The sequence below is a fragment of the Harpia harpyja genome, chromosome 16, assembly GCF_026419915.1.
Source record: "Harpia harpyja isolate bHarHar1 chromosome 16, bHarHar1 primary haplotype, whole genome shotgun sequence".
NCBI classification, from domain to species: Eukaryota; Metazoa; Chordata; class Aves; order Accipitriformes; family Accipitridae; genus Harpia; species Harpia harpyja.
Genome location: NC_068955.1, coordinates 26,787,661 through 26,859,749, shown reverse-complemented (window position 1 = coordinate 26,859,749; position 72,089 = coordinate 26,787,661). Strand labels below are relative to the sequence as shown.

At 47.3% G+C, this 72,089-nt stretch overlaps 1 protein-coding gene across 6 annotated transcripts; it reads right to left on the bottom strand.

Annotated features, from left to right (window-relative positions):
- Positions 1 to 15,743: 15,743 nt before the first annotated feature.
- BDNF (brain derived neurotrophic factor) lies at positions 15,744 to 55,830 on the bottom strand. 6 transcript variants are annotated; one of them, XM_052811638.1, is made up of 2 exons: positions 55,566 to 55,830; positions 15,744 to 16,729 (listed from the first exon to the last, which is right to left on the bottom strand). In XM_052811638.1, the coding sequence occupies exons 1-2, from the start codon at positions 55,566 to 55,568 to the stop codon at positions 15,968 to 15,970; spliced, it is 765 nt and encodes a 254-aa protein (XP_052667598.1). In that variant the 5' UTR covers positions 55,569 to 55,830; the 3' UTR covers positions 15,744 to 15,967. The 6 variants fall into 6 exon arrangements, with proteins under 6 accessions (XP_052667598.1, XP_052667600.1, XP_052667599.1 ...); XM_052811640.1 differs by lacking the exon at positions 55,566 to 55,830 and adding an exon at positions 54,583 to 54,682; XM_052811639.1 differs by lacking the exon at positions 55,566 to 55,830 and adding an exon at positions 35,151 to 35,400.
- Positions 55,831 to 72,089: the final 16,259 nt, after the last annotated feature.

The following is a 72,089-nucleotide window of genomic DNA, read 5'->3' as shown; positions in this document are numbered from 1 at the left end:
GCATTACAGATGATGTAGCTGTGTGGGAAAACATACTGCTATATGCAGAGTGGGGGGAAAAAGGTTCAGTCGTCCCCTCTTTACCTGAGCAGCCACCCTTCGGGATCCCTGCCCAAACCTGGGGATGCCCGTCTCCAGGTACCATTACATAGCCAGGCTTTAACGCCATTCAACAGTGCTGGTGAAACCCGCAGAAGAGATTCAACTCTGTTGAGCTAGGATTAATTTAACTGCAACAGTCTTATTTGTGCATCTGATAGCCTTTTAATCCCAACATTTCAGGCAAGGCTGTAACCTTGCTAGAAGATGCTGCCTTCCCTCCTCACCCACATCACCACCGTTTATCACTGTCTCGCTGAGCCCTGGTCCTCCCCCACCCCATTCCCAAGACAGTTTGTTTCTCATTTGAACTTTAGCTGCTGGAAAGATAATGTCAACAGCAATCACGGCGGAGGCAAGCTTTGCAAACAGGATACTGCTGCTTTGCATAAAAGATAATCTTTGTTGAACATTTTGCGTGGGAACCTTAATTCGGCATCAGGAGAAAGATGACTACAAAAACATCCCAGGCAGCAGAGCGTACGCACGTCGGGTGCCACGTGTCACACTCGCAGTATGAGTTACACACACACCGTTCTGCGTGGCGCAGAAGTTACGCTGCGGAGTAGAGCCGCCCCAGCATCGGCTCTGCCGTTACCTGCTGGTCCCAGGGCTGCCCGCTCCCCCGCCGATGGCCACGGGCACTTCAAACGGGGCAAACACAAGGCGAGTGGATACTGCCAGCACGCCGTGAGCGTCAGAAAATTGAGGTTACCGTGCTCCGGCTGAGCTGTAGGGGTGCAGATCCAAGGGTGCAACACAAGGGCCGGCTTCCGTGTGCCCTCGCAGTGCCGGACTAGAAGAAAAGAGGGTGGGTGGCCGCTGGCAGCCCCCGGGCTACCGGCAGGTCCCCGGGCAGTGCCACCCTTGCCCTGTCCCCGCGGCGGTGGCCCCGGAGGGCTCAGCCTCAGCCGACCCCGGCCAGGCTGCCCGCGCTGCCTTCACCTCTTCCCAACCGCACCGCCCAGCAGCTCTGCGCCCGAAACCAGCCCCTTCCCTTGAAAACGCTGTGTTTCCTCATTGCAACGCGGGGAAGGGAGGCACGAGGGTTTTCTCATTTTCTTTCAAATGAAAGATGATGGGCCAATTTGGAAAAGAAAGGGGACGTGGTGATTCTGCCATTACTTTGCTGCGAAATCTTGAGCGATTTCTTAAACACTCTGTGCTGAGTTTACTCGACCATAAAACGCCCGCAGACCTCGCAGCAGCATTCTGAGAATAACTGCAATTTAAGATTCTCCAGGATAAACTGCTCAAACAGGGAAGAGCGCTATGATTTATTGATGATTTCTTTGGCATTTAGTGTTTTCCACAGGCCATGGCTCAGTCAGGAAAAACGGAGGATGCCATAGTTGTGATCTTTTTCCCTTCCATGCAAATGGTAACCTAGGCAATATGCAAACACATCTGCTTAAATCAAAGCAGAGTTTTACTCCTCACCTGTTCCTGCTCAGGCACAAATAAAGGCAGCAATTAGGGAGGTTCAGAAATAGCATTTGAACACAGAGAGCAAAAGATGAGAAGCACACAACTGCATATTTAAATTAGACAAGGTTAGTAAAGAAATCTCTTTTAGAAGGCCAGCTAATCCATTAGGAAAAACAAACAAGCACTTACTGTTATTATTTGTTCCATTTTCATGAAACTGTTTTTAGCATTGAAGAGATACTTATTCCTCCACCTTCTGCAGTGTCTGTGCGAGATGTTAATTTGCAGGTGATAAACGAGGAACCAAACGAGACTTTTCCAGAAAAATGGAAGAGATCAGGCTTATGCCTCAGGTAGGCTATAATTAAGCCATCAATTACAGTATGCACTATCTAAAACCTACGGGGTTGGGGTTTTTTGCTTTACAGCTGGATGCAGCATAAACAACGTCCTTTGTACAATGTCTCTGCCAGTGGTTTTAATTGATTGCTGCATTGATTAGGTGCATGCAGATGGCTGGGCGTTTCCTCTGAAAAGTTTTTGATATCTCATCATAGCATTCACAAAAGCAGCAAGTGCTCGTGGCTTGCGCGAGTAACGTTTCAGTTGTTACTCTACGCTACCCCGATGGTTTTTTACACCCTTAGCATCTCCATAGCTGAGCTGGCTGCTGTGTGATGCTGAACGGCTGGCCGGTTTGGAGGAGACGGATGGGACCGCAGCTCTGGTACCCTGTGTGTCCTGTTCTCAATTTGGGTTCGGGCTGAGACGACCTTACTACGCAGCCCCAGAGCCGGGTACGAAGAAACTGCAAAGCCGGCAGCGCAGGTGGCTGGCACATTGGGAACCCCAAATCGGGTTTCTGGGTAAGGCAGCTTGCTGAACGTCTGAAGATCAGAAATGTCAAGTCGTTTACGGCAGTAGCAGGATTATTTTTATATTTAAAGCTCCCACTTCTGTACATACCTCGGACTGTCAGGAGCGAATGCTGTTGCACAACTGTGTCTTACAGCTTGCATTCAAAGCTGGAGCGTGGGTGGGGAGGGACTGGTTACACATCTCTAGCAGGAACCCTAAAGGATGTTGTAACAGCCACACGGAGAAAACATCTGCTCGTTAGCGAAGCCGCTCTCTTTCAGACACTGAGAGCACGCAAGCACGAACAAGCCCTGAGTGGAGGCTGCTCACGTCTAAATCCCCACGTCGAGCTCGTGGCCTCTGTGTTCAGCCGCCCCGGCCCCTTCAGCCTCCTCCTACCCCCTGTGCTCAGCAGCATCCCCTGGCCTGCAGCTCGATGAGGTAGTTCAAGGGGTTTTTTTCCCCCCCTGGCCAGCTGCATCGCTCCCGTTTCTTCTTCTCCTTCCTGCAAACACGGTCACCCACCCACCAGCATTTTCCCCCGGGTTTAGTTTCTCTGACTTTTCTTTCCAGTTGCTCCGGCTAGTTGCCTCCGCACGCCGCATCTTGGCCTCTTCTCCCCGAGGCTGTGAGAAGGCAGGGAGGAGATTTCCCATCCGCTTCCCAGGCTGCTCCTTCCTGGGGCAAATCCAGTCCCCTCTGCCAGAAATGGCTTTGTCCCTTTTTTTTCCTTCCTGGGAAGCTGTTAGCAGGTCTTACCCTTTTGGCGAAGCACAGACCTACACAGCCACCACCCCAGAAAATGTCCTGCGAGCTGTCCCACGGCTGCTTGATCCGCAGGGACGGGCTCTCCAAGGGTCTCTCGTGGCGGGAGAGCGGCTTTGCCCTGAGACGGCTCATCCCTGGGGCCAGGTTTGCGCGGTGGCCCTGGCCGTGGAGCTCTCCTCCAAGTGAGGACTTAGAGAAACAACAGGAGGGAAGCGGGACCGAGGGGATGAGACCAACAGCGGTGTGATCACAAAGTAGCGCTAGTTAATTATCCGCAGGGATTTTTGGATGGGTACTACCAGGTCCTGGTATTTTTCCCAGTCCCCAATTACCTAGGCTCACGAGAGTCAGGCGCTCGGACCCTCACGTGCACCCATCTCAAAGGGCTGGTGTCGATACGCCCAGCTTCGCATTAGAGTTGAGTATCTGTGGGAAACGAGCATGGAAAATGCTGGATCCCGGCTGAGCTGGACCCGTCCAAACACCAAGTGCAAAAGCTGTTTCGCTGTGTATGTGCAGCTCTGTGCAGGGGAGGGCTGGATCCGGGGACCTCACCGGGAGATGTCACATTTGTTTGCCAGGCCAAAAAAAAAAAAAAAAAAAAAAGTCTGGAGCCCTTATTTTCCGTCATGTCAAGCCTGAAGTGTACTTGAGGAGTCTGAAGTCTTTGACAGAGTTTTATACTTGCAGAGGGGGATTTTATTTTGAATATCCTTTAAATACTCTGTGGGTAGGAGTATTTCCAGTTTTGGAGCGGTGCATGTATTCTGATAAATAAAATCAGCCTACAAAGTGGACCTTTGCATCAGCAATCAATACAGCATATATCTGCACTAGTGACTCACACAGCCTGTCATGGGTTTTGTTTAGTTATTTAATGTAGAGTTATATTTATATTACTAAATATTTATATTGTAGATATTTTAACATCAATGAACAGATATTTTGCAATACGTATTTATAGGAAGGATAGAGTTTTGTGTCCAGTGACGTGCTGAAGCCTTCGTAAGTATGTTTTTCAAAACTAAAAAAGTTTTTGGCGTCACATGTTGCTCATCTCAAAAGAAAGAAAACTGTAGGCCAGGACTATGGTGGTAGGAGTTGAAAGAAACACTTTTCCTAATCACATTAGTCAAATCCTGTTCTACTTCCCAACCCAAATGGTGTCACTGGCCCAAATTCCTCTCTCAGGTACAGTCGTCATGTCTGGAATACACCTGTTAAGGAATAACACTGGGTTTGCTGCCCTGTAGACCAAGCTGGCCCACAAAGACGGACCAGCGTGCCTGCTGCGCAAGGAGCAGAGGCAGAGTTTTCTCTCTACAGCTCAAACTTTGTATTTTGAATACAAGTTCCTGCAACTCCCTAGTTACTACCCGCAGCAATCACAGCTTTGGTGGAAAGTCTTTTCTGGTTTGTTTTTTTTTTTTTTTTAATATACATGTTCAACAGAGTCCATTTCCATCTACATGGGCAGACACCACAGCACCAGTTATCTGAACTCATAGATGTCTCTCCCTATAGGGAAGCCAAGCCACAAAGGGTTTCAAGACATTTGGTAGCCACTAGAAAGGAAAAAGTTCTCCAAAACATCATTCTGATTTTTTTCCTGAGACTTCAGAAGGATGGAGAATTAAAACTTCCCCGACGCCAGAGATTTGCCAGCTTACGCAGCACTTCATGGGAAACACAACTTCCCGCTAGCTGCTCTCAGTGCCTCCGAGAGACGCTATTTTTCAGTCCTGAGCCTTTGAACTGCAATTAGTGCCTAGCGTTTCGGATCGGATGCCAAACCTCTCCCACAGCCATTTGGTTCACAGGTGCCAAAGCACCTTCTTCCACGCAACCTCCCTGCCCGGTGTGTGCCTGGCTGCCTCCCCGCGAGCCCCAGCACCACGCGGGGCTGCTCGCCGGGCGGTCGGTCCCAGCAGCTGAGGGTTTGCTGTGCTGCTGCGGACGCAGAGCTTTGGGGGAGTCGCCTCTCGGTGCGCAAAGGTCGGGTTGGAGACAGAAAGTTCAAAATCCGTGGTGGGATGGGCATCCACGGGGGTCGTGGCTTTTGGGGTAGGCTGGGACGAGGCTCGGCGAGGTCCACAGGACACCCGTGCCAGCCTGACGCAGGCGGGTGCCACCCCATCACCCAGCTGTGGGATGCTGGTGGAGCTCTGCATCCATACGGCTCGCGGAGGCTTCCCGCGCATGCTTTCTGGGCTCAGGATAGCTTGTCTGGGTTTGACGATATAGGATTAAAAAAAGTCAGTATTAAAAAATCTCTCTTCCTGAAGGCAGATTTGCAATAGCCATTGAGCAGTGTGGACTCCGGGGGGGGGAAAAGGGCCCCTGTGGGGTTTGGCACGGCGCAGCGCCCGACCGGCACAGCAGCTCTTCCCTGCTGGAGCGGGTCTGGGTGGCCCGTCCTTCTCGTCCCACAAGGGCCAAGCTTTAGCTCTCCTCCAGCCCAAACCCATGCTCGTTTTCGGTAAGTTTTGGGGCTCCCCAGGCTGTGGGTTGGGAGGGGACAGTAGGTTGCTGCCTGTGTGACGGTGGCATGCCCACAGCGTGGGTGCATGCCATGCACTGCCTTTCCATCAGGGTGCTGCTGGGCAAAGGCAGCACCCAACGGGGTTTTAATTGCACTCACACCCCAGATGCTGAAAAAAACACCAACTTTCCCTACTGCAGAGCAAACAGCGCACCAGCTCGGAAGTAATTACGCTGCTCTAACACCGACACGTCGCAAAACACCACAGGACCCCAACGGTAAGCACTTAAGTGCCTCCGTACGGGGACCCAACGATGCTCAGGGCCAGACACAGCAAAACCCTCTCCCGGGTAACGACTGAAACCTCTGGGTATGATCTATAGTACATGAAGAGGCAGAAATAGATGGTGGCCACAGCCCTGAACCAGAGCAGAGGGTCTGCACTCTGTCTGGTGGGGGATTAAAACCACTGGATGGAACAAGCTCATTTGCTTCAAAGCAAAGTGGGAATTCCTGGCCAGCCGCACAGCTGCAGGACATCTGCCCATAGCCAGGCACAGGGCTCTGCGGCTAGCAACCTGCTAAAAAAAAAAAAAAAAAAAAAAAAATCAACAACATTCAGAGCAACATCAACAACAACAAAAAAGATGAAACGTAATGGGAAAGCAGAGCTGGGGATCTCGAGTGTGCCTGAGGCCATGTGTCAAGTCTGTGGCACTGCCGAGACATGACGGGTTTCTCATCCCTGCTTGATTCCCTAGGCTAGCTGTATCTCAAATACACATATGTAAATCTGAAACAGACCGCTGGCCTGACTTTAATTTACCAGAAAGCCGAACTCACACAATTTAGGAGCGTAAAGACCAAAGTAGCAGGAAGAAGTTACACATGTGGTTCTTTTCAGGCCCCCAGGAAAGGCTCTGCCCACCGTGCCCTCGGAGCGGCCTCCCAGACCAGGCGACGTCCCCCGCTCTCCTCCTCCTCCGGGACCAGTGGTCACCAGGGCTGGAAGCCACGCAGGCACGCGGCGCGGTGGGGTCCGGGTCCTCCTGCGAGCACGGTAATGCATTTCTGAGAAAGCCCACACCAAATGAGACCACCGGTCTGGCCACCCTCACACTTGACCTCCAGCATCGGCCAACGGCCGATGCCCAGATGGAGGCAGAAAGCGGGTAATTTCATAGCAGTTTTCTCCCAGAATACTCCCCCGCCAGTCTTCAGCCCAGGGACCTCCTGAGCTAAAAACTGATATTGTACAGAATGACTTTTGCTAGGTTTATTCTCTATTGATTTATTGAGTTGCTCTTCAATCCTCCTACTAAATTCAGTAGACACTGTCCTTTTCAAAGGCAGAATTAGGCTCTGTGATTAAGGAGAAATTGTCCTATTTAAAGGAGAGAAAATTGAAAGCTCCAAGAAAGAAGATTTGCAGAGGCTTCCAGGCTTGCAGCTTTGTTCTGAAATGCTCCAACACATCACTGCGTAGGTGGTCATTTCGGTAGTCTGGCACCAAACCGTAAATTATACTGTAGTTATAGCTCTGCATAACACCTGACACATACTTTATTAGAGATGTTGCACCAGTTCTTAGAAACTGTAGATATCTATTGTGTTACGAAACACGTAACAGAGTATTGTGGTTCTGAAGGGGGATTTATGACGTGACCATTGAGTAGGTAATGGATTGCAGACTCCTAAAATCATCTTGGGCTACGGGAACACTTTATTTCAGGATCTCCGCATATTAACTTTCTGCCTTGAAAGTTCAAGCAAGGCTCTAGATCGTCAGCCCATTCACTGTATTATTTTCAGTGACAGGCAGGGCTAATTAGCTTGTATAGCTATTGTTTGCACTACTTTATCCTCATTATTTCTCTGACTTGCCACGCAGGCAACAATTATAAAGCCGTAAGGACATGCAGAGTTATGCCTGGAATCTCTGGTTTAATTTAGAGGAGGCACAGACAAGAAGAGCACTGCCACTGCTAACCACGGATGCCTACCCAACAGATTTATGAAGAGATTTCACGTGCTCATCTGCCTTTCCTCTGTGTCCCATGCTGCGCAAACTGAATTTAACAGCTGGCAAACAGGGTCCTGTGGTCCCTGCGCTCGCTAGGCTTACCGGAATAAAATACCTGGCTATCAAGGCCTCAATTCATACAGTCACATAAAGATTTTTAGCTCTTTGGGAAGCTAAAGGTAATGCATATTCTAAGGGAGCATGCAAAGCGATGCTTTCCCTCCAATAGCTTCTTCTAGGCGTTTGCCCTAGTTTCCCCTTGGAAAAAAAAAGCTGCTGTTTAGCACTTCAGGTGATGAATTTCCATTTCACTAGACGGCTCGTTCACAACAAGACTTCTGAAAACAGGAACGTGGCTTACTCCTCCTGAAGCGCTAAGCGGAGACTAGCCGTTGTCAGAATTTAAGCCCGGGGTCACCTACACCGCGTCGTACCTCGCAGTGAGCTAACAAGAACTCCTGGTTTATACCTACTACACCTCTACTCAAACATTGCGTAGCAAGGCAAGGAGAGCCGGCTGCAGACTGCCATGCCCTGCCTTCCCAAGCGGAGGGTCCCTTCGGTTTCCGAAGCCACATCCCCGTGGCCCCTCTCCTGCCGTAACAGCTCTTTGTCGGAGACCTGCGTGGCTCAGAGGTATGTACCAGCAGCTACTAGCGAGAGTGGATGAGCATGTCTAAACTTATATCCCCTGAAATGGGGAGGTGAGTACTCCATACCAGCACAGCTGGCAGCGAGGAGGGGAAATTTTGAAGGAAGGAAAGTGTAAGATAATATGGCTGTAGTGAATAGGTAAGCTGATGCTGAGTGAGACTTTCTTCTGTACGCTTCAGAATTCAACAGCCAGACTACGGCATCTCTAAGACTAATATGTCAATCAAATCCAAGGGAATAGTGGCCAAAAGAAGATGTAACCAGCTGGGAGGTGATTTGACGTTAGATAAGCGAGCACAAGTCACCTTGTTGCCTCATTCCAGCACTGGCAGGCGCCTTCTGTTAGCAGAGAGATCTGCACCTACACCAGCACCATATCCATTTGACTGTACCCTCTGGAGCAGTAGCTCCAGCAGGGCAGAAAGAATATTAATTTACGAGGTGACGTAGTGATTTGATTGATTTATTTTTAAAATAAATGTACTCCTGTTGTTGCAGAGACAGGTGGTGTTGCTCTCCAGGTGGGCTGTGCCACACAGGGACGTCAAGGATGGTGATTTTGCTTGTCCCAAGAATAAAGCAGGCCAGAGGGACACACACACAAAAAAAAAAAAAAAAAAAAAAAGCTGCACAGCTTGGGCAAGAAAAGTGTTGTTTGGGTGCTGTTTGTTTGTTCAAATAAAGGTACTTCTTGTAACTAAGCAGGACTTTAGGTATTCATTTGTTGTTGTTTATTCCTGCTCCAAAAGAGTTGGCTGGCAAAGGTGGGGATGTCCATCCTGCTACGAAAAGGGACAGCAGGAGCAGCACGTAAGATACAACTGTCCTGCATCCCATCATCTGTACTTGGCTTTCAACAAAGCTCACTAGATTTGCTCTTTTTATATTTCTCAAAGCTCTTTTGCGTACATGCTTCCATTCAATTTTACAGCTGTACCAATCTGTGCGTGTATTATGTGTGTTTGAGTAAGAGCAGAGCGTAGAGCCGGGAGTGAAATGGCCTCATTGGGCTGTTTCATGGATGTAAATGACGAACTTGGCAGTGCTAACTATTTTTGCAACACAAACATGGCCGCACATACTTTATGTTGTCTTTAAATAACAGATTCCCAAGACTGGAGTCCAAATATAGTGAAACTTCTATGAAGTACCACGCTGGGGTTAGAGCAAAAATGAGTCTCCGAGCAGAGTGGTCTTTAGTTAAAGGTCAGAAAAAATTATAATTGGAAACCTTATTAGGATAATTTAAAATCCTCAGTGTAGATGCCAGTTGAAGGAATATTTAGTGCAGTAAGTACCTACGCTCTTATTTAGAGTGTGAGTAGTTTTAAAGGCTATTATAACCAACATAACACAGTAGGAGAAGATGGCTTGGTTTCCGTACATGAACTGCAGCTTTAACTTGGAAATTCCAGTACTTTATGGACTTAAGCTAGACCAGATTGTTTGCTCGGGGTCTTTTTTTAATAAAGGGGAGGAGGGGATGGTATAAAGAAAGGATTATTGTAGCAAGGGGAAACATTTTCAGAGTGCAGACGCATGAGACGCTGTTTCTGAAAGTGCAAAACTCTGCACTCCCAGCAGGACGTATTCCTTCCTTGTAACCCATCCCTTTGCGTACCACCTGAGAGATTACTCCTGTTAGATAAATCAAATGCTTTTGGAGTTCCTGCTCCGGCCTTCTTTCCTGTGATATGAAGGGAGTTTATTGACGCTCAGAGGAAGATAAGGAAGAGCGTTATTTCACCTTGTGCCAATGGATAAGAGCAACGCCTGTACCGGGGACTCAGGGTCCTGCTCGCTGGTGTCGGTACACACAAACAACGTTCTTCCCCAAACATTTTAGCTCGGTTTTCCCGAGCCCATGTCATTCTAGCCGTCTGCCTGGCCCTACTGGAAGGGCCTCCGAGCCCAGTCACAGCCTTCTCCAGTTGCGAGGTGCTACCGGTCCCAGGGCGGCAGGCAGGAGAGCCCACCGCAGCGTCCCTGCGCCACGGTGGGGGTTAAAGGCAGCTCCCTGCCTCTTCCCACTGCCACACGGGTGCTTTGCCCAGCTGGTAGAGGCAGAAAGGAGGGATTTAGACGAGAAGCCTTGCAGCTCTGTGCCAAATCCTCCTCCTCATCTCCTAAAATCCCCGCGTGAGCAAACTGGCACCGGTTGCGCTGATGAGATCAGCGGTGTCTGCTACAAGCCGACGCGGCGGAGGGCTCCCAGCAGCAGGGAAGCCCTCGCTGCCTGCGTGGCCCTGCCGGGCACTGGGGAATTACTGGGAATTGCCACCCCTCGGTTCCCTCTGCAGGTTATTCCTACGGAGCAGGGACCTGCAGCAACAGGTGGAGTGGCTGCAATCCTATAGAGTCAACAACGCGGCACCAGCCTGATCAACGGAGACAAACCAGCACTACCAGTAGCTATTTTACATCTAGGTAAATACATATACGTACTTGTGACTTCAGTATAGACCCCCGAGAGGACTGAGCAGGTTGCAGGCAGGTTTTAGAGATTCACTCTTGCGCAGCAAAGCAAAAAACCAGCAGCTACGTGTTCTTCCCCTCAACAGAGTTTTGGCATAGCAAAGAGCAGCTTACCTCCGAGTGCTTTCTACCACCGTCTAACAGGATGAGATTTAAAAGACTTGATTTCCAGAAGCATCTTGAATTCCACAGGTGAATCCAAATCTTGCCTGGAAAAGTTAGACCCATTCATGCTATCTCCAGGCCTTCTTCTCTCCCAGGCATCAAAAAAAGCTATCAGTTTAACTCCATTGATTTATACCAATGCCACAGTCTTTGACTACCCAAAACAGTAGCAAGTGGTTAAAAAAAAAAAAGATTCAGAAAAACCTTCTCCTGTTCCAAAACACCCCCCTACAGAACCTTCCTAACTTTAAAATTGCTTCATAAAGTGAGGCTTGTTTATATTTACTCCAAACAAGTGCATCCATTCCTTTTTCATTTTAATTGCCCTGCCAGAAGGTGTCTTCTCAATGAGATCTTAATTAGGAGAAGGAGCCTGTGGAAGCAGTGTATTGGATCCACCTGGGACAAACTGAAATAAGTGTCCTCCCCCTCTCATTGCACTTCACTGTAGCCTTGATATTCTCTTCAAAAAAATCTTCCTTTACTGCTTGCTATTGTTTTCTGGCTGAGTAATTTAAAAGTCTAGCTATATGCCTTTATTTCTGCTCCAAGTGATAAAAGCTATGGAAACATCTTTCTTTCCCCCTACGGAGCTAGGATTCAGTAGAGCGTATGGACGCAGGGTTAGCTCCCGTATCTTCCTCTGTAGCTCAAGTATGTATTTCGAGCGTGACCATTTCATTCCCTAGGCACCTATGCCATATATTTACTACATAGTTAACAAGCTAAAGCAACCTCACCCATCTCTGTCCTACCTCGGGGAGGAGGCAGGGTCCGAGCGGAGCCGGCTCCCGCAGCCGGGAGCAGGCGCATGGCGCGGCAATAACGCGGCCCCGTTCTTCCATACGCCAAAGGTTTTAGTATGTGCTCCTGCTCCCGTTAGCTTATTTTAAGGCAACAATAAAGCAAGCAATGCACATGCACGTGTGTTTAATATAAACGAGATTCTGCTGAAGCACCATTTCCTCGGTTCTTGCGGAGACGTTGCTGGCGCTGGGCTCCTGGGAAATTCGCAGCAATAGAATTTTTTAAGAGTTTGGTTTTGTGCTTTTTTTCCCCCCCTTAAGTTATATGAAAGTTTTCTATTCATCATGAGGATTTATCGATTGTTCTAGGGCTATGGGATAATTAAATATACAAAGGCTTGGCAGTTGTAGTAGAAAATATTCTTTTAGAAATGCTAACAATATGTTAAATCCAAGGAATTCCACTCCTAGTACTCTGTGGGGTCATAAATAAGTTCAGTGCAGGGGATATAAATATACCTGACACCATTTAAAACTCAGGTACATGACTGGACTATAGCTATTGAGTTTGTCTCACTTATCCCTTAGTTACTAAGGTTAGTAAGCCCCCCCCCTCACTTCCATCACACTCCTTATTTTATGGCTGAATAAAATCATAGATATGTGTCATTCATGGGTTTTTAGTCTCATGGGGACTTATGTGCTAGAATTAAATGGAAAGACATCATTCTGCAAGTGTCCCCAACTTCTACGGAAAGTAAATTCTTGCCACCCCTCCCCTCCCACTGCTAACTGTCCGGCTATGAAACAGGGGGCTGTCTGCCCTCCGAGTGAGATTTTATTGCTAAAATAAAGTAAAAATTGTTTTAAAACAAAGAACACACATCTTTATAGTAAAACTCAAGTTTGTTTTACAATTAGAGAAAAGAGTCACATGGTCCCCCAAAAAACCCCAAGTTTTATATATATATTTTGAAAATATATTTAAAAACATAAAAAACTCTATAGTTAAACATATATTATGTTAATCAGTACACTTAAATATAGCTTAATTATATTTACAATATGACGCAGTTGCTTTTAAATTTTAATGCCAATTTCAGTTTTTCCCAAAAAACATAAAATTATATAAATATACAATAAATATTTATGTTACACAAGGTGAATAATAGAGAACAAGGCCACAGACATTAACTTACAGTTGCAAGTCTTTACTTTAACACAGCACTAGGCCTGCTGACATGCATGATATACCTTTGTCACAAACAGACCACAGCAAGAGTTTAATTAAGTGACACGAAAGAAAACCAACACCCTTCCCTCCCCATCTCCGTTTTAACTAAAACTGCCAAGCCTGTGCTCATGGATGTATTAGGCCACGCGGGTGAGAGCCATGGGACCGCAGTTTAATTGCCAGTTTCATGTTATATCAATAGGCGTATTACGGGGAATATCACTCTAGACGTAGTTACAGGACACAGTTCTTCTGTAGGTTCTCAGCTCCATCCCGTAGTCCCCCCGGCCGCACGGGCTGCCCGTTACCCCTCCGAACCTACCAGCCCACTGTTTTAATTCTGCCACACCAGTGCCACCCTTACCTACGACAGGTGAGGATTTCCGAGTTAAGGATATAGCCGTAATTAACTTTGGGAAACGAGGAACTTCATTTCTAGCATGATTTATACATTAACGCTTCTCGTTGGGAAATGCAATTTATTTGAACTGGGAATTATTTTATTCCTGTATCTGAATTAGATTACTGTCGTGTCCTAGCTATTCTTTCTTTTTCCAGTCTAGATGAGGGATCTGTTTGTTATTCACTCATCAGCATCACCCTTTCCCCTTCCTACGCAACCGACCCTGATTTTCAGGGGAGCCACCGTTACACCATGCCTCTGCTGTAGTTTAGGAATATTGCTGAGAACACCTCCTGAGCCACGTTTGGGTTATTAAATGCAAAGAATTATAATACACATACAGGTACTGGCCACAGTGGAATGAAATTCTCCATTATACCAACATTTAATTTGCATGAAGAACACTTCAGTTGGCATTTTGAGACGTTTCAGTAAGTTTTTTTTCATTTCTGATTTCTATGTGGGAGCCTGAATATCTGCAATTGATTGGGAAGGCTGAAGTGTGAAGTTCGGGTGGGTCACACAACCCTCTCTTCTCACTCACGGTCCAGCGTGCACGTGGCCAATGCAAAAGATTTTCAGTGTGCAGTTGGGATGGTTTTCCTTCGACAGTCAGTTATCCTAGGGAAGGGGAAGCCCTTCTGCCCTAAGTAGAAGAAATCACTGATTTTGAATGCGTCTCTGTTAGCTTCCAGCATGGGCTTCTACCAGTAATGACAAACTCAGCGTTAAATATGCCCTTCAAAAGAGAATTATTGTGGGGGATCACACTTCAAATAAGCTTTGCCCAGTTCAGGTTTTTAATTAACTTCAACAGCAAGGCAGACGAACGCAGATTCCGCAGCATTCACAAGTAATTCTATTTTGCAGTATTTTCCTCTTTGTTCAGCTACTTTTCTTCATCTACAGGAATTACAAATATAGCATCTGCCTTCAGTGAGCTCACCAGTGAGCTATTTCTGCCTCTCTGCCCACTGTAGTCAGTGCAAAGTGCTATGCACAGCTCTCAGACTTACAACCTGCCTCTTTAGAAATACTTGCCAAGACAGTTAGAGGGGTAACGCAGGGTTAAACCCATCTGTCAGAACCTAAGCAACATTAAGCCAACTCCTCCAGCACTTGCCCTTCACTTACTTCAAGACTATTATTTTATGCCAATATTTGTTTCATAAAATAAGGCTGACAGCGGAGGCAGAGCCACACGAACGTAAATGCTAATTGCTTTCAACTAGAGGCAGGGCTTCCTTCCACCTCCTTCCCCAGCTATTTCCCAGGGCTCCGGCGGGCAGGGATGCCGCCGCAGTCAGCACACCGTGCGTTGCAGGCCTGGGGCTGAGGGTAAGGGCAGCGTTGTACAAGGCAAAGCTCGATGCACAGGACCGCGTTCAGTGCTGACTATAATTTGGATAGCCTCAAGTCAACCCAAACCACTGTCATTTGTCCCTGAACTGGCTGAGCTGTTCAGTCCCACGACCAACCTGATTTCAGATCCGCTATCGTCCTTCCCGACCCTTTTTCTAGTGACATTCTTCTTGTGCTTCACCAAGACATTTGATCCAAGCACAGAGTCTTTTATTACATAAAATCATTGCTCTCAACACTCTAGAGAATATTTTCTATACGACAAGCTCCAGTTGTATGGTAAGTGAAATACTTTAAAGATCACAACCAACATCCTTCCAGAGAGAGGAAAGGGAAAAAAAAAAAAACAAAAACCAAAAACCCCAAACACAAACAAACATGGTATAAACAAATGCAGGTCCCAAAAGACAGCAAATAAAATAAAATTAAAAAAAAAAAAAAAGAAAATAACCCAAAAAAGCATGTTGCCATACAGTTAAATAAGTACTGTCTTTAAGCCTGAAGTTCAAGAATGTGAAGTGGAACATCACCATTCTTTTTCAGTTGCCTCTTTTTTTTTTTATTTTTTTTTTTTTGTCAGTAGTTGGATCGCTATTGCAAACACCTTCACAACATACAAAAAAACCAAATTCGTTTTTAATCCAGAATAAGGTAATGATTTTTTTTTTTTCCTTTTTCAATCTGACGGGAGTTCAAAAGTAAAAGAGAAACAGTAAAACTATGACAACAGCACCTTGACATTGTTTTAATTCCAACGCTATCAGAAGTTAAAAGCAGTAAACAGATATAATACTAACAGGAATAAAGATACTTACTGTCTAAAATGTAAACGGAATGTTTTGGTTCAATTTATTTTTCTGAAAGAGGACAGTTTATCATCAATTCACAATTGAAGCAGCATGCAATTTTATTTTTTTTTTTTTAACTTTTTATATTTTCAATTCTTGGCAACGGCGACAAACCACAACGTTATCGAGGAATGTAATGCAGACTTTTTGTTCGCTTGTTTTTCTTTTTTTTTTTTTTGGTGTTTTTTTTTTGGTTTTTTTGGTGGTTTTTTTTTTTTTTTTTTCCAACTTGTGCGCAAATGACTTTTGTTCCCCTTCAGGTCATGGATATGTTCAATAAATAGATTGTGGAACCACTGTACTGTATAAACTTCAGTTATACATGCAGTCCATAAAATTATTTTTACCGAATAATTTACCCTGTTATGTATATATACAAATAGATAATTTTGTCTCAATATAATCTATACAACACAAATCCACTATCTTCCCCTTTTAATGGTTAATGTACATACACAGGAAGTGTCTATCCTTATAAAGCGCCAGCCAACTCTCTTTTTATTATCCATGGTGAGAGCTCTCACGTAAGACTGGGTAGTTCGGCACTGGGAGTTCCAGTGCCTCTTGTCTATGCCCCTGCAGCCCTCCTTTGTGTACCCCTTGGGGTTGCATTTGGTCTCATAGAAGTATTGCTTCAGTTGGCCTTTGGGTACTGGGACTTTTTCCAGGACTGTGACGGTCGCCCCGGACATGTCCACTGCAGTCTTTTTCTCCGCCGCCGTCACCCACTCGCTCGTGCTGTCACATACGCTCAGTTCCCCGCGGCGAGCTGGGTCAGAGTGGCGCCGGACCCTCATGGACATGTTTGCAGCATCCAAGTAGTTTTTGTACTCCTCGAGCAGAAAGAGCAGCGGGGGTTCCAAAGGCACTTGACTGCTTAGCATGACTCGGGATGTGTACAAGTCTGCATCCTTGTTTTCCTCGCTGGGCTGGATGTCCTGGTCCTCATCCAGAAGCTCCTCTATGACATGTTCAAAAGTGTCCGCCAGCGATGTCAGTCCTCTTGAACCAGCATTGGGCCCGTTTAGGCTCTCAAGAGTCCCGTGGGTCCGAAGACCTGGGTAAGCCAAGCTGCCTTGTCCTCTTACACTAGCTTCTTTCATCGGGGCAGCTTTCATGCAACTGAAGTATGAGATAACCATAGTAAGGAAAAGGATGGTCATCACTCTTCTCACTTGGTGGAACTGTCAAGGACAAGAACAAGGAAAAAAAAAAAAAAATTTAACAACTTACAAGGGATGGAGTAATACAAATTCACCCCAGTTGTCCTGAGACATTATGCGTTTTCTGCAGAGATCTGCTGCATGCAGCCGCAACTCATTACCGGTGATAAAGCATACTCTTGTACAAGGGTGTTCTTTGATTTAGAGCTTCAGATAAAGCATATGCCAAAGCTTAGGCATCATTGATACCAGCAAGTCAGATTTCTTGCATGCCAAAGTCTTTCTGTAGTAAGTATGAGATTAGATGCTATACAGACCCCTTATTTATTGACTGATTACATCTATTTCAAGTAACAGCAAAGGCAGAACTGCTGTTTAGCAGTGCAACATTCAGCAGTGAGAGGCAGCTTTGCAAGCATGAAAGGCAAGACTTCAAGTGCAAATGCAAGTATTTAATTTTTAAGATGTCTCCTTGCCAACCCCCACCCCCCCCCAAAACGAATAGCACCAGGATAAATTGCATTTGTATTTTGAAAACAACCTTCAAAGCACAGGAAGAGGCCATACAAACTCTGAGGTCTCAGCAGGTCAATTCCTCCTCTAAAAGTAGAAGGTATGTATGTGTAAATATAGACAAGAAAATGGTCCAGGACAGCATACTAAATTTGAGCTGGACAGACTGCTTGCATCATGTGAATGCCATGGAAGGGACCTGCTGGATGACAGAGCTGGTAAGAGCTATACTGAAATGACAGTACCAGAACCGCTGCACCGTACTTTCCCAGAGCCCCATACTGCCTGTTCTCAAGCGGGCAAAGCATCTATTTAAACCCAGTTCCAGCCCAGAGACCAACATGAAAACCAGAAACACAGCCAGCCCTACTGCCACACTGAAACGCAGCAGTTTGCCTGTTTCTCTCTCATTCTGCCCCAAGTTCTGGCAGAAGTTATGGGCCATGCTTTGAGGCTTATGTGTTATGCTTGGCTCTGTCCTCGCTGAGCATGGAGGGGTAGTACCAGGAAAGAGTGCCGGTAAGAAAACTCCTCACCAGGCTTGGAATCAGCACGACTCACTCCCATCAGCACTCCCAACAGCTTGGGCTTGTACGACTGCTCCTTCCCAAGCGCTCCGCTAAGTCTCCGTAGATCGTACATTCCTCAGGGTAGGAATTGTTTCCTCCTCAAGCGGAGAGTACACACTTTAGGTACTATTACAACAGGAACCCCCCAAATCCAGCGGTGACAGAGAGCTATACTTTCTGTCTGATCCCAAGTGCTACTACAACATCCATCACATCAGTTGTTATTTCTCCTCCTTCCGATCCCCGCTCTCACCAGTTCTGCTTGCTAGAAAGCAATGGCATTGTTCACATTTTTGAAGCAGCAGCTAATGCTTGTTTCAGAGCTTTTGAAGTTCATTCGGAAGTACCTCATACTTGGCAGCGCTCACTGGAGTAAACGCTATTTCTGTTTGCCAACAGGGTGCTATGTAAAAAGCCTTACTTCATCTCCTGCAAATATGCTGTGGGAAACTAGTACTCTTAAGACTCAAACATGGAAAGACAATCTATCATAAAACATACAAAGAAAATGAAATACGTACTAGAAAGGCAGTGCCCAAAATGTAGGTCTCAAAGTTTACTTAATGGAGTGGGGGGTGGGTGGGAAGTGTTTGGGTTTGTGTCCATGCCCTCCTCACCCCCAGCCCCCCACTAAACAAAATTTTGGCTAAGAATCCTCTCAACCCCAGCACAACTCTTCCTTCATCCCTCCATCTCTCTTCCTGTTTAAAAGTGTTACTGTGGCATAGATTTATTAAGATTAAACAAACCTGACATCTGTGACTCACAGGAACATAGTGTTTGCTCTAGCAATGCAGAACATTAATATTTTGCAGATTTTTTTCATCCTAGGATTTTTAAAACATTCTACAGGGAGTAGTATCAGATTTCTTCCTCAAAGGGGAGGATGACAGACACTACAGAGATGATTTAAAACACAAGGAAGAAAGCTATCAGTCTTCCTTTATCAAACAAGGAGAAACAAGACAAGAGGAAGAAGGGGCAGTTCAGCTAGCATACAAATGCAGAGCCAGTGGAACAGGCAACAGAAATAATAATATTCATACACTCCCTCTTCTGAGACTTGTTTTATATAAAACTTAGAAGGAAAAACAAAAAACCCAAACACCCACATCACACTGTGACCACCAGAGCAGTGAACAGAACACAGATCTTCTGGCTCCTTATCAAGTTCCTGTTATTTTTATTAGAGTAGTGCCCAGAGGTCCCAGCCAGTATCTTGACTCCAGAGGACAGACTCTGTCTGAGCACACCGTACCCCAAAGGGCCTTCGGGCCTTCCAGTGCCAAAGAGGACACAACATGAGAGGCACCAAGACAAGCACAAAACAGAGAGAAGCTTGCATCTGTCACCTAAGTGCACCAGCTGGAGACTGAACATCTGCTTTTCAAGTTAGGTAGGTAGACAAAGGATAGAAGGATTCCTGGATCAGGCCACATCCTTCACTATCGTCATTGGGCTGTGTACCTCTCATGGTAGCAATGAACTTGGAGGGATGTGAAATTAATAGAATAGTGGCTGTGCAACTTTGTTCGCATGGACTTTTTTCTTACAAAAAGACAGAGGACAGAGAGCTGCAGAGAAACCTCAACAATTGACTTCAATAAGCCCTCAGCATCCTCTGCCAATGGCTGGTTCGTCACCAGATCAAACAATACTTTATACCTCACGTTAAATTAATCCTTCCTTAATCAATTTTGTCTTCCATTTAGGAAGGAAACTGCTGTCAAGCTTGATCGATTTACATCCCATCCGATGACATACAACCGCCGCTATTATCTGGGGTAGCAAGAAACAACGTACAACCAGGCTCTGAAAACCAACAACTTTAAGACACCCATTATCCACATAACATACTGATAAGACACAAGAAAATGTGTCCCTCTGAAAGCCACCCCTCTTCCTCCCATTTATAACAGTAGAAGAGTATGTCAACGTAAGCTTTAGCAGCACAGACACACAGAATACTCCTAGCAAACAGACACAGATCAACCATCTACTTCTTTGTAAAGGAGTCCCAGACTAAGCCAAACTGTGCAAGCAGGATGTGGAAAGATTCTTCTCTCTATTTGACAGTGACTTGAGCAATATACACAGTCCTCGTCTTTGGCAGCAAAATGGCATCAAGTGATTTAATACGACGAAGTAATATTTTAACACCTAGGAAATTTCTTCATTTTAGAGGCCATAGCAATTTCTAGTAGCAGCTGCTCAAAATCTACTAGTTTAACATGCTATAGCAGAATAAGATTTTCATCTCACTCCACGGGTAGAAACACAACCTTTCAGCTACCGTTGAACTGACTCACGAACGCACGGTTCATCTCTTACTTAGTGAGGCAGGACTAATATCCCAATGTAGGACGAAAAAGGTCATCGGAAACACTTTGGATGGCAGCTTCCAGTCCTCTTCCTCTGCTCCCCAACTATCAGACCTTCACTATATTGCAAAGATTAGAGATACTGCCTGTCCTGTTACAATAAGTGCCTTGTAAACCCCAAACACTAACAGATTACATACACCCTTCCAATTACGAGGCAGTCACCATGTTACCGCACGTGGAAGTGGGGTGGGAAGATGGGAGAAAGCTGGATTTTCCTGTTTTCCCAGCATGCTACTAAGCAAGGTGCTGCCCCTTTCCATGCTGGGCACATCCACCACTACGAGGCCTTACATGGAGATGCCCCAGCATTTCTGTGTACACCCATGCTTGATGCTACCCTGGTAGACTGAGCAACTATTTCCCATGGAGGCTTATCGGTGCTGAGTATTTCTTAATGGGAGCAACCTGGCTGATACCGCGTGTTCTGAGTGCTTCAATACAACTGAAAGCCAAACAAAACAGACTAGCCGTGGCCACTTTTTAGTCAGACAGGCAGCTAGAAAAATACAAAATAAAACCACTGATGATACAACCTCAGTCTGTAGTCCTTTCATGCACTCATCCCCTCCCTTCTTAGCTGTAGGATATTCAGGTCTCCACTCCTCACCTTCTAGGAACAACAGCTAAAGGCTGCAGCTTTTTCGCACTTTTCCTGTTCATCTACATCGCTGGGCATAAAAGATCAAACACTTCTCTAGGAGAGAGAATCTTGGTTCGATTGCTGTCCCATAACCTGTTGTATACACCCACTAACTTGGATAAGATAGATATATGCTAGCCTCCTTGAGACCTAGCCCTAAACTACTCCCCCAGGTCACGCAAGACGTCTCTATCAGAAATCACACTTGAGACCAGTTTCCTGAACGCCATCCATTCTCATGGCTGCAAGAACATCCTTCCTTCTCTCACACAGCATAGCAAAGCTGAAGCAATGAAAAGAGGTCACCCACCACAGACCAGGTCTCAGGAAGACGTGACCTAGTTTGTACTTCAATAAAGTCCATACAATTACAGCTAGAATAAGGGCCCATAATTGTGGCTGTCATCTCCACTAACGGGAAGGAGGCTCATTAAATGAAGGTCATGTCAATTATCTACAGCTAGTTTACATATGCAGTCAATTACCTAGCTGTACTATTTATTTCAGTATTTGTATTTAATGAGGATTCACCAGTTAATTGTTTTATTTCATTATTTTTAGTTATTTTAAGCAGAAATCTAGCAGCTTAACAGGTTGTATTTCCAGCAGAGAGACCTGAGGAACAGCTGTGAACATGTACCTGCTTTTCTGCATCCTGATATGCACCATGAAAGTCGAAGTAACTTTCAGTAGTGAATAGATCCATAATGCTTTAATCTCCAGAAAGGAGTGTGCAGTGGAAGATAAAATTAGCAGCAAGACGACATTCACTTTCTGCCTTGCCATTTTCTAAGACCTTTATACAAAAGTTCAATTTACTAAATACTACTGAATGGCACAGGCATGAGTTCCTGCTCTACGCATCATTACCGGAATGCGTGAACAGATACCAAAATGGGATGCATGTCAGCACATGATTTGCAAAGACTAAATGTACTGAGAACAAATAGTATTAACCTTTAACACATACATAACTGGATGTCTGACACACTCTGGTTATCCTTGCAGCTATTTATGCAGCAAACTCTATAATTACTTTTTATTACTGAAAATAAAGTGCCCTCCCCCCCAATACATACACATGCACACCCACAGCCAATTTGTACTCTTCTAAGTTGGTGCTTCATGTCAGGAAGAAGAACCCTATTTTATTTTTATTCTCATGTTGGTTCTCCCTGAGGCAATAAAAGCTACTTAGCCACAATGCCAGAGATGGCAAAGACTAAGAATCATTTTGAAGACTAAGATAAATAGCAAGCAAATTTACAAGAAGTTTGTAAACTACAACTTTAAACATGAGAAATTTGCTTTCATCTTATGTTGCTAAATATTGCCTATGGTACAGCTTCTAAGAGCAAAGAAACTCGAGCAAAGAAACTCCAGCAATACCTCGGCTCTGGAGAAGTATGCACTACAAGGGGGTTTTGTGGGGTTCCGAGGTTTTATCGGAGTCGTTCCCCAACGCATACAAAAACCCCCCACAACTTCTCCTGTCAACCAGAGGTGGGAAAGAACCAAAGAAAATAATGGCAAAATAATAATGCCGTGACATTACACCCCTGATCTTTCACAGTTATGTATCAGAGTTTCCTACAAATTTTCATCATACCTTTCTGGCCACTCAAACAACCATGCAAAGGGCACAATTGCTTCAGAGCTCCGCGAGAGAGAATTCAGCTGCTCTAATGGGCGCAGACCAGACAGTCTCCTCATTACAAGCATGCTTATACTTAAATTGGCCAAGTGCGGGACTACAAGGAGTTCCCAGTAGGATTTCTGTCGGATGGATCTCAGACCCATTCTGCCCATAGCAGGAAACAGGCGGGATGAGTCTTGGCAGTAGGCGCAAGTGAAGGAATAGCAGGCCAGACTCACAGATGGTATCTGAGCTTTCAGAGATACAACACCCATGGAAGAGAACAGATGTGCACTATTTTTATACTTTGACAATGGGAACTGATTCTTGAGCCAGTGACACACATACTGCCTTTCCAGCTGTTTATACAGCATCCTGCACACAGGGCACCCAAACTGCACGGGGGGTTGCGATCCGTACTGTGAACAACGAAACTCGGCTCCAAAAGGGTACTTGTGTGCATGCCACTATACATATCAAACACAATATGCTTTACCACAACACTTTTTGCCAAAATTTCACATTGAAATACAAAGGTACGCAGTGAAAATCCTGCTGAAATAAAAGTGCTACCAGCAGGTTTATTTTTGCTCAGCAGGAGTATCACAGGTTGGGTAACATGCCACACTCCTAGTGCCGTGCCAGAAATACTGTACAGTAGGGACATGACTTCCAAGTCTAAAACCTAAGCATTAGCAAATTCCAATTTCAAAATTGACTTCAGGCTTAGAAAACTGCATTAATCTGTTCTAGACTATACATCAAGGCACATTCATGCCATTACTGTGGTCATTCAGAAGTAACATTATGCAACCTCTGTGAAAAGCAAGTTCACCTATAGAACAGGCTACCTACCCCCCCCGCCCCCCCCAAACAAGAAAAACAACCAAAACCCACAAGACCATTCCACGAAATAATTACTCCATGCCAAGATACTATCTGGTTTCTCCATGGGAGCAGATAATTACAGTTCTCCGAAATCATTTGCTTCGATAGCCACTAGAGCTTTATATAATGCTAATTCAACCTGTGCACAGAAGAACGTTAGGGCAGAACCTCAGACCTTTGAGCAGCATCTGTGGTTTGTCTTCCATTTCACTACGGCTCTTGGGTGCGGAATACTGTGCTGAATCGTCACAGGACTAAGCTATTCTGCCAAGTACACACATGAAGCTCCCACTGAAGTCATGGATAATTGGCACCCGAGAGCACGAACAGAATGGAGCACGTTGCATGCAAACTAGCGCGAGTTGGATCCCTTGTACTGCGACATGTGTCCAGCAGCCCTGGAACAACCCAGAAGCTGCTGTACCAGTTGAGCTTGGATCTTACAAGTGCCTATAAACTATCGAACAGCATGCAAAACATCCCACGCACCCATCGGTTCTACTGCAAGTGGCAAGCTTCCTGGGACCTATAGAACATTATGCACTCCACAGGAACACAAGCGAAGCTCAGCCAAGGAAAATTAATGGTTAAAAAGCACAAGCGTCAGATGGAGCAGTTACCCATGGCTTGGGCAGGCAGTGCTTTCTCTAGGGTAAGGGAGGAGAGCAAGGGCTATCCCCCTCTGTTGCAGGACTCTTACCTTTGCTGAGACCCTGACTGTGTGTGGCACTGCTGTAAGAGAATACCTTGCTTTTTAGCCATAGCCAGTCCTTGAAATGAAGCAGATCAGTACGTTGTGATGTGCATGAACCAGAAACTGGAAATGCCTGTTGTCAGAGCCCTGACAGGTATTAACAGTAAGCTTGCGTTTGCCAGTGGTGTTATCAGTCATCTTTGGCTGCCTGCCCTCATGTGCAGATTGCTCTCAACACATGCTCAGTCCAGCTGTTAGCACAGCATCTCCATGGATATATACTTTCCACAGATGGGGCAAGGGATGAAAGTTTCCACTGAGGTACCAGAGCAGCTTCTGGGAGTATTCAAGTCCAAAGTTACATGGGAACAACCAGACCAGGAGCAGAAATTTGTGTTTGCAAAGACACCTCAACCTACATAAATGGAATAGTGAGGAATTTGTATTGAACAAGGATTTACTCATTAGGAATCTAACCCACCTCACTGGGCAGCCAGCCCTGCGTGTGTCCTGCTGTGACAATGGCTTTATCATTGGAGATAATACTGCTGGAAAATTATGTTAATGTTAACATAACTGTATTGAAAACACTTTGGCAAGAAGTGCTCTTTCACCACTGAAGTTTTACTATGACAATGCAGCACACCACCGATTTCAAAGCATTATAGTTTTGAGCTTTTTTTTTCCCCACCTTCAAAGCGGTTTCATGTTGAAACAAGACTTCTGCAATTGCTATGCCTGGTTCTCTATCCCTAATCTATTTTAAAAATTTGGGGGCCAACTTCAACTGGATTCAATTGAGGGATATAAGTTTCACAGACAACGCTATTTCTGTGGTCACGTTTTTTAACTGACATGCAAGTAGCTGAGACCTACCCAAATAAACTCCCCCCCCTTCTCCATCCTTAGTCAGGCAGCCACCAGCATACAGGCTTACCCAGTTACGGAGTTACTACACTGTGTATTGTTGCTTTCAATTCACAAGCTCCACAGAGGAAAAGGGTTTGGAATTACTAGAAGGGGTGAAGAGGTACATCTGGCAAAGATGCAAGTGTCTGAAAACAAGCTTCATTAGTTGTAGTGCTCAAGGTACAAACATTTAGCGGAACAAAAGAAAACCTGCAGCCTTGCAGGAAAAATTAATTTATCAAGCTCCTGCCTTCTCCCAGTTGTATAGTGGTGTAGTTTCTTTCACAGAGGACCATTACGCTGACACCTGTGAATTAAACAGACATTGGGTTCTTTCCCTCCCCAATTAAAAAATGAAGTTTACCTGGTTCATGACTTTTCATACTTGCCACCAGATATAACTATAGATTGTGGCATCATAGGAAATTATTTCCACAAAAACCGTCGTGGTTCATTGAAGCACTATGTTCCAGTGGACCTAATTCTGGTGGACACAGTCACTGCCTGGTGTAAATCCACAGCGCTCTGTTCATAGATTTATACCAGCTGTAAAGGTGGCCCAGTACTCACGTGGTCATAAAATCAGATGGGGCCGACACCTAAACTATAGCCAATACCTGCATCAGAACAAAGTGTGACAGGTTTCAGCAAAACAGCTTCCTCACACTCAGGACTCCCGAGGGATACAGGCATATTTGGTAATAATTACACTGAAAAGAGGAAGAAAAAAAAAAGCTTTCTAGGTGTGCAGCCTAGCTCCTCCCTTCCCCCACCGATATAAGCACATAAATAGCCCAGACATGCCTATAAACAGAAGTATGCAAAATCCAGCCCAACACCAGCTAACTTTCCTCCGCTCTGCTCTGCACTTGGGTGTCTTGTTTCACGCACACCCTCCCCGCTGCAGAAAGTGGCTTTGCTGCCAGCATACTGTTCTCACTGTAAGAGCCCTTAAGCTCCAAAGGGTAGGTTTGTATATGGGATTTCAGTCATTAAATAAACACTTCTCTAGAAAAACTTCAATACCTGTCCCTTCACATAAGCAGATCCTACTGCCCTGCAGGGAAGGAGAGCCTCTCTTCAAATCGCTGGGGGTGGGGGGAGGAAAGAGAAAGTTAAAGCGAGAAACATTAAATTACCCAATTAGTCTGTTGAAAACAGCTAAGTGTTCTCCCTCTCCCCAATCTCTGCACAACAGACCAGCTTATCTAGAAGTCACCATCCTAGTCAAAATCAAAAGCAGAGCTGTCTTATCAGAGATAATTAGTAGTTCTAGAGGGGAAAAAACCACTTACAAGCTGCAAAAGCAGAGAGACCTGCTACTTATGCTGCTGTGACTCTCCACTTGCACAACATTTCTTGGAGAACATACTATCAAAGCTTCCAGAGTGCTTGGCAAACACTGAATCTCAACATACTTGGGTGAGGAGGAACCGCATCAGAAATCCTATTTTCCCTCTGGGTAGGCTGAAGCCCATAAAGACGTTTAAACAACTTACCCCAGATTGCACAGCAAGTCGCTGCTGAACCAGAGAACAGGGCAGCCCCCGCTCCCAATCCCTTGCTTCAGCCACTACACAAAGCTGCCTTAACCACGTGTATCATTCACATATTGTGCAAATCTCTCTATGGTAACTTCGATGTCTAACCCAGAAAGAGGCAGGGCAGCTGATTAAAACCTTAGGGGTATTTTTTTGAATACATATGCTAGCTCACTTCCATCTGTGTCGTTAATTAGTTCCTGACTGTAGGTTAAATGTAGGGCATGTTGTCACGAGCCTAAGGTGGGGTGGCAGGACCTCCTGCTATTGCCATATGTCTTTTTGTTTCTTCCTTCATTCTTCAGCTTTTAGCCTCATGCTCCTAATTTGTGGGCTCAACCATTATATAACAAAGAGCAACAAGAAAAGCAAAACTAGTGTTAAAATAGAAACATTCTTCAACATTAAAACCTCTAAGAGGTTTGATTTGAAATGCAACACAACGTCCCATCTCATCCAGAGTCTGCTTTTACCTGCAGCAAATTTGCCATGAAACTCAGGAAAGACCTATTACCATGGAAAACTACTACTGCACAAGTAGGTATTTACCAGCCCTATAAACACAAACCAGGCAGCTTGCCAGGGACCAAAGGTCAGCCTTAATTTGTATAAAATGGAGAAGAGCGAGGCTATGCCTACTCATAATAGGGATGCTCAGCGCTCACAGGGGATGAAGCCAGTGTAGCAGCATCAACCCCATCAAAACAATAAAAGGAAGAAAAGATGACCGACTTCCAGTCATCTTTTTTTCCAATGCATCTCCACAGATGCATCTTTGCGTTAAAATACAAATGGCTCAGGACTGTCCTCGACAAAACTACAGGTCAGTTTTGAAGTATGCCTGAACATGACTAATTACAAGATATGCAGAGTATCAGCAGTTCCCCCGCAGTCATTTTCTAGTGAGTACAACTTGAATGCTAACAGGTCTGGTGGTGCTTTGCGACTGAAGACTCCCTCCAAAGTGTTTTAGAGTAGACATGGAAGTTACTTATTGTGTTTTCTAGCTCTCATTGCATACCTTTTCTTCCATTAGAGGAAATGATTTCTGGTATTTCCAGGTGTAAGATCTATAATTTTCATAACGGTTACAGGAATCGGAAAAAGGAAAAAAATATACAACAATATTCATGTTGAGCAAATCTGATTAAGAATCAGGTGATACGACGTCATGCTTGAGGTTTATGGAATTCAAGATGTTGCATCTAGGTTTGTCAGACTCAGAAGTAGACTTCTTTGGAGGCTTAGACCTCTAAGTAGTTTCTTCTTAAATCTTATCTCTGCCCTTTTTTTTTTTTTAATGGAGGCACATGGAAGTGACTCACTTATCCTTCTGCAACATCCTTGTTCATCATTAACATTCCTGCTACTTTTGCAGTTACAACGGCAGAAAGGTTTTGCACAGGGGGCAGCAGAAATTAATCATTAGTGCAAAACAGAGAGAAAAGGAGTTAAAATGAGTCTTCCAAGGCAGGCAGCTTTGTTCTTTTTTTTTTTAACTTCAGGTGCTGATCATTAGCTTTTAAGGGGAGAACTCATTTTCAGGCATTCTTTTGCTAGTTATTACACGAAATTTTAAATTTCTGTGAGAGGATGTAAGGAAGCACTTGCTTATCATCTCTTTGCATATTTCATTGACAGCAACTTGCTAACGCCATACCAGTAAGTACCCCGCTGTTGTAACAAGACATGAAACATCCTTCTTTGCCTCCCATAAAATAAAAACAATCCTTCTTCACCCGTCTGTAGGGCACTAGCTGCCAACAACAAAAAAAAATCATGACATTGACATAAACAGTAATGTTTATATCTGGAAAAGCAAAAATGGAGAACTTCAGATGTGTTTATTTCTAGTTTTGGTTCAACCCATTATAAAGATAAAGGCCGGTCATGATGTTCAGCAGCAAATTCTTACTTCACCACAGTTTCCTGGCATGGGTTCTGGTTAAGTTACCCTTGCCAGCTTCAACTTGTTAGTGGCTTTGCTTCCCCCTTGGACTCACTGGCTTTCAGTACAAATTCTATCAAATAGCATTTCTCTCTTGGCATTTACGGCTCAGTCAAACTGGATTATCAACTCAAAAGGAATGTAAATAGCAAGTGAAGATCCAAGTCTTAATGCAGGCAGCCAGCAGGCACAATTATCCAGAAATACTGCAAAACAAGTCCTGTCGCCCATCCCAACAGTGTCCATACACTTCTGTGGTACAGTGACAGCTATGACTAAGGGGAGGTTGGTTTACTTACTAATCCACCCCTTGAATAAAGTTTAGATTTCTTTTCATCTCAGTATATCAAGTACTGAACACTCACAGGGAGCGCCATGGCCAGTGTAAAGAAGGGTAAACTAAACCATATGGGTACTGATGTTGCACTAAGCTTAGAAAGTAAATGGCATAACGGACTAAGGAATCCAGAGATCATAACCTTTAATTCCTTGATCTAGACAAAACTGCGTTTCTCCGGGAGCTGGTTTTTTTAAAAGAAAGCAGTGTTTTGATCGTATTAGATAAGGCACAACATGCCCCAGAACTGGCACAAGATTAAGCTTAACTTTCTTTTATAAAATATGTAGTACAGGATTCGGGGGACAACGACGACAACTTAGCCCTGTTCTTATTGTTACAGCCTTAACTGCAGCAACACGCTCCAAATCTTTTGCATGCTGAGTTAATAAAGAGCATATAACAGCATTTTGCTCAAGACTTCACCTAGTTCGATCTTTTTCCAGACTCCTCCTGCTATGCTACGGTACACGCGTGCACAGGACTACAAGCCTACCTGTAGCCCAGTGCACGTACTGGAAAGGCTGAGCTTGGACGTGGAACTCCAGGTGAGCCACAGGTAGTTTTTCAAACATTAGTTTGGTACAACAGCTCTCTCATACCCCCTGATACGGTATAAATAGTTCACAGTTGCCTCCTGACTTGAATGGCAAATATCCCTGTATCACAGCTCTTCAGTTTCCCACAGGAAAACTCTGTGCCCTCACAAGCTACACATTAAACCCTTATGCTGACATACTTTATACTGACAGATTTCAAGTATCTTAAGAAATTATCAAAATCATCACCTGGAAAGATGTGCAGTACACGCAATCAACTAGTAGCTTGCATTTTCAAGGCTCTGAGAGATGGAAGTTATCAACTCCCACTGAGGTTTAGTTGCATTGGGTTTCTTATTCCACTGGGCATTTGATAGCCATAAACTAGCAGTTACTACAAAAGCCCCTGAAACATACTGTGTCTGTAAGAGTCAAACAGAAATAACTGCACATGAGATTCTGAGTTCAGTGGGTAAAAAAGGCACATTGTTTCTCTTTATAAGCAGTTCCTCACAAATTAAATAGGGAACAGTGCTTATTCTTCTCTCCCAAATGCAGAGGAAGAACCTGCTATAGCCAAAGATTGATGTACAAAACAAAAATCAGAAACAGTGAGCTCAAAACAAAACGGGAAAGTGTATCCTAAGAACCAAGGGGCAGATATAAAAAGTGTATTCCATATTGTTAGATTTGAGGTAGCAACAAATATCTATGTACCCAGTTCAACTTCAATAGTTCATTTTGAAATTGGGAAAATCTTGGATCTAGTGAAACCAAGCTAAAGGCTGCTGAGTCAATACATCAAGAAAATCCGAATTTTTTTCTATTCCACCAAAGATCTACTGAAGGACACCCCCTACTACATAGACTTCAATGATGGGATGGGGAGCAAACGCCCCACCCCACCTGAACTCAAATCCTTAAGGGACTAGTTCTACATTGCACTTTTTTGGGTGCAAGCTTTGGACACGCTATCAAGTCTCACCAACAGCTCTTACAAAGCAGCATAAATTTGACTTGCAAATACTTCTTTAGGTGTAGTCTAAAGCTCACCCAGCAAATGATTTACTGAAAGCGATGCTTCTTGTTTACCCATTTAAGCCACACCAGGGAGATGGTATAAAGACTAGTTACCTGCATCCCTAGAACAGGATTCGCAGGTACCACCTCAGTCGCAGGGTTCAAAAAAAAAGCCCGCATCCATACCCTGAACTGACTGCTGCGGAGTGAGCACGCCTGGGATTAGCAGCCTCACTCATTTTGATCGAGCAGCCTCAGTTGCCAGAGCCAGCCATAGCAGCGTGTTCGGTGCGTGCATCTCTAGGTGGCGGTAGCTGCTCAGATTTTGAGATACCAAGAGATGCTTAACTCAAATTTAGCAACCAGTATTCCGCCCATCCTCCTCGAATTGCCTTTCCTAATTTGAAATGTGACCCCCTCCCCCATTTCTTCATAATTTATAGTAGTCTGAAGCTGAGTCACAAGGATTTCTGCATTTTCCTAACCAAGTACACAAGAAAAGAAATGAACTGCCAAAGTATTGAGGTAATTTATAGCGTAAAGCATGGAGAGCTTCTAGTCGATCAAAGGACTCAGAGAAACAAACATAAGAACAATCATGCCTTCTGTTCTGTACAAATGCCACGGCCAGAAATAACCGTCCTAATTAACTGGTTTCAAAAAATGACTTCTCTGAAAGATACAATATTCTTACCGAGGAAAGTATACAACTGCTACAGCCTTATGGCAGCTGTCACCAGGGCACGAAAATTCACTAAACGAAGTTTGCTTTTTCTTCCTCCGGTTGTCCGTGGTACTCATCTTCAGGCAGCTGTATCCATTCGTGATGCCTAAATTATGCTGTAATGGGACGTTCTGCTACTAGTATCAGTGTTACTAAAGGATTACAATCACATCAAATCAGCATCATCCCAGCCAAGCCTCCGTGCCTCAGATGAGGTCAGCTTTTTTTGGTAAGACTGTTGCCTATTTAGTCAAGTCATAGCATCTTCAGTATTTCAGACTGTTCCGTGTTTACTGCTACTGTTGGGTGTAGCAGTTGAACTCCATCAGTCTACAGTTGCCTTATAATGAGGTCCTGAATGTTGAAAAGGAGGAAAACGTGAGCCTGACCCTACAGATCACCTCCACTTCATGCATATGACGGTTTGTCCTGTTCTGCATGGGCAACTCTTGCGAACAGTGTTCCTTGTTGGACTGCTCAGAGCCTAGAATTGTAAGCAACACGGCCAACGTAAGATTGTATCAGAGGACATCGGCCATGGTATAACGGTTACCCTATTAACTCACACGTGTATCTCCAAAATTAAAGCATTTTATTCTTCTGTTATTGTATATTCCGGTGTTTCCAAATCGAGTAGCATAAGGACTTATGTTGATAACATGTAAGTTTAAAGGACCGTGGCAGAGTTGCCTGTATACACTGCGTAGCAAAATCTGTTATTTATTGTTTGTATTGCAAGAGCACTGAGAAGTCCTTGTCAGGCACCAGGAATAGAAGACAGGCAAGACGATCTCTGCCCCAAAGAACTTACAGTCAAAGATAAGACTGAATAACGGGTATGGATAAGGAAGGGAAACAGTACGATTTGTGAGCTGACAAGTGGGCACAGCCTAGTAGCCCCATCCCGGCTCATACATCAGGCAGTTTGCTCGGTACGCACCTGTACTGCTTCCTAATGGCGTACCGCAGGGAACAAAAGAGTTGTTACGCATAGCACCTTCTTAGCTGGAACTGAAGACAGTAGGTTATTGAGTTACCGCTTCATTTCAGCAACACACAAAAATAGCTTAGCTTCAGCGCTTTTAAAAGCTTCCTTTTAAAGGATGTTCACAGCTAAGCATTACCAAGAATGCCAGTGTATGAACTGATCTAAGAAATGATTGAGTGTTTCCTAATTAAGCAGCGTTTTAGCTATTTAGGAGGAACCAAGCGCTCACAACATATGCTTGAAAACAGGTCAAGACAAGTTCGCAATTAACCTATTAAAAGCATATATACTCTTCTAGTGGAGCCTCCACCAATTCACACAATGCCTAACATGACGTTTCTAGTGTAGGCACAGGGCACATTCTTACAACCACATTTCAGCCTTTTATACAAGCCACAAAGGCAGAATACGGGAAATACTTTTTTTTTTTTTTTTTAATAGGATCACACCTATCACACAATTCGCTCAGTAGAGTGGATTGTTTCTCATCTTCACGCAGGCTTACCCATAGAAAGGATGAGAGGGTCTCCTACTCGCAAGTTTCTTGTGACCTGCTTTTATACCTGCACCCTGGCAGAGAACTCCTGTCCGAGCTAAACACGCAGCTTCATGTGTTTTCCTCACTGTAACAGCAGAGTAAGAGTTGCACAAAGTGCTACGGGTACTGCAAGGACTTTTAGCTGCAGCTACTTTCAGCTCAGCACTGTCACTATATGCAGAGCTTTTAAGCAAAAACACAGATCCTTATCTTCCACTATATTCGTTCACATTTTAATGAGTCTTTAAAATCCTTTGCATCTGTGCACTACGTTTCGTAGTATTTCAGCATATTGTAGTACTCCCATAGCACTACACTACAACATAATGCCTTCGTGTTTAAAAGCACGCTGCTTGAAATTAAACTTTTTTCAGTTTAGCCTTACTCCCACCAAGATAAAAGTACTTTCCCATTTTCCTCCACTGTTATATCTGGATTATTCAGATAAAGTGTTCTTGATCCTTCTGACCCGGTTTACCCTGATTTCACAGCCATGTAACGACAGGATCTACCCTGCAGCTCCAGAAAGCAGAGTGCACTGGCAACGTGAACAGAAGGCACGCTACTTACAAATGGGTTTTCCCAGCCGAGGTTCAGTGAAGCTGAACGTTAAGTGGTAGTACTACAGCAGAAAATTGTTGTGAGTTACAGAGCCCTGCAGAAAGGCTCCTGTACCTCGTCGCGTTAAGTAAATAGCTGAAACATCTACCAGCTCCTTCAAGGTATTTTAGAGTTGACGGGGAGCCATTGCTTTGCCCTGACTCCCAGGTGAGGGACGGCACTCTGTCCCGCTGCTCCCAGAGCAGGCAGGAGAACGTCACGGTTTGCCTTCTCCCTTTCCCTCGCCCCGGGTTTGTTTACACAGCCAGTGCCCTGCCGCTGCCGGTAGCATCCCCCTGACAGCTGCTACCTCCTCTCGCATGCCAAACCACGGGATTCGCAGCCCAGAGAGAGCCAAGAGTGTCCCCTCTGCTTACGTTCTTCCCCACCCAGACTAACTCTGGGCCATGGCTGGGGTCAAGTTTTCACCCAAGCGGTCGCAGGCAGCGCTCCTGCTCTGCAAGCAGAGCCATCGATTTGCACCAAAGCGCTACCCGACACAAACGAGCAGGACGATGCGACGACCTTCTCGCTTGGGACAGCCGACCACGCGCAAACAGAGCGAAAACCCCTCGCTTCTGCTACCCGACAGCCACCCAAACTTAGCGACATGAAGGCTGGTCCTGCCCGCGAGCAGGCGGCTCGTTGCCCGGCCCTTTGCTCGTATCTACAGATGACCAAGGAAATTCATTTTATGTACTTATCACACCATGAATTAAAGATTACAGAAATCCTTGCTGAAGAAAAATGTATCGCCAGGATAGATTCTTTGCATTCATTAGAACTGTGTTACTAGAAACATAAATAAGTAATGACTATCGATCTCGAAATAGCCATAACCTCAGAACGGCAAACTACAATAAACCGAAAGGAAAAGTAGGCATTTTAACCCTAATGTACAAACCAAGACACCAACAGCACCTCTTAAAAATAAACAAGCAAAGCAAGCGTGGCCCACAGTTGGAACACCTTATGCTTTTAATCCTATAAAAGAAAAAAAAAAAAACCCAAACCAACCCCAAAACAAAACAGCGGGAGAGCGCAAGCCTCCCAAAGCGTAAGTTAAACCTTTGCCAGCCGCATTTCCCGTCCAAGGCCAATTCCCTTCTGGCCGGGGGATGAGCGTTCCCCCACACCAACGCGAAGCCAAACCCCGCGGGCAGGACCCCACCGCTCCCCTCTCCTCCTCCCCGCGCACCGGCCAGCGCGGACACCCCGCCGAGGGCCGCCCCAGCCGCCCAGCTCCCCCCCCCCCCCCGCCCCGCACACGGCGGGCTCCCCAGGCCCGGCGGGAAGGCGGCAGAGGCGGAGGACAACCCCCCCCCCCCCCCCGCCCCTCTCCCGCCATGGCACCGGAATCCCGGTGAGGGTGCCCGGCGTGCTTCACATTCCAGCGACGGCTGAGCTTCAACAAGTGCACGGCTCCCCTCCCTGACGGCACCTCTCCCTCAGCGCCGGGGCGGCGCCCGGCCCCGTCCCTCCCCGCCGCCCGGACCCACCGGGCGGCCGCCGCCGCTGAGGGGGAGAGGGCCGGGGCCTCCGCCCCGCCGCGCGCCCGCCGCCAGGGGGCGCCGCCCGCCGCCCAACGGGCCGCCCGCCGCGCCCCGCGCAGGGCGCCGCCACGCGGGCAGCGCGCCGCGCGCCCGGCCCCGCCTCGCCCCCGCCCCCGCCCCCGCCGCCGTCGGGTGAAGCGCCGCCGGCGCCCAGCGGCCGCCCGGCCCCGCGCTCCCCCCCTCACGCCGACGGCGGAGCGCCGCTGACCTCCGACAGAAGCCCCCGCCGGGCCGCCCGCCCCGCCGGGCGCCGGCCGGACCGACAGGTGCGGGAACAAAGGGGGCGCGGGGCTAGCCCCGGCCCTCCCCTCCCCTCCCCTCCCTCGCCGCCGCCGCCCTTCCCGCTCCCCGGACGCCTCTCGGCGGCCCGCAGCCGCCCGCCCCCGGCCCCTCGAGTTTCCCCCGGCGGGGCGCCGCGTACCTCGTCGTCCACACAAAGCCTGTCCGGGTCCCCCTCCGGGAAGTCACATCCTCTCCCGGGCGCCCAGTCCCACCGGCCGCCTACCCGCCGCCCCGGCAACACAGGCGGCGGCTCAAGTGTCTCATCAAAGCTTTATGAGGGGCGGGAGGGCAGCGGAGACGGATCCTCCACCCCCGCCGCCCAACCGGAGCCTCCCGGCCCGGCCCCGGCCGCCGCCGCCTCCCCGCGGAGCGCCTTCGCCCCCCAGCCCGGGCGCCTCCGGCCAGCGGCTGCGGCGGCCGCAGGCAACCGCGCTGCCCCGCTTAAAGCCTCCGCGCCGCCTCCCCGGCCCCGCCCGCCCGGCCCGGCCCCCGCTCCCCCGGCGCCCCCCGAGCGGCGGGCAGGGCGCGGAGGGGCCGGGCCGGGCCGGCAGCGGGAGGCGGAGGGGGGGGGGGGGGGTGTCGGTCGGTCCGCCCGCCCGCCCGCCGCGGGATATTGGTTTACTCTGGCGGGTATTAAGCAAGCCCGATCCATTTAAATATCGCTCCCGCGCTGACCTCTCCGTAGTTTGCCTATTAAGAATGCAATCAAGATAATAACAGGCATTGCTTATTAATGAGCGCCCCAGGTAACGTTACACCGGTGACTTTCTGCAGGCGCGCAGCGGGCGCGGGCGCTCAAGCTCAAGCCGGGCGGCCCGGAGGCGGCTCTGCCCGGCCGGGGACCGGCACCGCGGGGGACCGGCACCGGCACCGGCACCGACAGCCGGAGCCGCCCGTCGCGCCAGCGCCCGCCGGCGAAGCCAGGGGCGGCCGCGGTGCCCGCGGGATCCCGGGCGAAAAAAAAAACCAAACCCGCCCGGCTCGGCTCTGCCCCGCTGCCCGCGGGGTGGTTCTCCGTCCCCGCTGTCAAAAATCTGTCTTGCCGTTTCCCCCTTCTGCCTGCGCAGCAGATGGAGTAAATTATTGATAGTGGAAATTGCATGGTGGAGGCAATAATGGCACCCCCTGATTGAGTAGCTCCATTTGATCTTGGTAAAGACAGAGAGATGGCGTGCTCCCCGGCCGGGCTGGCCGCGGGGAGCGGGAGCGCACGCGTGTGCCGGCGGGACGCGGCACCCGCCTTGTGCCACGTCCCACGGCGAGAGCCGGCCGTGGCAGAGGCGCCCGCTTCGGCCCCGGCCTGGCACGGGCCGCCGTGGCCTCACGTCCCCTGTCCCCTCGCTGGTAAAACTGGGGGGCGGGCGATTTTCAGAAGAAGATGCCCCATCTCTTTTATGAATCGGTTAAAACAAGTTATCTTTCCGCACCTTAAAGCCTGACTGCCGCCTAATCGCAAGTAACGCCAAAGGCCCATCCGCTTCGGTGCGCTCGTGGCCATCTATTTTTATACTAGGAGAAATGTGTGCAACTCATTGCTGCCTTCAGACAGTCTGACTGCCTGTGTGCTTTTGCTATGAAACACCTGCATTTATTAGATCAGTAAAGTAATAAAATATCCCAGGCGTTTGAAATTTGAGTACACCTAAGGCCTTCCATATAAAATGGCTTTTAATATATATTAAGGGAAACAAGCCTGGTGGTTAATATCCTTTGCAGCTTTAAGAACTTCTTTAAAAATCATGTTCAAGTACCACATTACCATCCTTCTTGCACTTGGGTGTTTGGTTTCGCGTGTTTGAACTAAAAGCGTCGCTGAGCTGTGAAGACGGTTCCATCTCTTTTGTCCCAGTGATTTCCAGTCCAAATCTACTCAATTTACAAGAAAAGAAGATGGTTTTTCAAAGTCCTCGCTAACAGCCTGGGCCTGAGGAATTACGCCCAGCTCTTGCTGTCTGATAGATAGTCGCTAATAAAGGTAGCTCTTTAGCCCAACTCCTGCTCGGCTATTTCTGTAATACTCGAATTCTGCCATTAGGAATACCTCAGCCATTTCTTTTCCCACTCCAATATACCGGTATAACCTTCTATCTCTCAGCGACACCGCCGGGTGGATGTTTGAGTGCGATTTCAAACACGGGGATCGTAACTGGAACTTGCTAACGTATGCATTTTATTCTACTGTTTTGGACTTCTCTCCGTGATGCCATTCGGCTTTCCAGGTGTGACTGGATTAGTGTGGGTGCCCCATTTCACCAGGGCACCCTGTTTCCAGCAGCCGTTTTTGCACAGCGGTAAGACAGCGTAGTTTTAATATTCTGTGTTCATAAGACGATGCCTGCAAATATTTGGATGATCTACCAGTCAAGATTAACAGCAGCAGCAGAGGCTACTTTAATTAGCTGTAATGTAATACATTACACACATGTTATTCCTGGAGGAAGGACTCTTCTCCCGGTACACTAAACATGCAGATGAGCAGCAGCGTGTATCATGCTTTAGAGACACTGAAGCATCTGCAGGCTTGCTCTCAGGAGCGAAGGAGAAGGCACATACTCTGAAAAAGTCTGCTTGCAATCGGAACAAGTTTTTTAATTTTGGAAAGGAAGCGTGTTACGGACCGCCTGACAAGTCCTCACTCTGTGGTACGCGCTTTCAGCTCAGCTCTGCTAAGAACATGAGAACCATCAATTCCAGGCAACCCTGTGCTGAAATTCCCATTTTGCTCTGCTGCAAACACGCTGCTTTTGCCCCGGTGTAGAGCTTTTCCTTGGGAAGAGGCGTGGTCAGAGAGCTGCTGTATCTTGCCAGTATAATCAGCCCTTTGGGGATTATTACGACCAGTGCTTGATTACTGGGAAAATGAAAAAGTAGTGTAAATAATGATCTGTTTGGATTTTTAATGCACACACAAGCTGGGCTCCATATTTTTCAGTCAGACCCTGACTTCAAGGAGAATTTTGTATGAATGAGCCTCAAAAGATTGGGCCCACAAGGTATTAGTTTGTGAAGCAACCGATAGTCATCACATGGAGACAGTGCCTTGGTCAGAGCTCCACTCCTTTGTCCGCAAGACACACTGTAAGCTTGGAGGCATACAGAAACCCTCGCCTTCGAAATTTGTGGGATACGTAGGATGCAGTGATCAGACATCCTGATGTTTCCTGTAGATTCCCAGGTGGCCCCAGAAAGAGTTCCCTCTTGTCGTGTCTGAAGAAGGACATCTCCCAGCCTCTCTCAGGTGCGGCGATGTTTTCCCCGTTTGGGTTGTACAGGCATCGGAACTGAGTGGCACTCAAAAGGGAAGCTACGCCGCAGGCTGCATGGGGAAGAAATGGGCAGGCAGGCCCGTTTCTGGTGGTTTCGGTTTGGTTAACTCAGCGTATCGAGCCTCTCGGTGTCATTGTCGCGGCATGCCCACCTCACCGCATTTACCTTGAAAGCGAGTATCTTGTTCCTATACTTAGCTAGTTAAAATTCTTTTTTCCATACACAAATCACACTTCACCCTTTTCCGTACAGCAACAGGGAAGGAGTAAGAAAGAGTACGAATTGTCAATCAACATAATGTTGATTTATCCCTGCAGCAATATCAGATTGCTTGCAGGGGGGTAAGACCATTGCTTTTTGCTGAATTCAATTTAAACTGTAGCATGGGCACTAATGATGCTGTAGATACTATAAAGAAGAAAGCAGAAGCATGCACATCTGGTTTCTGTCTCAGTGGAGGTTATGCATTATAGTGATTGATATACGAGGTCCAAATTTACTGATAAACTAATTATATGATAAAGTAGTTTGTGGGGCTCTTAAATTCCCCCATTGCAATTGTAAGAGAAGCAATAAAAAAAGTCAATATTTGAAAAGAGTAACATTCTTAAAAGGTCCATAGTTAGTCAATACATAACTGGCGATTCAGTCTCCCCCCACAAATGTGTCTTTACACTCCCCATTTTATTCACGTAGTATCTCGACCTGTTTTTGAATGAGAAAAAGGTCAAGAACCCACAGTTTGGACCGCCTCTCGCTCGGTTGTCAGGAAATATAAACTAATCCTGATTACAGAAATGAGAATGCTGTTGATGTACTTGGGTTTTGACACTGGAGTATTTTTTCTGTTAATAATTTTAATTGGCTGAGGTCAGTTCTTATATCACTACAAGCATTTTATGTTTAATTATGTTTATTCATGTTTCCTAGTTACCTATCTTTGCTATTTTTTCACGTTAAAGGGCTGCAAAGTTCATGGAAGTAAACTTTTCCAACTCAAGTAACGCTAAAGATTGCGATGGATTATAAACACACTTGGAGGTTGCAGGCACGTTGCCTTTGTAAGAATATGAATGACTGGGCTGTGACGCCACTCTCTGATGATTCAGCGATCGCAGCACACACAGCGGAGCCACACATGCTCCGCACTAACATCAGCGGGACTAGAAAACCCTCAGCATCTTCGAGGACCGAACCCAAATTCTACTCAACTATGTATAATCTTGGTAATCGGCCAGGCTGTGACCGAGCGAGCTGAAGAGAGAAGGGGGGTGGCGAGCGCTTCCCCAGCCCACCCCTTGCCACGGCCTCTCCTGGGCGTCTGCGTTGCGTGTTAATGCCCCGGGGTCGGCGGCACTGGCATCTCACAGCCTCGAGGTTTACCTTGCGTCCAGCCCGCAAAGAGTTGCTGTGGTTCTGGTCTGCAAGTAGCTTGCTGGGTGGCCAGAATATACCCTGTGCCTTAAATAGCACAGGGTACTTGCTCTTAATATCGAGCGTAATTTCGCCTTCAGTGAACAACGTCTGCCGAGAGGCCTTTCGGCCTCATTTTAGCAGGGAAAGTATTATGTGAAACAGCAAAGACGGGAATACAAACCCAAAGATCTTTCATTAGACACAGTTTGTAGGCTGCATGTGTACAGGATAAAGCGGTGAAACCTACCCTTTCAGTCACAGGCGCCGAAACCACAACATTTTTGCTGAAGAAAATATCACCTAATAGCTCAGAATCGTCACCCTGCAGCTACAGCAAAAGTGAATTTAAAACTCCAACAAACAATTAAAATAATTGGTCTCTTCTCATGTCTGCTAGAGGTATGCCAGCTTTCCATCACATGGGGGGATCTGTACCCTGGATCTTGTCCCATGCCTTCTAGTCAGGGATTTCAGCACAATTTATGTGCATGAAACTGCTTCTATAACAGAGCTCTGTGGTAGGTGCAGATTAGTCTTTTGCAAACAAGGAAATGCAGGTGTCTATTATATATAAATTTATTAAGCTGCTCATGAACATACTTGTTTGGCGAGCACGCCCCTTCTGTGTTTGTTCCTTGCCACCGCTCGTGTAGTAGTCTCTGCTGGCATCAACTGTCATAGAAATGGAATATGAGTCATACGTGACAATTACCACATACATCGAGTGATGAACACACACACACACACACACTCCTCCCCATCCAAATCTCTAGGCTTCTCGTTTGGGGTTTTGCATGAACTCCACACGCTGCTTGGACAGTGGGACTCCTACACCAGACGCGAAATCCCTCTTCCCCTTGCAGAAGGGCTGGGGGTAGCCGGGAGGATAATTCACCTTTCGTCCTGACCGCTCGGCCCCGCGGCCGGTGCGGAGCCGTGCCAGGCTGGCCCCGTGCTGCGGGGCGGAGGGCGGCTATCGAGGACGGTGGCATGGCCGAGAAGGCGAGAACCAGAAAAACAAAAGGAGAGAATGAACCCAACCCAGCAGCAAAATTAAAAGTTGGGTTTATCATTCGCTGATGCTTTGACACTCACTAAAACTGGGAATTCATCTCCTGAGTGTCTCTGCCTTACTGCTGTTGTTTTGGAGGCATTAAACACCCGGCGCCTGAGCAAAGAGCAAGGTATCTGGGTTGTGCCTGAGAGTATCCAGTGTACCGGGTGTCTGGCGTACGGTGCCCGAGCCCTTCCCCGCTCGCCCCTGACCTCCCCGCTAACAGCCCAGCCACGGCTCCGTCGCAGCGGACAGAAAACAGGGCATGAAACAACAACAAAAAAAGCAGGCTCTGAGTGAGCCACAGACGTGGGAAGGGAAAAGAAAATCCCCTCTCCCCCAAAGAGGCTGTGTGTGATTCCTTGGGATGGGGGAAACCCGAGCCGAGTGCGGAAAGATTAGATGGCTGGAGATGCACTCCTGTGACGAATCCAGCCATTGGAGCTCTATGATTAAAGAAGATCAGAAAACTGTTGGTGCACTTGTGGGTGAAAGGTGTTGGGATTGACTCATCTCTCCTTTCCTCTAAGTATTCAGTGGGTTTCAATTAGACACAATACAGTGGATTATTTTTAATATTTAAAGGGATCAGGTTCCAGGGGTTTAATAAACTTAGCCAGGCATCTTGTCAGAGTAGGTCCATGCCCTACCAAACGCTCCTCAGCGCATAGCTGTGGAGAGCTTATTTTGGTTATGTCCTAAAAATAAGCAAGCCCCCCAAACTCTGGTTTGCAGCCCTGCGAGCGCTCCTTTGTAGTTTATTTCTATTTAAGCAACTAAAATCTCCTCTGACATCAAGCTCAAGCACTCCGTTCGCCAGGTGCAGCAGCTCAGTGATACTGCCTGGAGGGTGATGGGCGATAAGAGATCTAAAGCAAACAGTCAGGGAGGGGAGATGGAGGATGGCGTTCGGCGCCAGGGGCCGGTAGCTGTGCTGGGGTGCCCACCACCCATGGGGCCCCGCTCCGGCCCGGAGCTGGCAGGAGGGATCCTCCTCGGGTTCGTGGAGATCCTTGGGAATGAAAAGCATGCGTAAACATTAAATAGTTCTTCTAGCTCTCCTGCCCTGTGCTACTTTCATATTAAGGCATTTTTACGCTGCGCTTAGATAGCAGTCTTCGTCTTCCCAAAAAGGTTAAGGTGCTTTGGCTGTGTCCTTCTTTAAAGCGCAGCCGCATCAATACTTTTAACGAGCTGATGTGTTTAAAGATTAATTCAAGATTTTTTTTTTAAATAGGGTATTGAGCTGTTTTACCAAAGAAGCAACTCTAGAGTTCAAAACATTTTTCATGTTAACCACCTAAAGCGTTAGAGAGAGAAGCAGCTGAGGAACAGTGGATATTTTTGTTAACTACAAACTAAAATCATCAGTGCAGCAATAAAAACTAAAGAGAGTCCCCAAAATGAAACCCAGGCCACGTTATGTTCTCCTCTTCCAGTTACTGTGACTTGTGGCTCAAGAAACAAGTACTGGATTAGTCGCACTAAAGCCAAAATTTCCCTTGACTAACACTTTTCATTTGTTCGCTGTCTTTTCTGTTTATTGAACACCTGGGATTGTTAATCTTTCACTAATTTAATGACTGGAACCATGTTGTGTATAAACGTTACTACATTCCACTTCGGAGATGAACAGGCGGCCAGGCGTCAGTCCAGCAGTTTTCACTTGTCCAGATAAAAGGGACGGTCTGTTTATCCATGGTGCAGGAGCGCCCGTCGAGAGTCCAGATTTGGGCCACCATCAGGTTATGTGCTTGCCCATTCCTCGGGGCACGTTAATGCACAGCAAAAGATGCCAACAAAGAGGGTACCGTCCCCGCTCCCTCTTTCCTTTCACCGTAACACCCAGCCCAGCCCTAGGGTGCAGAATTTGCACAGGGGCCTTTATTTCTCTGCATTCACCAGATGAAATGATTTAATTGACTTGCATTGCAGAATTGCTTTAAATAGCAATTAGTACCGGTATAGTTGTATTTGTGGCACTCCTATTAAAATATTATTTTCCTCCTCGCATGTACACTACGGGAGTAATTGGATGCGCAGCCGGTTCTCTCTCTGCAGCACGTGATGTGCTTGGACTATCATTTTTAGATGCAGAGAGATGGGAATGAAACACAGGGTGGATGTATGGCTACTCTGGAATTCAAAAATCCTGAAATATTGATTCAGAAAATCAATACAAATTTTAAGGTATTTTAAAATAACTTTCCTCAAGTTCTACACCATTTCTCAAATGGGAAGACGTATCGATTTCTCTGTCCCAGCCTGCACAAGGACGGGGTGGCTCCTGAGGGGTGGTGGTGGGGCAGGAGCATCCAGCACCGGGGACACGGCCACCACCACAAACCCCACGTGACCAGGACCTGAAGCAGGAGGAAAGCAATCACGCACTCGACATGCCCAAAGCCCCTCTATTTTTAGGGTTGGACGAGACTCAAAGACTACTCAAGTAAAATCCACCTCTGGCTTTGGCGAGACATTTAGTGGGGCCTTTTCTCGGTGGTTCAGGACTCGTGCCATCGGAGTATAAATTCGTAAACAACATTATCTACATTTAATTTCTGGACACTGTTTATTTTTCGTACAGTTTATACAGCTGAAACATAAATGCTTACAAGGGAGCGGTGGCATTAAACACCTCTTTGTATTTCATTAGTTAGCCTGTTTAATCTGCTATAATTTATTGCAACTCACAGTTGTACTATATGGCCCTATAGTGCCTTTACTTATTTGAATATAAACACCACTGAAGTCAACAGGAATGCACAGTATTTAAATCAGAAGAGAGCTGACTGCTAGATTTTCAGTGAGGACTCTGCAGCAAGGCATTTAAACCCTTATTTTACACTTCCGTTACGTTTCTGTTTGATGCTTTACCCTGCTACGTGCTCTGAGCAGAATCCCTTTCCCTTCCAGGCATGTATAGCTTCTTCCCCTTTGGTTTCTTAATTTGGGTTAGATCCCATAATATGAAAAATATACTCTGATATTGCACCTAGAGCACACTGATGAGGCCTAAAGAGCTCTTCTGTGATGGGAATTAAGATCAAAAAGGATATGGAATTTAAATATTCAACATTTCTTCTTGGATATGAAACAGAAAAATTGTTTTGATGCAAAAGTCATTGCGACAGAATATGTTACTTAGACTCTGCGACCATATTAGGGTAAAATGGCTTTTTAGATAGGAATTGCACTGAAAGAAACTCCTTCATATGGAAATTGTGACATTTTGTCTATTGCCTCTTACTACAAATGTTTAAAAGATCTGTTAAAAATATTCTTTTAAGATGTTGTATCAAGATAAAAGAAAGTAAATAAGAACCAGTATAATTTACAGGCTTATTTCTGATTAGTTTCTTAATTTAGACCCTGTTAACTGCCAGAAAATTGCACCAGTTACCAGAGCTGGGAAAGCGTAACTGATTACATAGTTTATTTCGCAGTTTGGGTTTGCTGTGCTTTTGTCAGGCCCTCACCCTCGCAGTAAATGAACGTTCCTTTAATTCCACATACTGATGGGCTTAGAGAGACTCAGGAAAAAAGGCTGAGCCCAAATACTAACGCAAACGAAAGACAAGCGTACGAAAAACACATTCTCGCTGTCTGTTTGACAAACTGGTCCTAGACCTCCATCTGAATTTAGCCGATTGATTTTTAGCTAACCATTGACCTTTACTAACATCCCACAAAAAGCGTGGACTCAGAAGGCGGCGGACAGCTTCTCCCATCGAGGTTTTGGATAGAGCCAGGCAGGACACGCTCGCAGACGACCAAGGGATTGCTAAGCCGACTTGCCGGGAAGATGGACCTTTCATCCCGTGTTCCCCCATACTGGGCAAGATGCATCGCTATTTCTTTTCCATCCGAGCGCTGCTCCGCCAGTGTGGACCAGCCTGGGCCTGCCGAGGCTCCAGTGCTACCCATCATCTCCGGGTGCATCCACTCCTCCTCGCTGGCAGGGAGGTCCACGGTGGTCCCCGGGAGCCCCGCAGGGCCACGCTCCGGCCACACAACCGGTTAGCCCAGGGACCTGCTCCCGGCCAGGGCTAACCCAGCAGGAACGGGGATGGGCATTTATGCTGGTTTAAAGTGCCTGTGTAAGTGCATCGTAGGCTCCTGATCCAGGCTGCTTTCTGGTCCAGAGCTTTCTCTCTCTCCTCATTTCCCAAAGAGAGAGGTATGTTAAAACGGATCTTTATAAATAACCTGGTAGAGTCTTCAGATAAACGCTAACAGCCTTCCATCGCATTTCCTTGTATTGGTATAATAAGTCGGGGTTTGGGAGTATTCTCAGGTACCTAAAGCACATCCCTCCTGTACATGCTTGAACCATACAACCCTGTAATTTTCCTTCCCTGTCACTTGCCTGTCTCTGTTACCATATCTCCGTCTAGTCTCCGCCTTGCCGAGCAGTGACAGTGCCTACCAGAATGCATAAAGGAAAATTAACTCGGTCACAGCCCAGGTGCCTCCTCTCCGAGGGTACAACTGGACTGCCGCTGCGCCGCTGCGGGAGCGGTACTGGGGGGCGCAGGGAGGGCTCGTGGCCACAGCTTGATCCCACCACAGCGGTGGTGCTGTGTCCTGGCCCAAAGTCTCTGAGCGCCTGGGTCTGAGAGACTACGCTGCCTTTTTCTAGGAGGAGTCAAAGGTGGGGTTGGACAAGCCTTGAGAAGAGGTTGACAAAACTCGCAGCGATGCCAAGTGTTCAGGCTGAGCACCCGGAGCACGCCAGGCACCTGCCTCATTTCTTCCCCCCGGAGACCCCCTCCATGGGGCTCCTTCCCTCACATCCCACAGTCCACCTCCTCTTTCAGGGGCTCTCCGTGTCCTCCCCACCCCTTCTCCATAGTTGCTCGTCTCAGGGGCTCTGCGCCCTCCAAACCACCTTCTTGCACAGTCCCCCATCCTCTTATCTCCATTTCTCCGCCTGCGGGAACAGCGTGTGGCTCACTGCCACTTACAGGTCTGCAGCGAAGGCGAGCGGGAGGCTATTGCTATGCAGGGAGGTATTAATGTCCACCCGCAATTACCTCCGTGAGATTCGTGGGGAGGGCTGATCCTATGCGCGGGGTCTCAGGGCTTAACCCAGCCTGCAAGTCGTATTGGAAATCCAAACGGAGAGAGATTAAAAAGACAAACTGATCCAAACGAGACTCGGCTCCGTGGCTGCATCATCCCCAGCATGTCCTGGGGGAGCACGCGCTGAAGTCTGCCCGACTCTCAGTTTCTGAGAGGGAACTGGCATAACGCACATCATCATCATCGTGTTTACAGCCCTGGCAGAGGCGAGCTGGGAACTTCTGCTGCTAATCAGAGCCCCAGGCAGCTGTCACACACAAGCAGCAGCTGGTGAAATGGCCTCTGGTGGTCAAGGAGGCGAGTCAGTACATTGCCTTGGTCTTGCCCTATTGCTCTTGGATGGGCTGACTTGCCAGGGGACGGGACGGACCCAAAAGAAAACAATTTTGAAAAGTCCATCATCTTTGGCTTTCCCCCTGGCCTGAAGTGTATGCCTCACACTAGTCTGAATTTCCTCCTTTCTCTTTGTCTGGGAAACCCCTATGGATAAATGAATATGCAATTCTGGCCATTTCAAATTAACTTTCTAGCTTTGCCTTAAAAAGAGCGTAGCCTTCTTGTCAGATATTTTGGGTTCCTTAAAATTTGGGAGCCAGCAGAATTTTCTTTAGGGAATGCTGCAGGAAATCTTTGATGGGAAAGTAGACGATAAAAATAACTATTTGGTGCCAAAGGCGGTAGACTGGGGATTAAAAGCCCCTCTGAAGTCAAGAGATGTTCGGATCTTTGAAAGAGCTCAAAAAAAGAGGTAAGAAAAGCAGTGGGTATCCTGGGCTATGACCATGGTTGGGCAGCTGATGACTGAGTCTAGGTGAAGGATTTGGGAAGAGGAAACCAGCAGGTGGTGGGCGGAAAAAGCACGAGAATCAGATCTGCCTGGGGAATAGCTGGTGGATAGAGTGACTGACTCCTGATGTAGGGGTGAATACCAGGGAGAAAGAGAAGAATCAGGTGAATCTATGATGAAGCTCTTACCTCTTGCACCACCAAGGCCTTTGTGAAAGACTTATTCACAATAAAAAAAACTAAGGAAAAACCCTAGACCGAAGTACTTGTTCCCTCAGAAGAGGATGAGAACAAAACATGTGACAGATATTAGTCATGTCGCTTAGAAAGGTGTTCAAATACCATGATGAGTGTGGTATAAGGACTTACAATAACTTAGTCAATAAACCAAATTTGGGACATGAAAAGAGATGCATATGGGAAATACTGTGAGATTCACTCCTTGTGTGGATGACTCTTTCTATAACCAATAGATACATTCTTCTTTTTTTTTTTCTCTGACGCAATAAATTTTCAGCAATAGAATAAGGGGTATCACACTTCAGGCTACAGCAAGCGCCATGTACGGAAGCAAAGGACATTTGAGATGTATCGTCATCCACTGGAAAATTCCAAACCCAGAATTTAGCCTCACTTAAAAACTGCTAGGGCTTTTTGTTTTCCTGGCCGATACTATTTTATCAGATATCTGTTTACGAAATTCAGCCAAATACCCTCTCAGATGGTTTTATAAACTTTTGGCAGATGTGAATGAACATGTATTTGACAGAGCCAACTAACCACCTAAGCAGCTCCAGTCTCTTGACCCCTGCTCATGACTCTCACTGCATCCTATTCTCAGTAGAGTTGGTCAGGTTTCAAAAGGTATTTGCTGTCAGAAATCAGCTGCCTTTTTTTTTTTTTTTTCTTTTGGTAACCACCTGTTTCCCTGAAATCCATTGTCTTTTAATGACATATTTTATTTTGAATCTGAATATTTTATCAAATGTCACTGTCAGATTTTTGATGATAGGTTTAGAGGGAAACGCTGAAAGCCTCTCTGAACACTGTAAAACAATACAGAACTGAGTTTGTGCTGAAAATATTGGAAAAAAAGATAATTTTGAAATGTCAAATATTTTCGCAACTCTGTCTACCTTGTCAATGTGTGGCCTTCTCTGGTTCCTCAAGGAAAGTCTGAATGGGAGCTAAATGATAGATACAGAACGACCAGTGGGCCACCATACAACCTTCTTTCATTGCTATTGTTTTAAGGAGTGAAACGTGAAAAAGAATAAAGAAACCTGAATGCAGGATCAGGGCTGAAGTCAATACTTTGGCATTTCCATAGCTGTACAGGTTTAGTGTCTCTAATATTAGAATAACATGCTGCAAGAGTGAGTATGTTAAGCTGTATTGTTATGTCTTATCTGAGGCGCAAGCAGTCCTGATCTAAGCAGCCTCCATCGTTCTCTTACCGTTCACAAGTGTTTCTTAAAAAAAAATTCTACTTAGAAAGAAGCTTGAGCATTTTTTTTTTCTTTCCTTAAATTTATGGTATTTTTCACCTTATTCAATGCTCAGAAGGGAGTTTGGTAACATCTCTGTATTGTTTACGAACAAATGGAGGTAAAAGGAACTGGAAAGATCTGCCATACAACACACAAACTGTATAGGAACTAGACTTTACACTCGGTGGGTTATTAACGGAACCAGACAAAGAACCAGCCCCGCTGGCCTTCCCTCCAGTTTGTCTTTAAAGAGGATGTATGACCACGCATACAAAGCAAACCCCCTGGACACTCCCTATGTTCTTCGACTCTTGCCAAACAGATGAGAGAAGGGTTAATCCTGAAGCCTTCCCATTGCCAGGGTCCCTTCCTCCTCAACACGCCTCAACTTTTTTTTTTTTTTTTTAAAAGTGCTTCAGCTTGTATTTTACCATTTGTTATAATAATGGAGTCTAGTCAGAAGCTTGTGGCCCCATAAACTTTAGACATAATTTTAACTATGTCAGCTTTAAAAAGTCAGTATCTGCCTCATCAAAGGGCAATCATGTCCAATGTGGGTGTCTGTGCCAATTGTGTTTTGAACTGCAGCAATAATCCAACCAAACCATGCGAAGAGCTTTTCTACACCCACATTTCTTAATTATCATCATGAGACTGAGGTAGCTGAGACCAGATCTATAATGTTTTCTGGATGTCAAAATGCCCACACACCTTCTGTAATCCTTGTGCTACCAGCCCCCTTTCATATTGCTTTTAGCTGGTCCATCTAATTATCTATTACCATAGCTGTGTACTGCATTATTCCTGAGTCCCACAAAAGGATTGTCAGGAGGAAGGGGCTCTGTTTAAGAAAAAGGAAACAACTTGTCTGATGAGACCTCCTCAGCTGCACAACCCTAGAAACATTTTAGTGGATGATAAACCCCTCCTCACCCCTTTCAGAAATGAACCATTGTTTTTTTTTACAGTCAGGTGAGACCTAGGGCTTTAAAAGTCTCTGCAATACGTTGCATCCATAAGCAATGCGTTTTCTTGGGAGGTTTGGGGTCTGCTGTCCGTTTGGAGAATAAATAAGTTCATTATTTTCGCATGTGCTACAGTCAATAAGGATCTGAAATGGGAAAGTAGCGAAAATGTTACGACTTAATGAACATGTTGCGTAATCATTCTTGCCAAATGTCAAAATAAATTGGAGGCCAGAGTGTACGGTTTATGCTTGTTAAATTGGGGTTTTGTGTGCTATTTTTGGGAAGGGAAAAAAAAAAAAGACAGACAGACCAGACCACGAAAAGGTAGGGGGAAGAGAAAAGTATACGCTTGGCCACTTACGGCAAGACCTTGGTCCATTACGGTCCCGCCGCTGACATTCCCCGCGGGAGACCATACAACAGCCTGGGACCGTGGGGAAACCACTTACCGACAGCAGAGTTGGCTCTATGGCAAATGCCCCGGCCCCGAGGCTCTCTGCTAGCCAAGGAGGAGCCGGGGCCAACCCCCCGCAGCCCAGCTTACGCCACAGACCGGAGCCGGCTAATCCCTGCCTCCCTGGGAAGCGCATCGAGCTGCGCCAGGGGTGACAATCAGTCACATCCATTAGCGACTTCAAAAGACGTTTTTCATCAGAGGACTATGAGCTTGCGCTCTGCCATGAAGTTCAAATGACAACAGGAATAAAGCGACTGGAACCAGATTTCGCTTTTGCTGGAGGCTGTTGTGAAATGTCTCTTCACTTCTACAGGTATCCCATCGAATCCAGTTTTGGCATAGAGGTACTGACAAATGCAGGTTTTTGCCTATGTTATGCAAAGAGTTTTCTGTTTGTCCGAGCGATGAGTATCTTGAAAGCTCCGAGTTTGGAAATATCTACACAGCTGAGGACCCGATCCTTTGAACGCTGAAGTGTGTCACGGCTATTTTCCCTTTGAGATTGCCTCAGGAAAAGACCAATTAGGATTACGTGATAAGTAAAATTACTCCCATACTTACGTGATTAGGAAAATAGGTCTCTCAAACTGCATGTTCAGAGGGAGATCAAAACAATATCGTTCTTTTGCGTTTAGATTTTGACTTATTTATGGTTTTCCCCATTGAGTGCATGTTCTAGCAGCACCGAGAGGCCACAGGCACGTGTTTCTTACTCCACCTCTACTTCTAGTAATGGGAGCGCCACGAAGGTGCCTGTATTTCTTGCTGCCTGCATGAAGTGCGTGGATACATATATGTGGCTTTCATTTATTTTGTTTCATGACACAGGGAGGGGGGAAAAATCCTTTTCATACACCTACATCTATCACATAGCAACTAAGAATAGAAGCAATATTGAGACAGATGGAAATGTTAACAGTGACAGCTCACAAGCACGAATCACACATTTGTGAAATAATGAAATGGGTGGGCAGTTGTTATATGAACTCCATGTCAGTTGGTATGTTTTCCTGGCTATAATTTTGCAAGAGTATGGCTCAGAGATATTTTCAGTTAATGGGAGAAGTCGGTGCCCTGCCCTGCCCTGCACCTTGCTGGCGTGTGGGTGTAGGGATTCACTGAAGCTGGCGAGCGGTTTGCAGGCGAAACCGCTCATCGCGCGCCCCGGGCACTGCGGGACGTCCCCTGACACTTCCCTGCCGGGGCATTTTAGTATTCCTAATGATCTGGTGGGAGAGACGCAGAAAGGAGGCGTAAAAACCATTGGAAACCCAAGCACGAGGGAAACATGGGATACTCACACTTGTTTCAAACTCCTGCTTCCAGGCGTACGAGTATTACCTTTTTTTTACGTATCATCTGCCCATATTCTGTGGTCCCTACTACTGGCTGGACTCGCCGACCACGAATGAAAATGAGGATTACCGAACCAGTCCTGCGTTTCTCAGTTCTTTCTTTCAAGTCCTTCATGCCCCAAAAGCCATCGTCTCCATTTTAAGGACCGCTTTGACAAGCCTGTTTTTTTTGCTAGCCCCAGTTTCCTAGCCCCAGTCTAATGTTAGCTCAAAGGGGGGGGAGCTGTGAAAGTGGCTATCCATATGTATTTTACCTCGTGCTACCTGTCTCTTTCCCAGCTCTAGGGAACCTACTGATTTTCAACAACTTTGAGAGGTACTGTTCCTTACAGATGCTGTTTACAGCACTTGACGTGACTATTTTTTGCTAGAGGAATGAACTAGATCTCCCCAAATCTTATGGATGCTCTCTTTGTTTGCGTGTCTGATTAAAAAAATTCTAGCAGCTACATCTTCGAGTGCTCAGTGGTGATTTACTACAGTGATTCATGGTAAGACTTACAGCTCCGAGGAAAATTTGTCCCTCGGGATTCATCCACCTTTCCAGAATTTCTCACGGCAGGGCAATCGTATGCCACTGTATTTAGGAAGCAGCGTATGGTTACTAAATGGCAGCCAGTCTGCATTTTCTTTGGGCATTTCTGAGAGCTCAACAGTATCGGCGTGCTAAAGAAACGAAATAAAGGACTTGCTGTACAAAGGCAAGCGTGTGCATCCAGCCACCTCAGACTAATGAAATGCTAGACATAATCCTCCAGCACACAAGCCTGTGAATGGTGGTCACTAAAAACAAATAGTGAGAACTATCAGATCATTTGAAACAGGAAATTATTGAACGATGCTGAAAATCAAGTGGTTATCTAAATGGAGAGGTGCTGAGAATGAAAAACTCGGAGAGAGACCATGCCTATGTCAAATACTGCATTAAAAAAATATCTCATGCTGGAGATGGACACCTCACGGCCACCACACCACTGAGGACAACACTCGTGGCATCAGGTAAAATAAAAGGAAAAACTATAAAAAAGGAGCAAGAAAGACTGCCATATCAAAACTTTGCAGGATGAAGAGATATTAGAAGGAGATGGGACATTTTACAGTATCATAACCATAAGAGATGAAAGGTGGTGACGAACCACCACCAAAGCAGTGACAGCTCTTGGAGAAATAGTAGATACTAAAATCAATATAGCTACTTGCAGATTAAGGTATGAGTCACCGTGAGCAAATGTGACCAAATATGGCCCAGTGTCATTTGTTAGCAGCCGTCCGTCCCATGCGTCTCTGCAGAGAACGATTAGAATTCAACACAAACACGGCAACAGAGGCAGAAAGGGAAATATTGGAACCAAGCGTTTTTAAAAAGCTGGTAAGAAAGTAATGGGTGTAAAATTAAAATATAGGAAGATACACAAAATTATCCATAGAGTGGAAAATTCATATAACTAGAAGCTCCTTGGCAACCTCCTATGTAACGGAACCATTTATTTTGGGAAGTGGATGGGCTTTAGTGGGGCTCATCACCACTAGATCACAGAGGATGTATTCAAATACCAGCTCTACCACCTGACTTTTTCCTAAGTGAAAAAAGGTCAGAGGACGTTTCATGATGAATTTCATGAAACCGATACTGCAAACTAGGTGCGTCTGAGTTTTATCCAGCCTGCCGGCGACGGATGCTTCCGAGACCCATCTCTTCTCGGGCTACTTTCTCCTCCTCCTCGCCTTAGAGCTCCCGAGAAATGCCTCTCATCGCACCCAAACAGGCATTCCAGCAAACGCAAGTTCTCCAAGTGGAAATGGAAAAATACACGGAGGGATCCAGCCCGGTCCCTTCCCGGGGCTCCCACCCAGCGGCGCGGCCGGGCCCGGGGACGGGGGGGTGGGGGGACCCCAGGCCGCGGTTAGCGCATCTCCAGGAAAGGAGGACGGTTGTTTTTCTTTAATGATAAAAAAAACACCCCCCCCCCCAAATAGATACTAACGCAGAAGAGACGCCAGGTGACCGACTTTCGCGGGAGCTCCGCGCCGGCTCCCCCCCGGTGCCGTCCTGCAGCACCTCCATTTTGGCTGTGCGTACCGGTGCCGGTGCCGGTGCCCGGCTCCGGTGCTGCGAGCGGCACCGTCCGGGGGCTGCTGACGACGTGTCTCTCCCCGGGATGGGGACACACACACACACACACACACGGAGGGGGCGGGAGAGGGGCGGCATCCCCGGCCCCCCCCCTCCATCTCCGCAGGACGGTGCCCCCCCGGGGGGGGAGGCGGTCGCCGTAGCAACGGCGGCGGGGGGCTGAGGGGGGGAAACACCGGCGGGGGGGAGCCCGCTCCCCGCTCCGCTCCGGCCGGGGCGCGCAGGGGATGCCGCCCCCTCCTCCGCGGCGGGCGGCCCCGGCGGTGCCCCCCCGCTCCGCTCTCCGTCCCCCCCCTCCCTCCTCGCCTGCCGGGGGGTTTCCCTCCTCGGCGGCGCTACGTGCGAGCCGGAGCGGGAGCCCGGCGGGAGGCGGGGGCGGCGGGGCCGCGGGATCCTCCTTCCCCCCCCCCCCCCCCTTCCTTCCCTCCTTCCTTCCCTCGCCCGCTCCCTCCCCGGCGGTTCCCGGCGCCGCAGCGGGGCCGGCCGCGGGGTTCCGCCGGTTCTGCCGCAGGGAGCGCCCGCCGCCCCCCGCGCCCTGGCGGGGTTTGGAGGGGGTGGCTCCCGGCGGCCGGGATCCCCCCCCCCCCCTTCCCTTCCCCGCCTCCCCCCGGGCGGGGAGGCGGACGCTGGCTGGAGCGGGGCGGCGGAGGCAGCGCGGCTCCCTGCGGACCCCTCCTCCGCGGGAGCGCACCCCTCCCCGGCAGCGCGGGGAGGGCGGGGGGGGGGGGGATCGGGGGGATCAATGCCCAGTCTCCGTGCAGAGCCGGAGACCCCCAGAGCTTCTCTACCTGCGAGCACTGCTGCTACCGGCGCTGCTCCGCCAAACTGCTGACTTTCCAGAGCTTATTTTTAGCCCGGAGACTAAATATTATTAGCTACATTTCTACGTAGGAAGAATCGGAAGGGCGGGGGGGTGGGGGGGGAGGCACTAGAGAGAGGGACATGAGCAGAAAGCTTATCCGAACGATCTCCAGGTGGGGGGGCTGCGTTTGGGTTTCAGGCTTGTCAAACACCCCCCCCCCCCTTTTAATTATAGCAAAGTAGATGCGGATATTGGATCATCAGCAATACATGCACGGCTCTCCCGTTCAGTCGTAGGTTGCGTACACAGAGGGGCCATCAGTGATCCCTCAAGCTGGGGACCAGCTCATCTTCATGTAGGTAAAGATCAGCTGCGTCTCTTTATCTATGTAAGATCAGTTGTGCACAGTGCCAGCTAGAGCTCGGCTGCATCTCTTTAGCTATGCAAAATCAACTTGCATCCTCAGCTAGGGAAAAAAAATCCGTCGCATCTGCTTATCTAGGTAAAGATCGGTTGCATCTCTGCCCAAAGCATGCACACGCACATAGAGAGACGAGATTCCCAGATTAAATCAGGCACAACTTAACTCAACTCGTAGTGCAATCTCATCAAGCTTCTCCTACCTTTTCTAGCCTCCACACACCGAGCAGCCAGCAAGGTAACAAAACTAGGCAAAGAGCAGGCACCCATCCCCGCGCCACAGAGGGAGAGGCAGAAGCCAGAGGGGGGCCGCCGGGGGGGTCACCCCTCCGCTTACCTTAGTCACAGCTAACCCCACGAGCAGTGGCTAGATCGCGGAGATAAACACTGGCATTTCCCAAAGTTGACACCGTCAAACCAACCCCCGGAGCTTGCAAGACTCTGTGGGTTTTTTTTTTTTTTTTCTTCTCCGCTCCTTTTCCTATTCCAGCCCGCACCGCTAGGAATTCAACTTCGCCCAGCTCCAGCGGGGCGAGAGGGCGGCGGGCGGGGACGGGAGGGGAGGGGAAGGACCGGGGTGGCGGAGAAGAGGAGGAGGAGGAGGAGGAGGAGGAGGAGGGGGGTGTCGGTACCAAGTGCCAGCGGATCCCCGAGCCCGCAGGGGCGCGGAGCGGTGCGGAGCCGCCGCCGCCGCCTCCCGCGGGCCGCCCCCCCCCGGGCTCCGCCGCCGCCTCTGTCCAGGGTGCTGCCGCCGCCGCCGCCGCCGCCGCTCCGCCGCCGCGCCCCGCTGCGCGCCCGGGCCGCTCCTCGCCCCCGGCCCCGCGCGCGGTCACGTGCCGCGGCCGCGCCGCTCCGCGCACCCCCTCCCACCCCTCCCGCCGCCGGGGCAGCGCCCGGCCCTCGCTCCGCGGCGGGGCGCGGAGGTGTCCGTCCACTCCCCCCCCCCCCCCGTATTCCACCCCCCCAGGCCGGGAGTCAGCCGCCTGCCGTGCCCGCTTAGAGAGAGGGCAGGAGAGAGCCGGGAGGAGCGAGCGCCCGGCTGCAGCCAAGTCGCCGGCAGCTCCAAGTTTCTCAAACGCGGTGTTTCCATCGCAGCCTTAAATCAAAGAGCGTTGCAATTAAAGTTCCACTGTCTAAAGCACAATTCTGCCGGCCTCGGCGGGTTACACGCTTCGGTATATTAAGTACTAGAAAGCCGAGCCCGCGGTGTTAGATACTGTCGTTAAGCAGCACCTCAAGCTTTTTTTTTTTTTTAAATTTTTGTTGTGTTTTTTTTTTTTCTCTCCAGTTATAAAAATAGGCTTTTTTACCGGTACTCACCATTGTTTCTTTGCTGTCCTGGAGACAGAAGTGTCTTAAAATCCAGTCTCTCCAACAGATGCTGGAAGGTAATGTGTCTTGTTTGAAGTCATCATGTGAGAACTTCTGCTTTGCTCAGTGGATCGCCCACCACTTGGTGTGACTTATGAATCTAATAACCCTTTGCAATATCCGCAAGCTTAAACTCTCCGCCACCTTGGTGCCTACAGAAGACAGAAAGCGACTGGCAGGGAGTTTTAAAAACCTATAGATTTACGCAAACGCCTTAGCTCAGAGTCACGTTTCCCTTTGAGTTCTTACGTGATCTTAATGAATGAGCGGGGTTACCAACTAACACGGTATAAAACGTGATCGCAGCCGCCTCCCAGGAAACCGGAGCGGGACAGAAAGTTCCCGAGGAAAGTCCTTCCCGGCCGGGCGCGCTGTGTAATGAGCCCTGACTCCCGGCCGCTCTCCTTCCACCTCCCGGCTCGCACCTGGGGCCGTGCAAGACGAGCTGGCTCTGGAGATTTGCATGGGTGACAGGTAAGTAAACATTTGGCTTTTTTTTTTTTTTTTAAATGTCACGCTCACTCTCGCTCACACGGGAAGCGCTCCAGGGACTTGTTGCATACTAGCTCCTGCCACAAGAGGAACGTGGCACAGTTGCCAAGACGAACTCCCTTCGGAAACCCCTGCCTTTCCCCAGCCGCGACTTCCCAGCACGCTTTTCCTCCCCCTCCTCGCTCTGCCCTCGCCGGGAGGCGCAGCCCCGGGGGCGGGCTGCCCCGCCAGCCCCGCACCGAGCCCCCGCCGCCGCCGGGGAGGAGGCGAGAAGGGGCGGGGGGGGGGGGGGCCTGCATCCCGGGGACCTGCCTTCCCCTTCTTCTCCCCCTTCCCCTTCTTCTCCCCCTTCCCCTTCTCCCGGCCGGCCCCGACCCCGCCGCCAGCCCCTGCCCGCCCGCCGCCTTCCCCCGAGCTCGCCCCGCACCGCCGAGGCCGTGTCCCCCCCCCCGGGGGCTCGGCGCAGCCTTCCTCCTGCCTCCCGGCCGCGTTATTTCCACCGCTCGGAGTGTTTGGCCCCGCTTGCGGTGTTAAAAACACCCGCCCGGACGCAACTGCGGGGTCTTTCCCCGAGAGAGGTGGTGGAGCCCCGGCGTTATTCCTGCCGAGGCTCACAAAGTCCGCGCCCCCCGTTTTGTGTCCGGATCTCGAATTTGGTCATCAGTGGCTGCCTCTCCCGGCTTCTGAAAACACCAGCGCGGAGCGTGGGTGCGGGGAGGGGGTGACAGCGGTGCGGGTTTCTTTGCCTTTGGAGGCGGACTGCAGCCAACTGAACCTGGACTCTCCAAAGTTTGTGGGTGCTGCCTCTCACACCGGGAAAGAGCCAGACCAAGACCCAGCAGCTCCTTGCCCGCTCCCGTTCTCTCCTCACTGACTGTTAGGATTGCATTTACGGGTCGTTTCTCTTCAGAGCGCCCGTTTCCCCCCCCCCGCCCACCCCGCCCCGCGTCCCAGGTACCTCTGCCTGGGAGCCAAAGCAAGCAGCCTCTTCCATGACAACCATTTATGTTGATCCATGCAATAACCAGCAGATGCTGCCCTAAGACTGGTACAGCTGGTACTTTCCTGCCTCGGCTGTCCTGGGGGCAAGGTGTTAGGAGAAAAGTCAAGTGGTCTCCAGCAAAGCTGCCCCGAAGAGAACCGCTGAATCCCTTCGCCGGCATTACATACCTGCTGTATGACATGCAAGAGGCAGAGCCGGTCAGAAAGGCTGTTGCCGATGTAAGCCTGCACCCAATAGATCACCCTCTCGGTTGTCACCTGAGCCCCGTCCTTAAGTATTGATCTTCAGTCAGGAAGCTGAAGTTTTCTTCCAACAGTTGGAAGTAGTCATAGTTAGTGTTAATAGTAGTCGGGAATACCGCTTTTTAAATCACATTAAAGGGAAAAAAAAAAAAGCACGAGTGTTTCAACAAGTGGGCTTGCAGTGAGTTCTGCTTTGTCCCAGGCTTCTAAGCAAGTAGCTCCTGCCACTCCCTCAGGGCAGTAAAATAACTATGGTAATATCTACTTTGGGTAGTAAGACATACGGTTCATATTTTGACTACACAAATATGTATCCAAGTCTTAAAAGTTTCTGACTCCGTGGAGTCCTCAGTGGTTTTGGACAGAGAACTTTATAAAGATGCAGTGTTGGTTACAAAAAATATTTCTACATACTTATTTCATAGCTCAAGAAACATAGCCTTTCATTGAGAAAGTAACTCCAGCTGTATCACTTGTAAGAAAGTATTTTATCTACAGCACCGTTCCTCCGCTACTTCTCATCTCATTAACTTCTAGATTTTCTGATGATGGTCTCAGTTGTTAGAGATGTCCAGAAGAAACCTTTGCCAGGTCACAGTATTATATTGATGTAGTAATGTTAAACCTATAAAAAAACTTCCAAGAAACTGGACATGCTATGGTTTCAGTCCTGTCCAGCTGCATTTTCCAGAGCAAATTGATGGCGTTTGCCAGCAATACTAAGGCAGGGTCATGCTGACAGAACCACAAGCAAAGATACTCCTTTAGAGAGATAACTAGAAGAGCTCCCGGTCAAGACTTGTGCTTAAGTCACACGACTCCACCTACTTCACTGGGGATAGGTGACAAGTGATAACCCATCTCACGCTTGTTAGACCAAATTAAGCACGTGTTTGCTGAGGGGATAGTTTGATTTACATCGCTTCAGTCACGTCAATCTGAACTAGTTCATGAAAAAACCAGGCACAGTAATCAAGAGAATGGTACCAAAGCATATGGGAGAACAAACTGTCATCGGTAGGGTCATACGGCATGCTGTAGAGCATGGAGTTTATCTGGCAGAAGAGGAGGAGGTAGGATAAAGCAATCGCAGTCCTTCCCTTGTAGTGCCATTCACTGGTGAGAGAACAGCCCAAGGTGTTCTGATGGACCAGAGCTGAAGATGGGACATCAGTCAATGCACAGAAATGATGGAGGAGAGTCACTGACTGACAGCTGAGAGAGATTCCTGCAAGAAAGGCATTAGAAAGGGGATGGAGCAGAATTAAACCCAGATGTCTGTTCAGTTTCCAGCCATTTCCTTTCCCTAAGTCTAGTTTCCGACTGTGGTTTTTATCTCTGGAAGGGTTGATCCCTAGGCCATGGGAGACCCAGCCACGAAAAATCACTTGACGTGAATAGGTGCGGAGGATTATTTTTCCTTATTAGGGTGGAGGGGCACAATTGATTCAAAGTTACTTGTTTGACAAGTCATACAGTTCAGTAAAAGTCAGGACTAGTGAGTAGAGTTTGGTCCACCGTTTAAAACTAATAATCAGGTGATCCGTTTACAGGGTGTTGAAACAGGATCGCTGTTAGCTCTTGCCAGAACGACACGGCACAGCATTTGCTGGATTCAGGTAGTTCATACATATAAGGCAATGTACATCTCTCCTTCCAAGTCTGTTTATCTTGGATTTACATTGTTACCAGATGAAGTATACAGCTGTAGGACTTAACTTCAGTGGGACTACTCATATGTAAATAGTGACATAACTGTTTAGCAGATGAGGCCTAATTAAGTGGGAATCGCTCATACATTTTCCCCTCTCTCAGACAAAAGAGTGTGACGAATACTGCAGGAGCATTGCTAGAAAGTCACAGTGCCTTGAACCAACCTGCCAAACGCCAAAATCCTAAGCAAGCCGCAAACGTTCCTTCCCCGCCTTAAAACATCTTTGAAAACAACGAGCTATTGCCGGTTGGCTTTTTCACGTACTTGAAAGGCTACCAAAATGTGTGGATGACTGCTGAGCACATGCTTAAAGACACCTTACATCCATTATGCACGGGCTGCTCCTTCAGAGATCACTGAAAATCTGCCTCAAACACCACCAGGGTTAGCAATCTGAGCAGAATCAGACGATAACAGTAGCTGTTAACTTTATGGAGACGCTTCTGAAATAAGAGCTATATTACATCATCGCTGGTGTGAAATGGGGCTGCCAACTTCTCTCCACGCCAGCAATCTAATGGCGTGTTTGAAAGAAAGGTCCCCCGGGGTCATTGTGTGCTAGTTTGGCTGGTAACCTCCCGCTTCTTCAACAGGCGGATTTGGCACCTGCCCTGCTACTGCCTGGAGGGTAAATACCATCCTCCCAGTACATATTTAGGGTAGCCTCCCATCAAGTGTTGATTTTCTGTGCCTGATCTCCTCCTCCTGGAGATTATCCCGCTCTGATATCTCCATCTTTTCCCCGATCTTCATGCTGCAAGTGTTAGCAGTCTTTCACTCTGCCTCCTCCCTCCCTGGAAGAGCTTTCCTTTCTTGCCGAGCCTACTCGCCTTCAAACTGCTCCCAAGTGCGTATATTCCATGCTGGTAACATGCAGATGAACATCGTAGTCATGATCCCACTCAGATACTAAACAAGCCTCCCACCAATGCCTAGTCCTCCTTTAAAGCGCTAGAACATTTCAGCTTGCTTTCAGTCTCCTGAAAGCACCAGGAAATCCTCTGGAGTAGGCAGGCAGCAGCAAGCGTGCTTGCTGTGTTTGTACCTCAGAGAACGGCTTGGCACGGACTCGCCTTCCAAGCGCACGTTTGGAGGGAAGAGAGGCTGAGACCCCCGAGGTGGGGTGGTGGGTCCACAGCCAGCGCAGAGCCTTGGCTCCTGCCCACCTCGGCGCCCCAGGAGAGGGGCTTCGGCGTCAGCATCGACGGGAGGCATTTTGCACGCTGACTTCTTTTAAAATCACAAGTTGTGCCAAGCTCATGTTCACGCTTGGTAAAACCACGAGAGGGACCCAAGGGCGGCTCAAGCTCGGTACCAGAGCCAGTACCGGTACCCAGACCTGATATAAGTTGGGATAACTGCAGGGTTTCCAGCATCCAAGGTGTTTGGAGCAAACACCTTGAGCCTAGGGTGGGAGGAAACACAGCAGAGGTAAGAGCGGCTCTGCCAGCGTCGTGTCAGCCACCGATTTGTTCATGCTGGGGAAATCCTTTGCTCTGCACTTTCGGCTGGCTCTAGGTCCCTCTGCATCGCTCTCGCAGCACACTGGGGCTGTAGCGAGGGTTTAAGAACAGGTCTGAGAGTTTTGCATTAAGTTTTTATTTGCCATCAACTATTGTAAAAAGTTTTGCTTCAACTATTTTGGTTATCTATGGAAAAGGCGTGTTTCAGGAAAACTTCTAGAATTAAGGTTTTGTTTTTCTCAAACTACCACTAATGCAAATGTAGTTCAGACTATACCTTATCTGCTTGTGTGGCACTCATTTACGTTAGCTGCAAAAGACAGGAGATGAGATAAATGTAATGGAAACTATTGGCCCATGTAAGTTCTCCTGGATGACCTAAGCAAAATGAGCCACTGGGTATCTCTTACTAGAAGAAAACCAGAGATAGGGAGAGAAATCAGAACCTGGAGAAAAAAGAAACATGACAGCCGTAATCTGTTACTATTGCAGCCTGATTACGGGATTCACTGGCATGGTGGGGGACCCTTTCTTTTGGCTATAAAGACTATGTCTTCTTTCATGTAACCACAAGGAAACTATTTCCAGACACATCAACCTTTAAAACGGATTCCTTCTTCAATTTCCTTTAAAAAGAGCAAACATACAACATGACAGTGAACAAAATAAGCTGCACCACCACTTCATCACATTTTTCAATGCTGTTCTGTACAGTCCTGAGTTAGTAAAGAACTCAGCACTTCCAATACAGAAATACTCTTATAAAACTAAAGGGGATTAGCCTTAATTGTAGTTATGAGTGAAAAGTAAACACGTACTTTAGTTCCTTTCTAAGTTAATGTTTAAAAGGAAACTATCTCCCAAACCATATTAATCTACTTCTCGACAGTCAAATACCCTATCAGCTTCCATGGGAGTTCTCAGTAACAGCTGCGCATTTGAACCTCATTGAGCATGATGGAAATGTGTTATTGTTAAGAACAAAATATCTGCTGGAGAAATTATACACTGAGTTAGCAGCGAGCAAGAGGAACTGCGTGCATATTGTGTAAGGATTATTGAGGGACACTGGTGAGCTCTGAGTAAGAGCGACCCTTGACTTTGTCTCGGCATTTATATGATGAACTCTTTCAAATATAACTGTGCTCTCTAAGTCCCCGGTGTAAAAAAGGGAGAAGGTGAGACGACAACAGAAGAAGGGGGGAACAGGGAAACAGTAACGTAGGAGAAAAACACTAAAGGAAAGTAGAAATACAGAGAAACTCTTGTGAGGCTACCACTGAACTGAGGCACTTAGTAAAATAACCACCTCCATCCAGGCTCTTGCATCGAGTTAACTGAAAAACCCCCATACTAGCTATGTTTGCAGCTGTCCGGTATATTTTTATCCTGTCATTTTCTGACTAAAATGACAAACAAATTCTCCCCTGAGACAGTATTCACAACAGCCGGGAAATAGTGCTAATGTTGACCTAAATAAATAAAGCTTCTCCTGCGTAAGAATTCCTGCAAGGATCCTTTAACACAAGGTATTTTGAAAACATTTACTGCAAAATGCATATGAAACCCTGGGGGACAACCAACCTGCTAGACACTACAGTCTCACTATCCCAATTTGGCAAGCGAGGCAGAGAGCTTTATAAATACGTTGCTGAAGAAAACAGTCGTACTCACGGTAAGACTTCTGATGCCAACTCAGAAGGTCCTGGATCCTACTGGTACACCTTTCAGTTAGAGCCCAGATGAATTTTCATAGAAAAAAACATTGTTTTGTGGAGTTGTACGCATGGGTTCGAGCTAGGGCTTGTTGGCACACATACAGCTTTAACTACCTGCCTTGTCTTATGAGAACTTGAATGATGTTTTCTGCCCCAGGTAGTGCTATTGCTCCTGCTTAACTTTTTGATGGGGGTCATTCATTGCTGTTAATGAGAGCAGTTACAGACTTAACAAAATAGATCTCTTTAGATGCACTGTTTATTGACGTGAATTAGATCTGTTGTTCTTAATCAATCTGAAGCGGTAGAGCTGAGATCCCTTTCCAAAATCAAGCCACCCAAAGATAGGGGCAAGCCTAGAGGAAAATTTTTTGAAGGCTTGTTTCGGATTTTATTGAAACGCATCAAACTCAGCAGTGTTAGAGGTTGTTGGTAAAAATATTATTGCTACTCCTACTTTCTATTTGCATCATAGATTTGAAGCTGGTTTTGTTCCATTTCAGCCCACATACTGCTGCAGCATCCTTCCTTTTGCTCTACCTGATAACCCGTCAAAAAGGTGGGCCGTTAGCAAAACCTCCGCTGAGGGGCAATTAGCAAGTCTGTTCCAGCAGAGCTGACAAAGCTGGCTTTTGTTTTTCCAAGACTTGGAGCCAGAATGGCAAAGAAGGGCCAATGTTTTCATTTAGTGCCCCATGTAATGCTGCCCGCTTACCTTAAAGTTATTCTGCATGGGCTCTCTGAGTCAGTACCTTCCTTACATGCAATGTACATACGAAACCTTTAGGTGTGCAGATGTCATTGTGAATGAATCCACTTCAGCCACGTACGTCCTTTCTGCCTTTCGTCACTTCTACTGGAGTTGAACTAAGTATAATCTATGCGTTTTCCCTTCCACTTTATTTTCTGATATACTTTCCTATTCTAATTGCTCCTCATAGGAGCCGAAGTAACTTTTGTTTGTGACCTGGGGAACTTTATTGAATAAGTATATCTAGAAGTGTTTCTAACACTGAACAGCACACAAACTACATGATTACTTTTAGTGTCTCTTATTGAACAGAAAATATTTTAATAACCTGAAAGATTCTTCAGTGAACCGTGCTGGATCTGTGCAATTTATAGCATATTTAAATATTTTTACATTGGTACCCAAGATTGAATTCCAATATTTCTCTTTTGTATCTCTTGGCATTTTAATACACTTCTGGGAACACTTACCTTTTATGATGAAAACAATATTTTCTAACATAAAGTGGTGATTTCAGCTTAAGTGCAACCATATGTAACTTAGGGCAAAGGCTTTTGGTTCTAAATAACTGTTTAATGTTAAGGATCTTTCACAATGGAAATGTCACAAACTACCATATACCAGCTTTCTTGGAGAAACAAAGATAAAACACAGAACAGTACAGCTTCTATAGTTAAGAATAAATACTTTGAAGCACAACTGCAAATTGAAATTTTTTCAATGAAAATTGTGTAACTACAGAGATATGGGAAAAACAGAAAACAAATCTGCTTGATTTAATGAGCCTGTCTCTCGGTATGGGTTAGATCATGCCCTATTTTAGTTTACCAGTCTGATTACTGGTGGGTAATAACACTGCTAAACCTAATTCCACAAAACTATGCAAATAACTTATCCCTGGGTCTGTACAGCGTATACCCCTCATCAGTAGAAACATCACATTCAATTATTTTGTTTCAGGCAAAGATCTCAAATCTTTCAGAAACCTGAATTAATCTTTACAGCTTTGAGGGACTTTTTTGTGTCTATTTTACAAAAAGAAAAACTGAGGCAGAGAGCATTTAAACTGCCAGTAAATGACTCTGATATTGCAGTTCGGCCCCTAAGCAGTTTGCCCACAATAATAATGTTGGTCAAGATTTGGCAGTCCCAAGACTTTTTTCTAAGAAGTATATAATGACTCTTCTCCTGTACCCGCTGGGAATATTACTTTGACACTGGGAAAAGATCCATGTAAAAATATTTCTATCGTAATATCAAGGAAATGCACTTATTCATATCACCTAACAGCAAAACACTTGTGAGGAGCAATTGTTAATTTGGGGGTAAAATGACTTTAGTTGTTCAACTTGTATGTAAATCAGAAGAAAAAGCAGAGGACTTAGGCAAACAGTGAGAGAATCTGATTTTCCAGCTCTTAAGCCTACAAGGACTTGCACTGTCTACCCTAAAGGTTAATATTCACCTGTGGTCACCTGTTTCTTGTGCATTTATTCTGTGGCCTGCACCCTGGGGTAGAGAATTTGGCAGAAGTTTTTTGAAGAGCTGTGAAATCGTAGAATAGAATCATCGAATCATTTAGGTTGGAAAAGACCCTTAAGATCAACGAGTCCAACCGTAAACCTAGCACTGCCAAGTCCACCACTAAATCATGTCCCTAAGCACCGCATCCACACGTCTTTTAAATACCTCCAGGGATGGTGACTCAGCCACTTCCCTGGGCAGCCTGTTCCAGAGCTCAACAACCCTTTCGGTGAAGGAATTTTTCCTAATATCCAATCTAAACCTCCCCTGGCGCAACTTCAGGCTGTTTTGTCTCATCCTATCACTAGTTAGTTGGTAGAAGAGCCCAGCACCCACCTTGCTACAGCCTCCTTTTGGGTAGTTGTAGAGAGCGATAAGGTCATAGAATCATAGAATCATAGAATCATTTCGGTTGGAAAAGACCTTCAAGATCACCGAGTCCAACCATTAACATGCCCCCTAAACCATGCCCTGGAGTACCCTGTCCACTCGCTTTTTGAATACCTCCAGGGATGGTGAATCAACCACTTCCCTGGGCAGCCCATTCCAATGTTTGACAACCCTCTCAGTAAAAAAAAAATTTTCCTAATATCTAACCTAAATCTCCCTTGCCTCAGCTTGAGGCCATTTCCTCTTGTCCTATCTCCAGACACCTGACAGAAGAGACCAACACCCACCTCGCTACAACCCCCTTTCAGGTAGTAGAGAGGTCTCCCCTCAGCCTCCTTTTCTCCAGACTAAACAGCCCCAGCTCCCTCAGCCGCTCCTCATAAGACTTGTGCTCCAGGCCCCTCACCAACTCGGTTCCCTTCTCTGGACACGCTCCAGCACCTCCATGTCTGTCTTGTAGCGAGGGGCCCAAAACTGAACACAGGACTCGAGGTGCGGCCTCACCGGAGCCAAGTACAGGGGGACGATCGCTGCCCTGCTCCTGCTGGCCACGCCATTTGTGAGCCAAGCCAGGATACCATTGGCCTTCTTGGCCACCTGGGCACACCGCTGGCTCATGTTTGGCTGACTGTTGACCAACACCGCCAGGGTCCTTTTCCACCAGGCAGCTTTCCAGCCACTCTTCCCCAAGCCTGTAGAGTTGCATGGGGTTGTTGTGACCCACGTGCAGGACCTGGAACTTGGCCGTGTTGAACCTCACACAGTTGGCCTCAGCCCATCAATCCAGCCTGTCCAGATCCCTCTGTAGAGCCTTCCTACCCTCCAGCAGATCAACCCTCCCGCCCAACTTGGTGTCGTCAGAAAACTTACCGAGGGTGCATTCGATCCCCTCGTCCAGATCATTGATAAAGATATTAAACAGAACCGGCCCCAGTACTGAGCCCTGGGGAACACCACTTGTGACTGGCTGCCAACTGGATTTAACTCCGTTCACCACCACTCTGGGCTCAACCATCCAGCCAGTTTTTTACCCAGCCATGAGTACACCTGCCCCAGCCACGAGCAGCCGGTTTCTCCAGGAGAATGCTGTGGGAAACGGTGTCAAAGGCTTTACTAAAGTCCAGGTAAACAACATCCACAGCCTTCCCCTCACCCATTCAGCAGGTCACCTTGTCACAGAAAGAGATCAGGTTAGATGCTCTGGGAGCACCTGGCTGTGGAGGCAAGGGATGTCATTCCTTGTGAGCCTACGGTGGTTGCACTCCTCGCCTGGTGCCTGCTCTCCATTCGTGGCCAGGTACCCTTCTGAGCCCTACCTTGCCTCAGAGCTACTGGAGCTGGGTAACGAGATGAGCTCGTCCCCCGAGCCCCCGCGGTGCCGGGGTGGCTGGAAGCGCGCGTGCCCGGGCGAGCGCTGGCAGCGAGCCTCACCGGTGTGCCCCGCGATGCTGGGGGCCCTCCGTACCACAGCAGCCATCCCATGCCGCCAGCCTTCCCTCTTTAATCAGGCTTTTAATCAATCAGCACTTGGGACAAAGCACGGGCCTGAAGAGCAGATGATGTATGCCAATATTTTCCGATCTTTTAGGGGTGACTCATTTTTTGTGCAGCCTGTTTTCCATGAGGAGGAGAAGGCAACCCAGATACTACCAGGGAAGGGAGGTGTGAAGATTCAGATAACTACAATAAAGATAATTCCAAATTATTTGTCGGGAAAACTCAAGATGACTATCGTTATTAATAATTTCAGTCTCTGAGGTCTGTGCAGTTACGTGAGACTGGAATGAAACTTGGCCTAAGGTTTCCCTGCCTTTCAGTGGGTTTGATTGTTGGCTTAAAGATGCAGTTGCTCTGAAGATGCTGTCTCTCATAATCTCACATTTATCTTTTTCTCTGGTTTCTCACAAATCTTTCGACATTCCTTGCTCGGGAGTAATCCCTACTAAATCTAAAGTATGTGGCAGTACTCTGAAGGAAAAAACCTGCGAGTAAAATCTAGAAGGAAAACCATAGGCTGGAAAAGAAATGATTAATCACAAGGAAGTAGGTAAGAAGAAAGCCGTAGAATACCAGTGCTTCTCAATTATTTAAACTTAATCAGCAGCATATAAATCACCGTATCGTAACGTGACACCTTCCTGTACCACTAAGCCTCTCAAAAAAATGTATTTTCGGCATTGGCCTAAAGAGTGTTCGCAGAGAGTAGAGCAACACAAACAAAAACAATGGTAGGAAGAAATGATTCAAACAAAAGTTATACAGTTAATTAACAACATAAAGCTACCTAAAAAGCCTTGAATGCAATTTGAAAAGTGCAAGCTGGATTCTTAGCTGCTTAAATTGACATAGCTCCATGGCTTTGGGGAGCTGAGCCACCTCACACCAGAGCAGGATCTGTCTTACGGGCCTTGAGCCTCTTAGAGAAACAGTAAAGAAGAAAACCAAACAAAACCTGTTCAAATCACTCTAATGATTTCTTGTCTATATTGATAACTAAATGAAGCTATTTAAAAACTTTTTTCCCCACCTAATTCTTTATTAAGATAAAGTCTTTTTGTTGTGGAAACTCATTAGTAGAGCTTATTCTCTGTCATTTACATTTAATAATATGAATAACCAAAAAGCACTGATGAATAACCCACTGGCTCTGAAATCCAGCAGTACAGAGAGGTCTATGCTTGTAGTCGCGTGAAGTAAATAAGGACAACGTGCTATATCCTCTGTCGCTATCATTCCCCATCCTTATATACGCCATTTAGTACATTTGATGGCTTAAGTTATTCTTCCCATTGCAGCTACGTAGGCACCATCAAAAGCAAGAAGCACCTGAAATAATTGTGCCCTGATGTCAGGGTGCATGCTAAGCCCTGGGAGGTGGTGCTGTGTTTTATGAAGGGACGTAGGAAACCGGCTCTTCCTGGGCCAGGCAGAGGAGCCGGTGGGAGCACACGGGCTCTCACTAGCAGCTTCTCCAGAGGAAACAGGGTCGGGTTGGAGCACATGGAGCCAGGAGGGATTAGATGCAGGCGGCACCCGCTCTGCAGGTTTCTGGCCGGGATGCAGGAATTGCTAATAGGTGAGGAGGTGTTTGTTGGGGTTCAGCAGCAGAGAGGGCAGCGGTGGGGCCCGGGAGAGACGATAGCGAGAAGGCCCCGGTGGGATGCGCCGTGCCGGTCCAGTACAGCAGCACCTGGGGAGACGCTGGTGCCACAAGGGCACGAGAGCTCAGGTATCTCAGGTGCATCTGGACTGCGGGCAGGAGGAGGCGTCCCCAGGCGTTGCCTCCAGTGCAGACCGAAATTCTTAGGAAGAGATTAAAATCAGAGCCTCTTGCTTGCACCTCAGCCCTTGCAGCCTGCTTCTCCTCCCAAAGCAGTCGAGGCTGGGGTTCGGACAAGACTTTCCAAGTTTACCTCACGGAGACGCGGCTGGCGGTCGCACACCGTGCTCCGGCGAGTCCTACAGCCCGCTCATGGGAGGGGAGGCAGGCAGGGCATGGCCACCCTTCACCACTGCACATCCCCATCAGCGCCAGGGATGCCAGGCAGGGAAAAGGATGAGCTAACATCCGCAGACGTGGCAGAAGAGCTCTGGCAAGTGAAAAGGCTTTTATTGATCTGAGAACTGTGGCTATGTAAAGCAGGAGTGTCGTGTCCCAGAGTGAAAGGCTGGGCATCATATTGGCCTACTGCTTCCCAACCTTTCCGTACACATATGCATATATGAGTAACGTATATTTACATGCACCTGTATGCATTTACATGCACACAAAGACTGACTATAAACCAGAATGGAAATACAGCAATTTAGAGAATAAAACCCAGAGATTAGAGAATGACTGAGAGCAACGGCACAAGAAATGGTCTTCCTCAGCTCCTGATGCCCTGTAAGTTGGAATGAGCTATCTGAAGACTTTTCCCGGGAGGTACACTGGAGGAGGGGTGCCAGCAGGGGTGCTACAGTGAGAACATGGCTGGAAAGATTATTTGTATGAGGTAGGGTGAAAAATGTCAGGAAGAGTTCGTGTCTCTGCCACGCTTTCCTACGGATGCGACTCTTTCACGTGCATGGTGCTCGGTTTACAGGGGTAAGCGGGACTGTAAGAGCAGGATCTGAAATGCATGGGCAGTATTTTTCCTCAGTCTTATCAAAAGCAAAGCAACATCAAAATACTGAAGTTGACAGAAATAATTTTAATACGTAATCATTATTTCCCACCCATAGTTTATGGCTGGATTGGCAAAAGCGTTCTTACTTAAGCACTGTCTCATGGACAATACACGGTTCAATGACCAAGCACTAAGAAGTTACAATGCTTCTCCCAGTAAACTTAGAGCAGCACAGGGTGTAAAAGACATCATAGCCGTGCAAATCTCAGACTCCCTCACCTTCGCCTCGTACACACGCATGGTCTATGGAGGGCACGGGTATCGGTGAGATAGGCAGGAGCACGCAACGCGAGCCCGGACACCCCGGGAAAACTCTAAACCCAACCTACTCCACAGTTCCCCGTGCCCTCCCGCACAAGCCACCCGCCACCCGATCCTACCTCTGAGAAGACACAGAGAGCCACACAAGCTCCTTACCTCGTGGAGCTGTCGGGAGGATGCGATCCTCCGTCTGCAGGGCACGCGGGTCCTGCTGCCGTGGGGATTCGCCGGGCAGAGGCACCGGAGCAAACGCTTGCGCGAATGCACAGACCACCAAATTTGTACAGAGGTAAGGTAGCGGTTGTGTAACAGCCCCAGTGATTTACATTTGCTCTCCGCAGATAGGGATGAAACGCGGGTTGCCTGCAGTGCGCTTGCACGCTTGTACACGCACACCCTGGAGGGAGAGTAAAGCGGAGCCCTTGGATCTCAGTCAAGGCGGTGATTCAGAGGCAGAGTAGCATGCGCGGGATGGGTAGCTGCTAGCCAGCTACTTGTTGGGTGGGCTCGGGCTAATTAAGCTGTCTGATTGGAGAAGGGAATCAAGGATTCAGGAGTGAGAAGAGAACAAAAGTACAAGTCGAACTTCAGCGTCCGTTAGCTTGACGTGTAATTTCATGACAGTTTACAGACCTGTGCAGGAAAACAAAGTGGAAAGCATCTATTTTTATGTTGCGGAGGGATGCTGAGCTGAAGACAAGACTTAGTTTGCATACACAGAGTTTGGCTTCTTTTTAGTGTTAATCCGCCTCCTGCTACTCGCTCCTCTGTTCAAAACAGCACACATCTTCATAACATCGCTTGCATGCGGGGTAGCCTTGTTTTGTTACAGGACCGGGTTCAGGGAGGAAATTGGTTTCTGATGCTCTGAACGGCTTTGTAAATGAATGATGAATGAAGACGCAGGCAAACCGGGAGATACAGGGAAGAAATTGATAAATAGAAGAGAACGCTGTGGAAAAAAACCAAGGGGATCTAAATTACTTACACAAAACCCAGTAGTAATTTGCGTGCTTAATATTAGGTATTAATGGCATCTCTCTCCCTGCTGCACCGAAACACATTTTATATGCACAAATAAAGGAAACTGCCAACCACCCCAGTGTTTGTGTTAGTTTTAGAGAACCCCCACATTTAATTTCCAAGCTTAAGAGGAAATAAGAAACCTGGAGCTCTGGAGATCATTGCTGTTTCCTTCCAGAGCAATTCTGCATGTTTGACATCTTATCTATTGTTTATGTCAGGCAAATAGTGCCTGGACAACACACAGAGTGGGCTGCAGCGGTAACACGGTGAGTGAATACCTATGAGTCTCTGTGATTCATCGCTCCAAGGAGCTCTTGCTTTAATCACGGAGGACTGGCAGATGAGGAAGACCATGAGGATTTATGATTTTGGGGCAGAGTGACAGCTGTCCCAGGTATTCCAACCCAGATCTACAAATCGAGGCTTTTATTAGAAAGTGACAGCATTAATGGTGAAGGGTTGAGCAACCACCCCAGACCAAAACTGCCATGTGAGAGTACAACCCTGCTTCACCCACAGAAAAATCAATCTGAAGTGAAAGCTTTTCGATGGCTGAGGGATCCATCTGTAAGCTCATCTCTAGCTAAGGTAACCTCACCTTTCTGGGTGTTGGGCTGCCCATTTTATCACTTACATGAAGCAGCATAGAGTTTAGTGCCAGGACCTCGTAAACAGCAATTAGCCGTGGAGCATCCCCCAGCCCTGCCGGCACCCCTGCGTGGCTGCTGCATTTCACTGCTCCACTTTCATAGAGACCTTTTTACACCTACTCTGCTGTTTTAGGTGAAGAGTTTTGTGTCCGCATCATGTTTTACGTAACACAGCAATGCTCCCTCTCCACAGCTGCACTTCTCTACCACAAACAGCTGGGTCCTGTCTGAAAGCAGCAATTGCTACAGGTCATGGAAAAATGAAAGCTTCCCTTCAGAACCTGCGGCTGGAGCGTATAACTAGAAGTTAAGAGACCTGGGGTCTATCATCCCTTACTTGCTCGCACGTGCAGGTGAATAGTCTCCTTATCTATGGGACTCGGTTTCTCCACCTCTGAAATGGAAAAGCTGCCTCTCTGGAGTGTTTATTCACAAAAATGGATTTAAGGCTTTCAACCAGGTGGAAATATAAAAGTGCAAAGTGCTGGTATGGGCAGCAGCTGTGGCCTGCTTACACCCAGAAATAAAGAGAAGGAACTAAAGGAGGGACATACCAAATGCTTTCGTATCACCTACCACACAACCCTTTGTACGAACCAAGAAATGCGCTTTATTTTAGAGGGGGGACCTGCCCTGCAGCTGCTGCTCCTGCCTGGTGGAGCAGGGAGGTGCAAGGGACCCTTATGCCGAGCCTGCTCCCAGACCAAACTACTCCAGCGAAGGCAACACCTGCCTTCTAGCCTCAAAGAAATTCCATGGGAATTTTGCCCCCTTTCCAGCTCTAATTGAATCCCTTAAAGCCGCGAGCCTTTCCAGCCCGCAATCACTCGATTAATCAAGATGTGTCAGCCCATACCTACTGCGAGGACTGAGCCACGTGGCTGCTGAGGTGGCCATTACAGTGTCCCATCAGGGTAGTTTAGAGCTGGTTGATTTGTCTGTTTGATTTCAGTTTTTAGTAGTTGTAAAACCAGCACAAATAATCAAAAGGGGAGGAAAAAAAAAAAAAAAAAAAAAAGGCTCATACTTGCTTTCCGACTGCACATCCTGCAGTTCTTTGCAGAAAGCAA